This window comes from Cervus elaphus, chromosome 31 (assembly GCF_910594005.1).
Source record: "Cervus elaphus chromosome 31, mCerEla1.1, whole genome shotgun sequence".
NCBI lineage: Eukaryota > Metazoa > Chordata > Mammalia > Artiodactyla > Cervidae > Cervus > Cervus elaphus.
This window is the reverse complement of record NC_057845.1, coordinates 41,612,968-41,685,056: the sequence shown is the minus strand read 5'-3', so window position 1 is coordinate 41,685,056 and position 72,089 is coordinate 41,612,968. Positions and strand designations below refer to the sequence as shown.

At 37.8% G+C, this 72,089-nt stretch overlaps 6 protein-coding genes across 6 annotated transcripts; all 6 read right to left on the bottom strand.

Moving 5' to 3' along the window:
* Nucleotides 1-922: 922 nt before the first annotated feature.
* LOC122687495 (olfactory receptor 5H2-like) lies at nucleotides 923-1,861 on the bottom strand. The gene has a single exon (XM_043893027.1). It carries the CDS (start codon nucleotides 1,850-1,852, stop codon nucleotides 923-925), a length of 930 nt encoding a protein of 309 aa, XP_043748962.1. The 5' UTR covers nucleotides 1,853-1,861.
* Nucleotides 1,862-14,202: 12,341 nt separating this feature from the next.
* On the bottom strand, nucleotides 14,203-15,150 carry LOC122687487 (olfactory receptor 5H2-like). Its single transcript, XM_043893016.1, has one exon. The coding sequence runs from the start codon at nucleotides 15,130-15,132 to the stop codon at nucleotides 14,203-14,205; it is 930 nt and encodes a 309-aa protein (XP_043748951.1). The 5' UTR covers nucleotides 15,133-15,150.
* A 17,823-nt stretch (nucleotides 15,151-32,973) lies between these two features.
* LOC122687480 (olfactory receptor 5H2-like) lies at nucleotides 32,974-33,903 on the bottom strand. The gene has a single exon (XM_043893001.1). The coding sequence runs from the start codon at nucleotides 33,901-33,903 to the stop codon at nucleotides 32,974-32,976; it is 930 nt and encodes a 309-aa protein (XP_043748936.1).
* A 9,737-nt stretch (nucleotides 33,904-43,640) lies between these two features.
* Nucleotides 43,641-44,570, bottom strand: LOC122687577 (olfactory receptor 5H2-like). Its single transcript, XM_043893152.1, has one exon. The coding sequence runs from the start codon at nucleotides 44,568-44,570 to the stop codon at nucleotides 43,641-43,643; it is 930 nt and encodes a 309-aa protein (XP_043749087.1).
* A 9,857-nt stretch (nucleotides 44,571-54,427) lies between these two features.
* On the bottom strand, nucleotides 54,428-68,754 carry LOC122687576 (olfactory receptor 5H8-like). Its single transcript, XM_043893151.1, has 4 exons — nucleotides 68,660-68,754; nucleotides 61,805-61,922; nucleotides 58,230-58,300; nucleotides 54,428-55,387 (listed from the first exon to the last, which is right to left on the bottom strand). Exon 4 carries the CDS (start codon nucleotides 55,367-55,369, stop codon nucleotides 54,428-54,430), a length of 942 nt encoding a protein of 313 aa, XP_043749086.1. The 5' UTR covers nucleotides 55,370-55,387; nucleotides 58,230-58,300; nucleotides 61,805-61,922; nucleotides 68,660-68,754.
* Nucleotides 62,801-63,766, bottom strand: LOC122687580 (olfactory receptor 5H8-like). The gene has a single exon (XM_043893157.1). It carries the CDS (start codon nucleotides 63,728-63,730, stop codon nucleotides 62,801-62,803), a length of 930 nt encoding a protein of 309 aa, XP_043749092.1. The 5' UTR covers nucleotides 63,731-63,766.
* Nucleotides 68,755-72,089: the final 3,335 nt, after the last annotated feature.

Sequence of the window (72,089 nt, the reverse complement as noted above, 5' to 3'; positions counted from 1 at the left end):
TTTTTGATAGCAGCCATTCTGACTGGCATTAGAAGTGTTTTATATATTAATAATTTCTTTATCTTCCTAGTAACTTCATTTTTAAAAAATCTAGCAAGATTGACCATTTCCTTTCTATTATATCACTTTTCTTCTCTTGTGTCTTCCCAACTATTCTGAAATTTCATCTCCTAGCTTTCTGAATTAGTGAAACTTGTAAGGTTATCCCACAACATACAAACACAGCTGGAAATTACCTTTCAAGGAAATATATGCAGTGAGAGACAACCCTCCTCATTATTCAAAAAAATATACTAAGATAAGGGGGCATCCTTTTACAATTTGGTTTGACCTTCACTGTTTTAGTTCCATTCTCATTTTTTCCTCATTGCTTTCCCAATTTCTGTTTCTCTCTGTGATATGAGTATTGAATTCCCACAAGAAGTGACATACATCACGTCCCAAACAGAGTGGATGGAAGACCTTTGGATGGCAGCAGAATTCCTGGGATTTGCCTCTGTTCAAACACAAACCTGCCTCCACTATGGAGTTAAATGGATATGAATCTACAGGCTGCACAGCTGTATTCCTATCTAAATCAACATAATGCTGTTCAGAGGAACTATCCTACTTCAATGTTTAATGACTTTCTGAAACTGTATTAAAGAACATTTAAGCACTAAAGTGTTTTAATTTGTATTCTGCTTCAATTATTATAGCATGACATAAATACTTGTTTAAAGTTCTTTGTATTTTTGAACAACATATACAAATAGTTTAAGGAGTATATTAGTGCTAACACTTTAAGTCATAACACCTTAGAAAACAAAGGCAGTTATAAACACAAGAAGCTTGGAACACTAACCAAAATAGAGACATGTCTAATCTTTACAATCATGTGATGATTTTAATTAAAAAAAGACTACAAATAACATTATGAAATCTAAACATTTCTCTTTAACACTTTTGTCAGTGAGTCTATGACTTTCTTATTTCTCAGGCTATAGATGATTGGATTTAACAAAGGGATTATAACAGTGTAAAATAGAGAGTCCATCATATCTTGAGCATCTGTTTGTGTAGAACCAGGATGCACATACCTGAAGAGAAGGGGCCCATAATATAAAGAGACAGACAGGAGGTGGGCTCCACAGGTGGAGAAGGCCTTCCTTATGCCTTGCATGGATTTATTTTTTAAGATTGTGAAGAGAACAAGTATATAAGAGACAAGAACAGTAAGAATGGTGAACACTTGTATTGACCCTGAGAAAATAAATACCATCAGAACATTGATTGAAGGGTCAGTACAAGAAATCTTAAACAGTGGCATGATGTCACAGTAAAAGTGGTGTATTATGTTAGACTTACAGAAGGTTAATCTGAATAAGAAACCTATATGAATTATGGAATGAATAAGGCCACCTACAAATGATAAGACTGATAGTTGGATGCATAATCTATTGGTCATAATCACTGAATAAAGCAATGGTTTGCATATGGCCACATACCGATCAAACGCCATTGTTGCCAAGAGGAAACATTCCGTGGTTGCGCTGAATGCAAAGGAAAACAACTGTGTTATGCATTCAGAGAGAGAAATCATCTTCCTTTTGGCCAGGAAGTTGACGAGCATCTTGGGAGTCACAGTGGATGAGATCCAAGCATCCACAAAGGCTAAACTCGCAAGGAATAAGTACATGGGGATGTGAAGGTGAGGGTCATTATAGATGAGAGCAATTAGTCCAAGGTTTCCTACAGTGGTGATGAGGTATATTATCAGGAACATCAGGAACAGGTGAATATGCCACTCTGGTTGATATGTAAGTCCTGTGAGAACAAATTCTGTCAGTGATGTTGCATTTTTAGTATCCATGTTGTTACTGGATAGCCCCTAAAATGAAATGCAGTAAATGTAAAAGGAACATTCATTAAGATTATATAAAAATAATATTGGAATAAGTAGTTGATATAAAACCATGCACTTGTCAGAATGCCGTTAATTTTATTCACTACTATCATGACAATGAAAAATAATCTGAGGTATTGGCATAATGGAAAATGTAAGTATTTCAGTTCAAAAAATGTGCAGGAATTAAAAGACATAGAAGAAAGGACAGACATTGTAAAATGAGCTAAATTTGTGAGGATACTTCTGTGTTAGAAACATTCCGCATCTGGGACTTGGATGAGGGTTGAGGGGAAAGAAGTTTGGGTTATAGAGTGATTTTAATGCCATTTGAAGGATCTTGAACTTTATTTCTTGGGCAGTAGGTATGCATTGAAAAGTTTTAGGACTAGGAAATTCCTGGCAAGATATTTTTTTAATTAAATGTTTGGTAATGTGAAAAATACTCTGCAGAGAGGGAAAAGCAGAATTAGCAACAATAATTAGGAAGCTGATACTCTTGTCTGGTGTTTTCCAAACCAGAATACACATCAGAATTGTCTGGGGGAAATTTTTGTAAAAATACAGATGATGAGGTATTATTGTAGACACTGATTCAGTGGGAATAAGAATGAAGTCTAATAATCTGTATTTACAAAATGCTCTCTATTTGATTCAAATGCATGTGAAATTATTCAGTTCAGTTCAGTCGCTCAGTCGTGTCTGACTCTCTGCGACCCCATGAACCGCAGCACGCCAGGCCTCCCTGTCCATCACCAACTCCCAGAGTTTACTCAAACTCTTGTCCATCGAGTCGGTGATGCCATCCAGCCATCTCATCCTCTGTTGTCCCCTTCTCCTCCTACCCCCAATCCCTCCCAGCATCAGGGTCTTTTCCAATGAGTCAACTCTTCACATGAGGTGGCCAAAGTATTAGAGCTTCAGCTTCAACATCAGTCTTTCCAATGAACACCCAGGACTGATCTCCTTTAGGATGGACTGGTTGGATCTCCTTGCAGTCCAAGGGACTCTCAAGAGTCTTCTCCAACACCACAGTTCAAAAGCATCAATTTTTTTTTCATTTATTTTTATTAGTTGGAGAAAAAAAAGCATCAATTTTTCTTCACAGTCCAACTCTGCTTTTTAATATGCTATCTAGATTGGTAATAACTTTCCTTCCAAGGAGTAAGCGTCTTTTAATTTCATGGCTGCAATCACCATCTGCAGTGATTTTGGAGCCCAAAAAAATAAAGTCTGACACTGTTTCCACTGTGTCCCCACCTATTTCCCATGAAGTGATAGGACCAGATGCTGTGATCTTAGTTTTCTGAATGTTGAGCTTTAAGCCAACTTTTTCACTCTCTTCTTTCACTTTCATCAAGAGGCTTTTTAGTTCCTCTTCACTTTCTGCCATAAGGGTGGTGTCATCTGCATATCTGAGGTTATTGATATTTCTCCCAGCAATCTTGATTCCAGCTTGTGCTTCTTCCAGCCCAGCGTTTCTCATGATGTGCTATGCATATAGGTTAAATAAGCAGGGTGACCATATACAGCCTTGACGTATTCCTTTTCCTATTTAGAACCAGTCTGTTGTTCCATGTCCAGTTGTAACTGTTGCTTCCTGACCTGCATAAGGTTTCTCAAGAGGCAGGTCAGGTGGTCTGGTATTCCCATCTCTTTCAGAATTTTCCACGATTTATTGTGATCCACACAGTCAAAGGCTTTGGCACAGTCAGTGTGTAATATGTTATTAGGATTGATGAAAAAGGCAAAGAGATAGATCAAGATAAATCAGAATATAGAGTCACTAGGACTTAGTGACATGTTAGGTTTGGAAGGAGTGGTCAGTGAAGGAGAGAGAGGATACTTGGTGATGGGCAGATGGTCATCAAAATTGAATTTGAGAACTTAGATGCTTTGGCCACTTGTTATAGAGAGCATCCTCTGATTATCCACATGGGATAGCTTAGTAGTATGAGTTTTTTAGAGCATAATATAAACAATGACTTGAAAGTATTTGTGTAACCGAAGGTATACTTATGGATAACCTAAGCATTAGAAAGTATGTATAAGGTAAAAAGAAGGAGGGTGTGGCATGAAACTTGTTAAAGAGGCTTCGAAGTGAATACATGTCATTCTTACTCTGGAAATCAAAAGAACCAGAAACTCTTTCCCATTCCTTTTGCTCCTTGAGTAAGAGGACTTGATGTAGGTTTGACCAGTCAAATGCACCAACACTGAATTTGTAATATGGAGAAAAGAAAGGGACAGGAAGAAAAGAGAATTTTGTTGCCAAGGCAGCCATATCAAGACCCTGGGAAATGCTTCCTGAATCTGCACCAACATCGTCTGTGTGAGCTGCGGCAGAGCTCCTATTGAGCAAGTGTAGGGATTTGATTTTGGCTGTTGTCTTACTGTGTTGCTTTCTTTTATCCCTGCCAGTTTTCAGCTGATTCTTCCAATCTCCCTGGACTTTCTATGTAATAGTCCATTTCCATTCAACTAACTAACTTTCTGTTGCCAACAAGTGCCCTGTGATTGCGTGCTAAGTCACTTCAGTCTTCTGACTCTTTGCGACCCCCATGGACTGCAGCCCCAGGCTCCCCAGTCCATGGGATTCTCCAGGCAAGAATCCTGGAGTGGGTTGCCATGCCCTCTTCCAGGGGATCTTCCCGACCCAGGGACTGAACTCACATCTCTTATGTTTCCTGTGTTGGCAGGTGGGTTCTTTGCCACTAGTGCCCCTGGGAAGCCCAACAAGTGCCCTGGCTCTAACCAAGAGACAGAGGGGGGAGACCAGAAAAATATTCTAAACAGTGTGATCGGAGAAGCAGAAGAGGAGCTGGAGAATTGAATTATGTGGACATAAAAAGAGAAAAGACCCTCAAAGGCATAATGAAGTGCTGTGCCAATTGGAAAAATGAGTGCCCTGGTGAACAAGGAGTGACTAAGATCACTGAAAAATGAAATGAGAGGTTTCTAGTGTTTTTACTGAGAGTGATTTCCATTTTGTAATAGTGTCAAGGACAGAGGATAGTAAGAAATAAATGGGAAACGTGGTACACAGAAGGGGAGTGTTTTTGAGTAAGAAAAAAATGGAGAACAATTGGAATTTATCTACTGCGCATAAGCAAAAATGTTTTTTTTTTTCTTTTTCCCCTGCAGACCATTTAAGTAAAAATTTTTGGGAGGGGAGAGGAAGGCCTCAAGGAGAGAAAACAAGCAGGAGGACTGGAAAGGAGAAATTTGGGTAGATTAAAAAAAAAAAAGGAGAGTGAGGAATAGATAAAATATAGCAGAGATGTGGAAAGATAAGTGTAGGAAAGACAAGCCAGTAAAGACAGAGGTAGTATCACATAAATGCTGAAAAGGAAATAAGAGGAACGTTTGCAGGTAAATATTTGTCTTAACTGGTTTTCATTAAGTATTGTCAACACTGGGAATCTTTTCTTACTCTTTTCTTTGAAATTCCAAGTTTATCTTCCTAGGGAATTTGTGTGACAGAATTTTAATTTAAATTTTACCCTAGAAACTTTGGCTGTCGATAAATATACTATACTAGCATTGCTGGATGGTTCTTTCAATATTTAAAGGTTGATTTATATTTATTATTACAGTAATTAGAACTTTCTCTAAAAACCTGCTGGGTTTTACTTGAGAGCACTTTGTTCTGTTAGCAAAATATTGAGCCAAAGGCTGGAGCCCAATTCAGCTCATAGAAACAACCAGTGCCAGTAATTCCAGTTGTTAGGTAATTTTTTATTTGAAAGGGGCTCTTTTCCATGTAGTCCTAAATCACTAATAATCGAAGATTCTCAAACAATATGTGTGGGGTCTTTTTTAAATCATAAACCTGGCAAGACCAGAAGAGAGACATTTTCTATATATTTCTTGAATATATGCTTATCAAGTATACATATAATATATACATATATTCAGTGAAATTATTGTCACAAGTGAAAGAATAGAGGAGATAATATAAGTAACTTACCTTAAAAGTTTATTAAGAAATTGTAATTAATTAAAAAGAATGGATCTTTAATCAGAAGAACTGAAAAATTTTTTACATAGGACACACATAACCTGATGTTTAAATTCAGTTTAATTGTTTAACATTCTAGTTCATGAAAACTTATAAAGTCATTTAAATTGTGTTAGAAAGATAATAAATTATTGTTAAAGGGAATAATTCAGTCTTATAGGTGTTTTGCTTATTCAGATATACTTATAGAAAAACATACACAGATAATGTGTTCATTGTTTTACATTTTCCAGTGTCAGGTTTTTTTGCATCCTGCAAATCAATCTAAAATTATTACAAATTATACAGTATTTTGACTACTTTATAAAATGAATAATGAATCTTATAGAATTCAGTTTTCTCTTACCCATATCTTGTAAGAAATTGTGGAGATCCTTTCAAAGAATTATGATTTCTAAGTAGAAAATAATAAAACAGCACTGGAATGACAGTAACACATGTAGCAAGTCCTTGCATACCCATTCATTCATTCTGGAGGCTTTATTTCCCAAGTTCCGGAAAATGTTGTTTAAATAAATTTGCTTTGAATACAATAGTCAGCAAGTTGTATAAGTGTTTGTTTTTGCCAGAACAGGAAGAAGTGAAGAACTAAAATTCCCAGATAACCTACCAGGATTCCCTTTAGGACAAAACTAAGCTTTTCCTCTGGGTATATAGATTTGAACATGTAGAAGTCCAGGTTTTTCCACAGGGCATTATAGCCTTAAAATCATAAATATTAAGTCATTGTTGGCAGTTCTAGTTTTAACTATTGAAATTGCATGATTTTCCACCACAGATGACACTTCTGACATATTTATGCAGACTTCAATTTATCTGTAAATTTTGATGCTCTGAGTTCTTGGATCAGTATGTTTTTTCTGAGTTAATCATCTTGAATTTACTTGGACCAAAGTTCCAGATTCCTTTCAGGAACTGACCCCAAGAAAATTGTCCTCCTTATCAAATTTAACTCAAATTCCAGACCTACAAATAGCTTTCCACCTAAAGCTGAAAATTGATCAAAACTCTCACTAGGCAACATTTGGTGGGAGGAGCAAAGGAAAAATCAAACCCGAGGACCACAGTGGGAGGTGGCCTAGATCAGTGCTTCTCCAACTTTAATCCTTGTGAATCTCCTGGAAATTTTCCTAAAATGTAGATTCTATTTTAGTAGGTGAAGAATAAGGCCTGAGGGTCTTCATTTCTATCAAGGTGATGCCTCTGGACATTTGCCATCCTTAGGATCTTCCATAATTGACAGGCCTAGCTTATCAGTGAGCTAGATTATTAAAGAATCGAAGAATAACAAATGGAGCTGGCATGCAAAGAGAGAAGCAAAGAGGAGCTAGAAGGGAAAGAGAGACCAGCATCGGTGGGATCACGGAGGACCTGGAGACGAGGTCAGGGACTTTGCTCTTTACCCGGACTAAATTTTGGAAAATTACTGATGGATTTTGAACATGATGATCACATGTTCTGATTTGACTTTAGTTACTAACAGAAGAGTTGCTATTGAACGTTAATTTTAAAAATGATATTATATATGATAAAATAGTATGATATGAAAACATTTCATGTTTTGGTGTCTGAAAAGACAAAAACTGTTTAATTTACACCTGGAACTAGATTGATAGCTAAGGGAAAAGCAAATGGCATATATTTTGTAGATTCATTAATCGTTTATCCTATGTCCTAGTGAAAGCTAAATAAGAGATGAAAAACCAAGACAGATTGGAGAGAAATCACTGTGAAAACTCAACAGAAGGATGAAGTAAACAATATAATATATCATTAGCTTCAACATAACATATATTATCCCCTTCAACTTTGTGTAATTATCTTTTAACTCATTTTGTTGCCTGTACATAAGTGCAAAGGTTTGCATTGCAACTTTAAGTGTGAGTAGTCTTTTTCAATTTTAGCCTCTTTAACGGTGGGTCATGGTATCACACTGTGGTCTTCATTTGCATTTTCCCAATGACAAATTATATTGAGCATGTTGTGTTCTTATTTGACATATGTATATCTAGTTTACTAAAGTATCTGTTTGAACCTTTTGTCCATTTTTAATGGAGTTATATATTTTCTTATTTTGGGGTTTTGAGAAGTTTTCATATATCCTGGGATACAAGTCTTTTATCACATTTATGATTTACAAATATTTCCTTAAGGATCTTGATTTCTTTTCTTCCCACAAGATATTATACTGGTCTGTTATGCTGATTGGACCTAGTGAGCAAGAAATAGCAACTACTTTATACTTATTGGTGGACATTTGCATACTAGTAGATGAGAGATAAATTCAACAAATTTGAAGGCCCATTTAACTTAGTGAAATTCCTTGGAGATCAGTTGTGTGGGTCATGTAGAGGTACACCTTACCAGGTGATGGATGAGTTGTTGCATCTGGCCCATCCTGCAACCAAAACAGACACAGAACACTTGGTGGGCCACTGTGGATTTTGGAGGCAGCATCATCCTCACTGGTTGCAAGGAATCAGAAGAACTTCTGCTTTTGAGTGTAGTTCAGAACAGGAGAAGCATTTGTAAAAGGACTAGGCTGCTGTTCAACTGGTTGTGATACTTGGGTCATATGATCCAGCAGGAAAAAAAAATGCTGCTTGGAGTGGTAGTGGCAGATGGGGACGCTGTTTGGAATCTTTGGCAGGCCTCGATAGGGATAAAAAACAGTGCAGACCTTAGGTTTGAGGCAAAGCCTTTATCCCATTTTGGATTGTGGCCTAATGGAGCGTGGCGTGAGTGTTGTCAACAGTCAGCAGAAGAGAAAGAGATTGCCTGGACCTGGTTTACGGATGGTTCTGCAAAATATGCCCACATGTCTGAGAGTGGACAACTATGGCACCATTACCACTCTCAGTGACATCTCTGGAGGAGAGCAGTGATGGAAATCCCCCCCGTGGACAGAGCTTTGAGCAGTTCACCTGGTTGTTCACTTTCCAAGAAAGAGAAATGGCCTGAGATAGATGATGATATAATGGCTCAAGGGTTTTAGAGAATGGTTTGGCTGATGGTCAGGGATTTTGTAGCAGTATTACTGGGAGGTTGATGCCAAGGAAATACGGAAGAAATATTTGGATCAGTTCAGTCCAGTCGCTCAGTCGTGTCTGACTCTTTGTGACCCCATGAACCGCAGCATGCCAGGCCTCCGTGTCCATCACCAACTCCCGAAGTTTACTCAAACTCATGCCCATCGAGTCGGTGATGCCATCCACCCATTTCACCCTCTGTCATCCCCTTCTCCTCCTGCCCCCAATCCCTCCCAGCATCAGGGTCTTTTCCAATGAGTCAACTCTTCGCATGAGGTGGCCAAAGTATTGGAGTTTCAGCTTCAGCGTCTGTCCTTCCAGTGAACACCCAGGACTGATCTCCTTTAGGATGGACTGGTTGGATCTCCTTGCAGTCCAAGGGACTCTCAAGAGTCTTCTCCAACACCACAGTTCAAAAGCATCAATTTTTCGGCGCTCAGCTTTTTTCACAGTCCAACTCTCACATCCATACATGACCACTGGAAAAACCATAGCCTTGACTAGACGGAACCAATATTTGGGTAGATCCCTATAAATGCATTAAGATATTTGTGTCCCATGTGACTGCTCAGTAAAGGATGATTTCAGTAATGGAGGACTTTAATAATTAAGTGGATATGATGACCCATTCTCAGATACCAGTCAAGCTCTTTCTATAGCTACCCCATCATCAGAAAATAAGCTTTTAAAAAAAGGTGCCAGAGTGTCAGGAATGGAAATTATGTATAGTTCTCAGCAACATGACTTCCACTCACTGTGGCCAGCTAGTCTAAGGTCATTCTGAGTGCCTTTTCCGCCAGCACAGAGACCAACACAGAGTCCCTGATACTGCATCACTCATTCAGGTGATCAGCCAGCCACCTGCCGGCATGTTGATTGCATTGGACAATTTTCCATCATGGAAGGGTGTTTTGTTATTATTAGAATAGATGCTTGCTCTAGATAAAGATTCTCCCTTGCTGGCAGTGCTTCTACCAAAACAACTATCTGTGGACTTACAAGGTTCCTTATCCACTCTGAATTCATATTGTGTGCATTTATCTGATCAAGGAATTCACTTCACAGCAAATGAAATGTGATAATGCCACCAATATTATGGCTTACCTCACCTTGAATCACTAATGAGATGCTGGCTAGTTCGTTCACAATTCACGCTAAGAATTACTGTTCTAGATTTGATGGTGTTTGTTTTTACCTGACTCCTAAGTGTTATTTCTTTTAACACAGACTAGTACAATCTCAACAACTTCTCAAGAGTACAAAGTATTGTAAATTGATGAGAAAAAAAAAGTTTATCATGTATATAAACAGAGAGGAACTATGGATTTTTTTCTTTTTTTAGGTTAAACAAATTAATACATCTTCATAATAAAAGGTACTTCAATGGTGTTTTAGCATTTCCAACAGATAGTTTAATCCAATATCAGCAGCTAAGTAACCTTAGCATTGTGATATTATACATTGTATCTAAATACCATTAGAGTACACATGTAATTTCATAGGATCTTTTTGAAGAATTCTGCAGAATATCTTCTAAAATGTGGGCTTTGTGCAAGTTCATACTTTACATCTTTTCCAACATGCTACTGAAATGACATATATGATATGCAAAAATGAAAAAAAAATTGTAACGGAAGTGAAAATGGGAACACATCAATGAAGAGATGTGTTGAATTTCAAGGCATAAAATAGAATTTTTCTGAAAGACACATCAGAACAGAAGAATCCATAGATTACACATGTTCAAGAGAAGGCTTCACAGGAAGCCCGAGTTTCTGAGAGACCCCCAGTGCCTACTTCATACCCACCCAATATAAAAGGACTTGACAGGTAACAAAGCATGCTTCTATACTCACAGCCTGATGTCAGTGTTTTCCTTCAAACAAAAGACCAACTAAGCAAACAAACCTTTATCATCATAAAACAAATAGATATCATTTGCTTTTGTTGGTCATATAGTCTTTGACTCATAACTATATATATGTAAACAAGCAGAAATTTAACTAAATTAAAAGAAAAATCAGAACAATGGGAACACAGCAGGAAAAAAATGAATGCATTATGGACACATGCAAATGCATAGATTTCCTAGTGAAAAATAATGAAAGCATCTTTTTCACTCCCTTTCTGGGGCTTGAGGTGTCCCTTCAGAAGCAAAAAGAAGACAGGTGATCTGATCTAATCTTGTGACCTGCTCCTCCAAAAACATTTTTGTTGTAAGTATTTATTTGGTTTGTATTTTTAATCCGAATGTCTAACTAAGGAACTTCACCCTGATACTTTGTCATGCTCTATCTCTGGAGCTGATCCTCTTGCTAAGAACAAGATTAATTCACTTTAGGTATATGATTCTTGTGATCATATTGAAAGAAACATATGAAGGTGCATTAACATAGAGTGACCATCCCAGGCCTAGTAATCTCTGTGGGCTCATTGCAACATTGACAATAAGTGATGCACTGTATACTAAAAAAGCTTGTAGGCCAAAAATAAGAATTACATAATGTCATCTGTGGCCTACAAGAATAAATAAATGTTTCAAATGAGGGAGTATTTTTATTCTCTTTGAGGTAATTGGAAATGCATCATGGAAGCTATAACATTTAAGATAGATCTTGAAGAAAGGACCATTACAATTGTAAATAAAGACAGGTATTCCTGAAGGGAGCATTCTTACTGAAGAGCCCTGTAGGAACAAAACCGTGTACCTATGAGGAAGGTTTGTCCAGAAGCTTCCAGTAATTCATTTGCATATAATATAGTGCCCATTAGGAGAATTGTGGAAGAAGAGATTTTATATATATATAAAATCTGTACATATTTGTAAATAGATAAACATATCCATGTGCATAAAGAGAGTTCTAGATAGGTATACCATATACATGGACTTCTTTGGTGGCTTAAATGGTAAAGAATATGCCTATAATGCAGGAGACCTGGGTTTGATCCCTGGGTCAGGAAGATCACCTGGAAAAGAGAATGGCTACCCACTTCAGTATTCTTGCCTGGAGAATTTATAATCTGGTAGTAATGAAAATCCATTAAAAGTTATTGAAAAGGAATATTATTTACTCAGAGCTCTATTTATAAAAAAGCATCTGAGAGCAAAATTTGGGAAGAGACTCAACAGGATGTAGGATAGGTAATAAGATTATTGTAAGTGATAGATTTCAATAGTTTTAGGGTGAGGGCCTTAGTGGTTTCAGTATAATGTGTATAGAATAAGTGATGAGCTTGGAAGGCCAGGGATGGACCTGAAGATGAATAATTTGTTATTTTTAGAGTATGAGTGTTATGAAAACTAACATTTAGGGACTTTTGGGGGACCAAACATGCAAACTCTTGCTCTTTTTCATGTTTGCCACCACTGAATTCTCTGATATTTTATCTGGCAGTCTTGATGAAAGTGAAAGAGGAGAGTGAAAAATCTCTTAAAATTCAACATTCAAAAAACTAAGACCATGGCATCTGGCCCCATGATTTCATGTCAAATAATGCAGAAAAAGTGGAAACAGTGGCAGATTTTATTTTCTTGGGTTCCACAATCACTGTGGACAGTGACTACAGCTACGAAATTAAAAGATTCTTGCTCTTTGGAAGGAAAGCTATGACAAACCTAGACAGTGTATTAAAAAATAAAAGGCAGAGGCATCACTTTGCCAACAAAGGATCTGTATAGTCAAAGCTATGGTTTTTCCAGTAGTCATGTACAGATGTAAGAGTTGGAGCATAAAGAAGGCCTAACAATGAAGAATTGATGCTTTTGAACTCTGGTGCTAGAGAAGACTCTTGAAAGTCCCTTGGACAGCAAGGAGATCAAACCGGTCAATCCTAAAGGAAATCAACACTGAATATTCATCGGAAGGACTAATGCTGAAGGTGAAGCTCCAGTACTTTGGCCACTGATGCAAAGAGCCAACTCATTGAAAAAGACCCTGATGCTGGGAAAGATTGAGGGCAGGAAAAGGTGGCGACAGAGGATGAGACGGTTGGATGGCCTCACTGACTCAGTGGACATGAGTTTGAGCAAACTCTGGGAGATAGTGAAGGACAGGGAAGCCTGGCGTGCTGCATTCCATGGGGTCACAAAGAGTCGGACGTGACTGAGCGACTGAACAACAACTTAATGCATTTTGGGGCTTCCCAAAATGGTAAAGAATCTGCCTGCCAATGCAGGAGATGCAGGTTAGATCCAAGAGTCTGGAAGATTCCCTGGAGAGGGAAATGGCAACCCATTCCAGTAATTCTTGCCAGGGAAATACCTTGGATAGAGGGGCCTGGGGGGCTGTGGTCCATGGGATCACAAAGAGTTGGACTTAGCGATGAAACAAAAACAAAACTATGGATTTTAAGTAGCTTGTTCTCAACAACACGTTCTAATAATATCCACATATTTCTTCTTTTTTTCTGATCAGTTTCATTATTTTAAAATTGTAGGAAGGTTGAGACTATTTCCTTCTTATCCCGCCGCTTCCCTTTTCCTCTTGATGTCCATCCCAGTTAAATCTACAATTTCATCCCTTAGCTTTGTGAATCAGTAAAGCTTCTCAGATTACCCTATTCCTTACAAATACAACTGGACATGACCTTTCAAGATACCACAGACACTGAGAGACATCTTCCCTCTACTAGTTATTCATAGACAGTCTTTGGGGAAGAACATTCTTAGACAGTTTTGCCTGACTTGCCCTCCTTTAACTGCTTTCTTAAATTTTTAAATTTCCTTACCATTTCTGTTAATTTCTCTGTGAGATATGACAATTGAAACCCTACAAAAAGTGAAATTCACCATGTCCCAAATAGAGTGGAATGAAACACATTTTGATGGCTAGCAGAATTCCTGATATTTGCCTCTGTTCATTCGAATACAAATCTGCCTCCACTGTGAAGTTAAATGTGATATGAGTCTCAGGCTGCATAGTTCTACTGTTATCAAAAACATCACATTCAAATTCTTTTTGGAGTTGAATACACCGCTATGGTATTTAATGCATTTGTGAAGCTACATTGAGAACATATGTATAAAATATTTTGTTTTCCTCTTAAATTATTCTAGTATGACTTAAATACTTGATGAAAAATTTTTTCTGTGTGTTTCAGTAATCTATAAACATTTTAAGATGCTTATTAGTACTCTCAGTTTAAATCATTAAAGCTCTAGGACAATGATTAGTGCAAAGCCTTTGAGCATTAATCAATATAGAGTAACATCTAATCTACACAAATTTTTTACTTTTAATAAAGGAGTAAGTGTATTAGTATGAGATCTAAGCATTTCTCTTTAGCATTTTTGCCAGTGAATCTATGACTTTCTTATTTCTCAAGCTGTAGATGATTGGATTTAACAGAGGAATTATGACCATATAAAACAGAGAGTCCATCATATCTTGATCATCTGCTTGTGCAGATCCAGGGCGCACATACATAAAGAGAAGAGGCCCATAGTATAAAGAGACAGACAGGAGATGGGCTCCACAGGTAGAGAGGGCCTTCCTTATGCCTTGTACAGACTTCTTTTTTAAGACTGTAAGAAGAATAAGTGTATAAGAGACAAGAACAGTAAGAATGGTGAACACCTGTATTGACCCAGAGAAAATAAATACCATCAGAAAATTAATGGAAGGATCAGTACAGGAAATCTTAAGTAATGGTACAATGTCACAGTAGAAGTGATGTATTATGTTAGAATTATAGAAGGTCAATCTCAATAAAAAAGCATTATGAAGCATGGCATGAAAAAGGCCACCTGAAAATGATGAAATTAATAGCCGGATGCATAGTCTTTTGGTCATAATAACTGGGTAAAGTAATGGTTTGCATATGGCCACATAGCGATCATACGCCATTGTTGCCAGCAGAAAACATTCTGTGGTCACACTGGCTGCAAAGGAAAAAAATTGTACCTTGCATTCAGAGAGAGACATCATTTTGCTCTTTGCAAAGATATTGACCAGCAACTGGGGCGTCACTGTGGATGATATCCAGGCATCCACGAAAGCCAGGTTCCCAAGGAATAAGTACATGGGAATGTGAAGGTGAGGATCATTGCAGATGAGAGCAATCAGACCAAGATTTCCCACGATGGTGATAAGATATATCATCAAAAACAGCAGGAACAGGGGAATTTGCCATTCTGGTTGATATATGAGTCCTGTGAGAATAAATTCTGTCAGCAATGTTGCATTTTCCTTTTCCATGTCCTCACTGAGTGTTACCTGAAATGAAATGGAGAAAATGATTTTAAAAAAAAGTCACAAGGAATTTAAAACATGAAGATATGTGGAAGAGAGTTGAAATAAACCATGCATATCAGAATGCCCTCTTAGGTTTGTTATTATCTTTGAAATGAATGAGATCTCTTCAGCTGGAATAAAAATAAATACAATTCAAAAAATGTGAAGCAGTGAACACATTCAGAAAAATGAAAAATTCTAAATATGTGATAAATGTTTGAGCATAGAGTTGAGTGTAATAGGGAAATTCTGTCTGTAACATGGCTATAGGTTCAGGGAAAAGAAGCTTGGTGGACCTGGGTAATAAATTGAATGTCATGTGAAGGGTCTTGAACACTATTCATCAGGTAATAAACATGCACTGAAAGTAAGACATGGGAGTGGCACTGTAAAGAGTTTTTAAAATAAATATATGTTTCTATAGAAATTGGCTACAGAAATGAAAAAGTCAAATCAGGAATAAAAGTCAGGAAGCTGTTGCTATTTTCCACTAATTTCCAAATCAGATTACACCATTTTCTAAGGCATTTTTTGTACAAAATATAAATGATAAAGTTTTACTGTAAAAATTGATGTAGTGGTCCAGAATGAAGTCTAATGATCTGTGTTTTAAACTTACTTTTCAAGTGATTAAAATACATATGAAGTAACTAGTCCATGGGGGGAGTGATATTCGGAGTGATGAAAAGGGTGAAAACGTAGATACAAAAGAATTCAGTGTAGAGTCACCTAATACTGAATGTGAAGATGGTGGTAAGTGAAGAATAGAGAGGGGTCTCTTGGTGCTTAGATTTTCATTGAAGATGGGTTGATAATTCGTATGCAGTGGCCAGTTTGTGAAGATAGTGCTCTCTGAACATCTAAGTGATATACTTTGTGGTATGAGTTTTCCTTGAGTTTATTAGAAATGAATGTCTTGGGAGTGATTGAGGGTAGCTTAGAGCCTTCCAGTATATGACATCTTTATTAGAGAATGTGCACCAAGTGAAGAAGGAGAGTGAAAATGAAACATAAGAAAGTGTATTAAAGAGGTTATAGAGGATCTATGTCATTTTTTCGGATAGCCAATATCTGACCCTCTTTTCCACCCTCCTGCCACCGGTGACATGTATCTACCACCTACTCTGGAATCCCAGAGAATCAGAAACTGATTTTTCCATTCTTTTTGCACCTAGAGTGAGGGGACATGATATAAAATTGGCAAGTCAAACCCACCTGCAGCGGATTTGAAATTTAGAGAGAGAGAGCGACAACGGGACAGGGACAGAAAAGAGTTTTCTTTGCTAAGGAGGCCAGTGGAAGGCTTCAGAAAACGCACCCTGCTCCCACACCAGCGTCACTGTCAGCATGAGCAGTGGCATCAAAGCCAGCACCAGTGACGACAGCTCTCAAGGAGCTGACACTGGGACGTGATGGTGGCTGTCGACTCGCTGCCTTTCTTCCTTCTGTTGCTGCCACTTTTCCAGCTGGTTCCTCTAATCTCACTAGCATTTCCGTGTTAAAGAAAATTTCTATTCAAGAGAGCATTTCATGTTGGAACCAGTCGCCCTGTTTGTCAGTGATGAAAGACAGGGAAAGACCAGAAGAGCAGAATGACCCGAAAATCAAGGGGAAACTGGAGATATGAGGGTTATGAACATAAAGAGACAAAAGATACTCAAGATCAAAGAAGTGTATAGTGTCAGTTGCCAAAATAAATGAACTGATGAGACATGGAGTGAATAAATGTCATTGAGTATGAAAATTAAGAGATTTTTAAATGACTTTAGTGAGAGTAGTTTCCATTATGTGATGAAGCTGATACTGGAGAATAATGAAAGAACATGTGGCACAATAGTGACAAGGATGAAGTAGAAAATCCAAGATCTGGAGTACAATCTATTCTTCTACTCATTGTAGACAGATATAAAAGTTTTTTCCTGTAGATAACCTTTTTTTTTTTTAAGTTTTCAACAAAAGGAGAGGAAAGCATCAAGAAGAGAAAGGAAACAGGAGAATTGGAAAGATAAATTTGGGTGGGTGAAAAATTCACAAGATGGAAGAAGAGAAATAGGCATAGATGAATAAGACAAGCCACAGAAGAGAAGTAAGGATATGTAGGAGGAAGACTGAAGATGGTAAAAAGGGAAAGGCTAAGATGTAGGCATTAAATGTTTACCTTAATTCTGGTTTTCATTAAGATTTGTCAACCATGGGAATCCTTCCTTTTTCTTTTATTCTTTTATTCAAAATTTCATTTTTGTATGAACTTTTTATATGAAATAGATTTTCATCTTAAATTTTACCTTAGAAACTGTGTGATGCCCATAAATATACTATTTCTGCTTGTAAAACTCTTTCCATATTTGAGTTGGTTTATCTTTGTTATTACGTTGGTTAGAACTGAATTTCTCTAGAAGTCCTCCTGGTTTTACCTGACATAGTTTTCTCCACCAGATTATTTTTAACAGAATAAAATTGAGCAAAATACTGAAACTTAGTTTAGGCTACATAAATAATCAGCAACAGTATTTGCAGTCGTTCATTTTTTTTTTTGGAATGGGCTTCCTTCTATGCAATCCTGTCACTAAATAATTGAAAATTCTCAAACTCAAATATATATGTGGATTCTTAATTCAGAAATGCTGGAAATAGCAGTGGAAGAGCATTTTCTGCATATTTCCTGATACATGTATATAAAATGTTCAAATAAAGTATTGTCAGAAGTATGTGAAGACTTAAAATTTAAGTGACTTAACTTAGAAATTTTATTCAAAGAATGTCATCAATTAAATAAAATGTATTTTTCATTAAGAATAACTGGAGAGAATTCTTAGCTACTAATCATTATGAAGTGATATTTAATTACTGTTTAAGTTGTTTAATTTTCATTTCATCAAAATGTATCTCATGAAGTAATTATAATTATGTTCACAGATAATAAAACATTATCTGTGTTTAGGCAGTAATCCAGGCTTACAATCATTTTGCTTGTTTAGAGTATAGTCATTAAAATAAAATACATATATTATTCACTATTTGTTTTCCATATTCACCTGACTTTATTAGCATCTTGTAAACCCAACCTAATATTACTATGAATTCCTTAGTATTTTAACTTTATATGTAAAGAACAATATGTAAAGAATAGTAAATATTACAAAAGTATTTTCTCTTACCCATCTTGTAAGAAATTTTAAAAATGCTTCAAAATGTTAAACATTCTAAAATAGAAAAAATACAATAGTGCAGGAATGGCAATAACACAGATCGCAGTTCTTTGCACACTGATTCATTTTGGAGGCTTTATTTTCCAAGCACAAGAAAATGCTGTTACTATAAATTTGCTTCAAGAGTCAACTAGTTGTGTAACTGTGCTTTTGTCCAAAGAGGAAGGAGAGAAGAACTAAAATTCCCCTAGTAGTGCCCAAGAATTCCCTTTAGGACAAAACCAAGCTGTTCCTCTGGGCATTGTAGATGTGAGCATTCAGGAGAAGTCCAGGTTGCCCCAGAGGGCATTATAGCCTGTGAAATCATAAACATCAAGTTATTGTAGACAGTTCCAGTTTTAACAGTTGATAATTGCATTTTATGTCACTACTTTCCACCAGGTATTGATGTTTCTGGAATGTTTCTGCAAACCCCATTTTATCTGTAAAACGTTACTTTGTGTACTTTGATTAGTATGGTCTTGCCTGAGCTAATCATGATTTTATTGAGGCCACCATTGTAGATTCCCTTCAGGAGCCAATAGCTGTCTTGCTCATGCAAAATGCAGCTCACCTTTCAGACCTATAGGAAACTTGCCTCTTTAACCTTAAATCTGATGAACAATCTTACTAAGCAAACATCACTGAAGGAACAAGGGAAAACAAAGACAAAGATCTCAATGGGAGGTGCCTGGGTCAGTGCCCCAAAAACTTTAATGCCTCTGAATCTCCTGTAAATATTGTTTAAAGCAGATTATTTTTCAGTGAGGCTGTGTGAGGTGTGTGGCTCTTCACATCTAACGAGGTCATGTCTGTGAAAGCTTGTCATACACAGGGCACTTGCCATACACAGGATCCTCCTTCATCATTGGAGGACATAGACAATTACAGGGCATATATTATTGGAGTCACATAAAATGAGATTTAAGAAGTAAAAATTACTAGATATAAAATGAATAAGACATAAGGATGTAATGTACAGTGTAGGGAATAGAACCAATCTATTATAATCACTCTGTATAGAATATAATCAATAAAAATGTAGAATCATTGTTTTATAATTAAATCTACTATAATATTAGAATTCTAATTTCATTCTTTTACATGTAGCTCTTCAGTTTTCCCAGAACCACTTATTGAAGAGACTGTCTTTGGTCCATTGTCTATTCTTGCCTCCTCTGTGGTAGACTAATTGATCCTAAGTGTGTTGGTTTCTTTCTGGGATTTCTGTCCATTGATTTATATGTGTGTGTCTTTGTGCCATACTGTCCTTCTTTGATTACTTAGTTTTGTAGTATGGTCTGAAGGTAGGACGCGTGATTACTCCACCTCTCTTGTTTATCCTCAAGATCGTTTTGGGTGATATATATATAAATTTTAAATTATGTTTCATTTCTGTTAAAAATATTATCAATAGGAGTTGCATTGAATCTGTAGATTTCCTTGAGTAATATGATTATTTTAACATTGATGTTTCCAATCCAAGAACAGTTTATTTTTCCATCTGTTTGTGTTGTCTTCAATTTCTTTCATCAGCATCTTATAGTTTTCAGAAAACAGGTCTTTTGCCTCCTTAAGTAAGTTTATTCCTAAGTATTTTATTCTTTTTGACTTGATTGTAAATGGGATAATTTCTGTGATTTCTCTTTCTGATAGTTCATTTTTAGTGTATAGAAATGAAACATATTTCTGTATATTAATTTTTATCTTGCTCCTTTACTGAATTCTTTGATGAATTCTAGTAGTTTTCTAGTATTATTTTTAGGATTTTCTGTGTACAGTATCATGTCATCTGCAAACAGTGACAGTTTTGCTTCTTCCTTTCCAATTTGGATTCTTTTTATTTTTTATTCTCCTATTACTGTCACTAGGACTTCCAAAACTATATTGAATTTAAGTGGCAAGAATGTGCATTCTTGTTAAGAAATCATTTTTATCTTAGTTCCCTTATAAATGATAGTGTAATGGAGTACAACTCAAAGTTTATTTTGTCTTTCAGAATTAGCATATTTTCATTTTTCAGACATAATTTTTGTAAACTTTTCTAAACAGTTTATTAAGATGTCTAATATTGTGATACATTTTATCTAGTTGTTTCTATTTTATAGTTAGTATAATACATCAGAAATTAGAGTAATAATTTCAGAAGAATAATGAGAGCCAACAATGTCTTCAAGATGAAGAAAAATTTATTTATAATATTCCTTATCTAAATCATTAAAATGAAACAAGTTTCAAGTTTCAGTGAAACTTTATTTAAGTGTGCCTTTATTATCATGAAATTTGAGTATAATTAAATGTACAGAATATTTTTCCTTTTGATTATTTTGGTATATATATAATATTCTTTTGTACAAAATATAAAATGGAAGCTTTTACCCAAGTTTAGTTTCTCAAAAGGAGGTTCATGCTTATGTAAAACAAATTTCCTCATCTACCATTTAGCTGAATCAGACTCAGAATGAATTAAGAGGTGTCATGGACTCAAGAGACCAGAACAGATCACTCTATAGGGCTTGTAAAATTTGTGCAGATTTTAACATTTTTGAAGAATGAGAAGAGATAAAGTATAAAATTGCAAAGTATTTTTCTGTTTAAAACGCACTTTATCTTCTTTAACCCTCACATTGGTTCTTAAAGGATACTGTTATTTTTCCCATTTAGGAATAATTCAGATTTAGACTTTCCCTAAATTGTCAAACTTACTGTATCTAGGTATTCAGCGTGTAAGTCTAGTTATATTTCTATCATTTTATAAACTTAAAAAAATTATAGAATAAAAATCAATTTTAAACTGCTGTAGTTTTCTTCATGGGGTTGCAAAGTGTCAGACACAACTTAGCGACTGAAAAAACAACATAATTTTCTGCTTCAGTTCAGTTCAGTCATCAAGTGACCAAAGTATTCGAGTTTCAGCTTCAGCATCACTCTTTCCAATGAGCATTTGGGAATGATTTTCTTTAGGATGGACTGGTTGGATCTCCTTGCAGTCCAAAGGACTCTCAAGAGTCTTCTCCAACACCACAGTTCAAAAGCATCAATTCTTCTGCGCTCGGCTTTCTTTGTAGTCCAACTCTCACATCCATACATGAATACTGGAAAAACTATAGCTTTGACTAGACAGACCTTTGTTGGCAAATTATGTCTCTGCTTTTTAATTTGCTGTCTAGGTTGGTCATAACTTTTCTTCCAAGGAGGAAGTGTCTTTTAATTTCATGGCTGCAGTCACCATCTGCAGTGATTTTGGAGCCCAAAAAAACAAAGTCTGACACTGTTTCCATTGTCTCACCATCTATTTTCCATGAGGTGATGGGACCAGATGCCATGATCTTAGTTTTCTGAATGTTGAGTTTTAAGCCAATCTTTTCACTCTCCTCTTTCACTTTCATCAAGAGGCTCTTTAGTTCTTCGCTTTCTGCCATAAGGGTGGTGTCATTTGCATATCTGAGGTTATTGATATTTCTCCTGGCAATCTTGATTCCAGCTTGTGCTTCCTCCAGCCCAGCATTTCTCATGATGTACTCTGCATATAAGTTAAATAAGCAGGGTGACAATATACAGCCTTGACGTACTCCTTTCCCAATTTGGAACCAGTCTGTTGTTCCATGTCCAGTTCTAATGTTGCTTCCTGACCTGCATACATATTTCTCAAAAGGCAAGTCAAGTACTCTGGTATTCCCATCCCTTAAGAATTTTCCACAGTTTGTTGTGATCCACACAGTCAAGGGCTTTGGTGTAGTCAATAAAGCAGAAGTTTTTCTGGAACTCTCTTGCTTTTTTGATGATCTAATGGATGTTGGCAACTTCGTCTCTGGTTCCTCTGCCTTTTTAAATCCAGCTTGAACATCTTGAAGTTCACAGTTCACATACTGTTGAAGCCTGGCTTAGCTGACTGCTCTCTGGAGGCTGTGGTACTTACCTGATGTTGTTAATATTAACACAGTGTGGTTCCCATCGGTTCCTGAAGACTGCCTACTTACAACTGTAACAGGTGTGCACTAATTATCACAAGGCTTCTTAAAATCTATTTCTCCTCTAGTTTGTGCTTGAACAATAGGAATCTTGAATTTCCACTGAAAGTTGTATTCCCTATGAAGTATTCAGTATTTTCAGATATCTCTCTATGTTGTTGAATCAAAGCAACTATTTGGATAGCAAAGTCTGTAATTTTACATGTCTGTATTTATGATTAACCTTTTTGCTAATTATATGTACATATGTATGTATTATACATGCATATATTTATACATATCCAAATAAGAGATATTAGTTTTAACAACATAAGATCCTTCTAAAGCTATTAAGTTATAGAACTTCACGCTAAGCTGTGGTCATTTAAATTGATGTTACTGATTTAGAGCATTGTGTTAGTTTCAGGTGTACAGTCAAGTGATTCAGTTATAAATATATTTTTCAGATTATTTTTCATTGTAGATTAGTATAAGATATTGAAAATAGTTACCTGTGCTATACAATAAATCCTTGTGGTTTATCTAAATCATGTGTAGTAGTTTGTACCTGTTAATTATGTAGTCCTAATTCATCCCTTCTTCTCTTTGCACTTTGGTAACCATAAGTTTGCTTTCTGTGTCTATGAGTCTCTTTCTATTTTATATATAGACTTATTTTTATCAAGTTTTAGATTCTACATATAAGTGATACCATATGATATTTGTTTTTCTCTGTCTGGCTGTAGTTTGATAATCTCTAGGTCTATCCGTGTTGCTGTAAATGGCAGTATTTCATTCATTTATTGGATGAATAAGATGTCATTGTCCCTGTATACCACATCTTCTTAAGCCCACTACCTGTTGTTGAACATTTGGGTTGTTTCTATGTTTGGCTATGGGAAATAGTGCTGCTATGAACTTTGCAGTGCATGTATCTTTTTAAATTAGTGTTTTCCTTTTTTTCAGACATATACCCAGGAATGGGATTGCTGGATCATATGATAGCTATATTTTTAGTTTTTTCAGGAATCTCCATACTGTTTTCCATAGTGGATATACCAATTTACATTGCTCACGACAGCGTAAGAGGTTTCGCTTTTCTCCTCTGTTACACTTTGATGGAAGAAACATAAACCTCTACCCATGAACCACTACAAGAATGTCAAGAAAAGTGCAAGGAATAGGTGCTTTAAAAAATCATTAGGCTTTATTTTCAAGGTCACAACTCTTTGCTGCATCAAGAGCTCAAAAAATTCCTATCTATTTTACATATGGTGATGTAAGTTTCCATGTTACTGTCTCCATACACCTCACCCTCTCCTCCCCTCTCCCCATGTCCATAAGTCTGTTCTCTATGTCTGTTTCTCCACTGCTGCCCTGCAAATAAATTCTTCAGGACAATTTTTTTAGATTCCATATAGAGATAGCCAGTGGAAATTTGCTGTATGTCTCAGGAAACTCAAACAGGCGCTCTGTATCAGCCTGGTGGGGGGATGGGGAAGGAGATGGGCGTGAGGTTCAAAAGGGAGGGGACATATGTCTACCTATGGCTGATCCATGTTGAGGTTTGACAGAAAACAACAACATTCTGTAAAACAATTATCCTTCAATTAAAAAATAAATAAATTTAAAAAAATTCCTGCTAACACGACAGTCAACTGCTACTGCAGCTGTAGTTTCCCACTCCCCAAAAGCTGATTACCAGACATTGGCACATAGAGGGTATCTGCTTCCCTACTCATGTCGTCTTGAGTCTGCTCATTCACTTGCCCTGAGAGAGAAAATAGCATCTGCCCTCTATTGCTTTCCAAATACTATATGAACCTGTCAAATTGAAAAAAATATAATTCACTATATATATAATGCTAGTTGTCAGTAAGTTTATATAATGTAATTTGTTAGTTTTGTAGCAATTTGCTATGGAGAAAAAGAAAAAAAATGCAGAGAGGAAAGGGAAGGGAGAGAAAAGAAGGGAGAAGAAAGAAACACAAGAGTATAAGAACTTTACTCTCTTGTTTGAAAACATTCAGTTAAGTCCAGTTCAGTCGCTCAGTCGTATCCCACTCTTTGCAACCCCATGAATCGCAGCACTCCAGGCCTCCCTGTCCATCACCAATTCCTGGAGTTTACTCAAACTCATGCCCATCGAGTCGGTGATGCCATCCAGCCATCTCATCCTCTGTCATCCCCTTCTCCTCCTGCCCCCAATCCCTCCCAGCATCAGGCTCTTTTCCAATGAGTCAACTCTTCGCATGAGGTGGCCAAAGTATTGGTCTCTAATAAAAAGCAAATTATTTGGGGAGGTACAAATCATTTGGCTTTTGTCAGTAATTCTTTATTCAGTGAGGATAATGAATTTGCAATTCTTTCTTAAGAAGGAATTGGAATAACAAAAAATGTCCTTGCATGCTTTAAAAATATCTCCAGTTTCATTTGTTTCTCAAAGAGAGTGGAGTGGATTGGTTATATTGCAGATAAACATGAAAGCACATATAAGCACCATATACAACTCAATAACTTATCATACATTTATAGCTATGTTTATGTGCTTTAAAATACTTTTTTCTGCTTCTGTAAGAAACTTTCTCTGTCCCTTTTTATACTTTAATAAAACTCTGCTACACAAAAGCTCTAGAATGATCAGCCTCGTTCCTGGTCCCAAAACTAAATCTTCTTCTTAGGAGATCACGAATCCAACATCGTTCACTGTAAGCTATCATTATTTCAAGTATGTTATTAGTGTTTCCATGGAATGGTTTAATCAAACGTCACCAGTGTTCCTGACAACCAAGTGAACTTAACAATATAATATCATGCTTTACTCTTAAGTAATCATTAAATAATATTTATGTAATTTTGCATTTCTTTTTTAAAAGAATCAATAGGGTATCTTGTCCAAAATGTGATTTTAGCAGAAGTCTACATTTACGTCTCTTCCAGCATGCTACTAGTTTGGTTCAGTCCCTCAGTCATGTCCGACTCTTTGCAGCCCCATGGTCTTCAGCATGCCAGGCTACCTTGTCCCATCACCAACTCCCAAAACTTGCTCAAACTCAAGTCCATCGAGTCAGTGATGCCATTCAACCATCTCATTCTCTGTTGTCCCCTTCTCCTCCTGCCTTCAATCTTTCCCAGCATCAGGATCTTTTCCAGTGAGGCAGTTCTTCACATAAGGTGGCCAATGGCTTGGAGCTTCAGCTTCAGAGTCAGTCTTTCCAATGAACACTCAGGACTGATTTCCTTTAGGATTGCCAGGTTTGATCTTGCAGTCTAAGGGACTCTCAAGAGTCTTCGCCAACACCACAGTTCAAAAGCATCTATTTTTTAGCGTTCACCTTTCTTGAGGGTCCAAGTCTCACATCCATACATGACTACTGGAAAAACCATAGCTTTGACTAGACAGATCTTTGAGGCAAACTAATGTCTTTGCTTTTTAATATCCTGTCTAGATTTATCATAGCTTTTCATCCAAGGAGCAAGCGTCTTTTAATTTCATGGTTAGAGTCACCATCTGCAGTGATTTTGGAGCCCAAGGAAATAGTCTGTTGCTGTTTCAATTGTTTCCCCTTCTGTTTTCCATGAAGTGATGGGACCGGATGCAATGACCTTAGTTACTTGAATGTTGAATTTTAAGCCAGCCTTTTCACTCTTTTCTTTCACTTATATCAAGAGGCAGCACAGCTCCTTTTTGCTTTCTGCCGTAAGGGGAGACCTTATGCATATTTGAGTTTATTGATATTTCTCCCAGCAATCTTGATTTCAGCTTGTGCTGGAATCCAGTCCAGCATTTCACATGATGTACTCTGCATATAAGTTAAATATACTCTGCATATAAGTTAAATAAGCAGGGTGACAACATACAGCTTTGACATACTCCTTTCCCGATTTGACACCAGTCTGTTGTTCCATGTCCAGTTCTGTTACTTCTTGACCTGCATACAGATTTCTCAGGAGGCAGGTAAGATGATCTGGTATTCCCATCTCTTTAAGAATTTCCCACAGTTTGTTGTGATCCACACAGTCAAGGGCTTGGGGATAGTCACTACAGCAGAAGTAGAAGTTTTTCTGGAACTCTCTTCCTTTTTTTCTCTGATCCAGCGGATGTTGGCAATTTGATCTCTGGTTCCTCTCCCTTTTCTAAATCCAGTTTGAACATCTGGAAGTTCTCAGTTCAAGTATTGTTGAAGCCTCACTTGGGGAATTTTGAGTATTAATTTGCTAGAATGTGAGATGAGTGCAACTGTGTGGTAGTTTGAACATTCTTTGGCATTGCTTTTCTTTGGGATTGGAATGAAAACTGATCTTTTCCAGTCCTGTGGCCAGTGCTGAGTTTTCCAAATTTGCTGGCATATTGAGAGCAGCACTTTCACAGCATCATCTTTTGGGATTTGAAGTAGCTCAACTGGAATTCTAGCACATCCACTAGCTTTGTTCTTAGTGATGCTTCCTAAGGCCCGCTTAACTTCGCATTCCAGGATGTCTGGCTCTAGGTGAGTGATCAGACCATCGTGGTTATCTGGGTCATTAAGAAGTTTTTTGTGTAGTTCTTCTGTGTATTATGCCACCTTTTAAAAATATCTTCTGCTTCTGTTAGATCCATACTGTTTCTGTCCTTTTATGCCCATCTTTGCATGAAATGTTCCTTTGGTATCTCTAATTTTCTTGAAGAGATCTGTAGTCTTTCCCATTCTATTGTTTTCCTCTATTTCTTTGCACTGATCACTGAGGAAGGCTTTCTTTTCTCTCCTGGCTATTCTCTGGAACTCTGCCTTCAGATGGGAATATCTTTCCTTTTCTCTCCTTTGCCTTTCGCTTCTCTTCTTTTCTGTTTTTTTGTAAGGCCTCCTCACACAACCATTTTGCCTTTTTTGCATTTCTTGTTCTTAGGGATGGTCTTGATCAATGCCTCCTGTACAATGTCATGAACATCCATCCATAGTTCTTCAGGCACTCTGTCTATCAGATCTAATCCCTTGAATCTATTTGTCTCTTCCACTGTATAATCATAAGGGATTTGATTTAGGTCACACCTGAATGGTCTAGTGGTTTTCCCTACTTTTTCAATTTAAGTCTGAATTTTTCAATAAGGAGCTCATGATCCGAGCCACAGTCATCTCCTGGTCTTGTTTTTTTCTGACTGCATAGAGCTTCTCCATCTTCAACTGCCAGTAGTATAATGAATCTGATTTGGTATTGACCATCTACTGACGTCTGTGTGTAGAGTCATCTCTTGTGTTGTTGGAAGAGGGTGTTTGCTATGACCAGTGCATTATTTTGACAAAGCTGTTAGCCTTTGCCCTGCTTCATTTTGTATTCCAAGGCCAAATTTGCCTGTTACTCCAGGTATCGCTTGACTTCTTACTTTTGCATTCCAGTCCTCTATGATGAAAAGGACATCTTTTTTTCTGTTAGTTCTAGAAGGTCTGTAGGTCATCATAGAACCTTTCTACTTCAGCTTCTTTGGCCTTAGTGGTTGGGGCATAGACTTGGATAACTGTGATATTGAATGGTTTGCCTTGAAAACGAACAGAGATCATTCTGTCATTTTTGAGAGTGTACTCAAGTATGGTATTTTGGACTCTTTTATTGACTATGAGAGTTACTCCATGTCTTCTAAGGAATTTTTGCCTAGAATAGTAGATATAATGGTCATCTGAATTAAATTCCCCCATTCTGGTCCATTTTAGTTCACTGATTCCTATAATGTTGATGTTCACTTTTGCCATCTCCTGTTTGACCACTTCCAATTTACCTTGATTCATGGACCTAACATTCCAGGTTCCTATGCAATATTGTTCTTTACATCATCGGTCTTTACTTCCATCACCAGTCACATCTACACCTGGGCATTGTTTTCGCTTTAGTTCAGCTTCCTCTTTCTTTCTGAAGTTATTTCTCCACTCTTCTGCAGTAGCATATTGGGCACCTACCGACCTGGGGAGTTCAACATGCTACTAAAGTGACAGAAATGAAGTTCAAAGATGAGAAATGTCTGTAACAGAAGTGAGAATTAGATCACATCTATGAACTAGGGGTTTTGGTGAATTTGTGGAAGGCATAAAGTAAAATATTTGAGATTGCACTAAAGGATGAACCCTAGCAGAGGAATCTATACACCAGGCATGTAAAAGAGAAGTCCGCACAGGAATTCTGAGCTTCTGAGAGGACCCCAACTGTCTGTCCCGTACCCACCCAACCTAAGGTAAGTCTTGACAAGTAACAGACTTTGTTCATATGGCCATAGTGTGACATCAGACTACTGATTCAAGGGAAGGTCAGTTAGAGAACCAGACCATTGTGATGGCATAAGAGTAGCTTTTGTATTACCAATCTAGCTTTGGGATTGTAATAATGAATGAACAAGTAAAATCAAGACAGTTCACATTAAAGCATCAATACACTGAGACTGTTAAACAACCACAAAATTTTTTACAATATACATCTATGCAATAACATAGATTTTCTTAGGAAAAAAGTAAAAGCAGCTAACGTATGATCCGTTTCTATTCTCTTTCCAAGGACTCGGGAATATCCCTCATGGGAACAACAAAAGGGCAGATGACTCAGTCTAGCCTTGTGAAGTGGACCTTGAAATTATAGGATAATTATATTTTTGAATGCTTGTATATTTTAAACAAGTGTTTAAAACAAACAGGTGTTTAAATCAAGCATCCAGTTGAATAGCTCTCCTTAATATGTGTTATAGTCTATCCCAGGAGCCTTTTATCATGATAAAAAGAACAAGAATAGGTAACTTTAGGTGTATAATGCTTGCAGTTATCATCAAAGAACCTTAAGAAGGCGAGCTGTGTGCTGTAGCCCTCCAAGCCCCAATGTGTCCTGGGGCTCATTGCAAGATTAAAAATGAGTGATATATTTTGCATATAGGGTTATCGTTCCCATCTTTTAAAATTCCATATATATGTGTTAGTATGCTGTAATGTTCTTTATCTTTCTGGCTTACTTCACTCTGTATAATGGGCTCCAGTTTCATCCATCTCATTAGGACTGATTCAAATGAATTCTTTTTAATGGCTGAGTAATATTCCATGGTGTATATGTACCACAGCTTCCTTATCCATTCATCTGCTGATGGGCATCTAGGTTGCTTCCATGTCCTGGCTATTATAAACAGTGCTGCAATGAACATTGGGGTGCACGTGTCTCTTTCAGATCTGGTTTCCTCAGTGTGTATGCCCAGAAGTGGGATTGCTGGGTCATATGGCAGTTCTATTTCCAGTTTTTTAAGAAATCTCCACACTGTTTTCCATAGTGGCTGTACTAGTTTGCATTCCCACCAACAGTGTAAGAGGGTTCCCTTTTCTCCACACCCTCTCCAGCATTTATTGCTTGTAGACTTTTGGATAGCAGCCATCCTGACTGGCGTGTAATGGTACCTCATTGTGGTTTTGATTTGCATTTCTCTGATAATGAGTGATGTTGAGCATCTTTTCATGTGTTTGTTAGCCATCTGTATGTCTTCTTTGGAGAAATGTCTGTTTAGTTCTTTGGCCCATTTTTTGATTGGGTCATTTATTTTTCTGGAATTGAGCTTCAGGAGTTGCTTGTATATTTTTGAGATTAATCCTTTGTCTGTTTCTTCATTTGCTATTATTTTCTCCCAATCTGAGGGCTGTCTTTTCACCTTACTTATAGTTTCCTTTGTAGTGCAAAAGCTTTTAAGTTTCATTAGGTCCCATTTGTTTAGTTTTGCTTTTATTTCCAATATTCTGGGAGGTGGGTCATAGAGGATCTTGCTGTGATTTATGTCGGAGAGTGTTTTGCCTATGTTCTCCTCTAGGAGTTTTATAGTTTCTGGTCTTACATTTAGATCTTTAACCCATTTTGAGTTTATTTTTGTGTATGGTGTTAGAAAGTGTTCTAGTTTCATTCTTTTACAAGTGGTTGACCAGTTTTCCCAGCACCACTTGTTAAAGAGGTTGTCTTTTTTCCACTGTATATCCTTGCCTCCTTTGTCAAAGATAAGGTTTCCATAGGTTCGTGGATTTATCTCTGGGCTTTCTATTCTGTTCCATTGATCTATATTTCTGTCTTTGTGCCAGTACCATACTGTCTTGATGACTGTGGCTTTGTAGTAGAGTCTGAAGTCAGGCAGGTTGATTCCTCCAGTTCCATTCTTCTTTCTCAGGATTACTTTGGCTATTCGAGGTTTTTTGTATTTCCATACAAATTGTGAAATTCTTTGTTCTAGTTCTGTGAAAAATACCGTTGGTAGCCATGTATACTATCTATGGTGAAACAGATCACCAGCCCAGGTGGGATGCATGAGACAAGTGCTCGGGCCTGGTGCACTGGGAAGACCCAGAGGAATCGGGTGGAGAGGGAGGTGGGAGGGGGGATCGGGATGGGGAATACGTGTAAATCTATGGCTGATTCATATCAATGTATGACAAAACCCACTGAAATGTTGTGAAGTAATTAGCCTCCAACTAAAAAAAAAAAAAAAAAATTAAAAAGAAAAAAAAAATGAGTGATATAGTCTCACTGCACTCTATGTATCTGTGCTCTCAGATTCAGCTCAATTTTATAAATATTTCACAGATACTTATTCAAGACCTCATGTGTGTAAGCTGCAGTGTTGCAAAGTTATGCTCATTGCTCCCAAAGATAGAGATTAAGACATCTAATTTATATTAAAAAAAAGAAAAGCATTTGGTCCCCAAGTAAGTATTATATTGGGTTGGCCAAAAAGTTTGTTTGGGTTTTTCTCTAAGGTGTTATTGAGAAACCCAAAGGAACTTTTTGACCAACCAACAGAAGATCAGATGTGACCTAAGACATATGAATGAACTGACTAAGCAGTACTGTCTTCTTCAGTATAATATGGAAATGCATTATGAATGCTGTAATATATGGGAAAAGCTTTGGAGAAAGGACACCATTTGAGTTGTATATAAAGATGAATGTGTTGTCAATAGACAGTGTATATTGTCTGTGGACAGACTTGTATTAGCAAATGCATGTACCTGAGTAACTTCAGGGTGTCTGGAAAGCTTTCTGCAACTCATTCTGGGTATAATACATGGTCAATTAGGAGAATTGTGTGGTCAGTGACTTCTGAGGTAAACCAAGGTGTTATTTCAAAGGACCATATAATAGACTGTGAGAAAATCAGGGAGCAATCAGGAGGATAGAAATGGAGGTTGAGGCAGAGATAGAAAGATATGCAATACTGATAAGTTAGAAAAATGTAATACAGGGAGGTGTGGATAGAGATACAAATATCTATGAAAGTATGTATATGTATTTCATGTTATCTGGACATACACGTGAACAAATAAATAATGCATGACTACATCTACAGAGCTAAATACAAATACTGTATTTGTACATTATCTATCAGCAGTGTCAATCCTTTAAAAGTTATTGAAATGGGATATGATTTAGTCATAGTTCTGTCTATGAAGAATAACCTGGCAACTATGTTTAGGACTTTCGAGTACCAACACGATAAAAGGAGAGCTTTGCAAAACACAGAGGCAGATAGCTTGTAGGATAAGGTCCTCGATGCATTAATAAGTAGGTGTATGGAATTTCAGTGTTGTAAAAGGAAAGGCAGGAGTGGACCCAAAGATAGGTCTCTCATTGCACCTATAGAGTGAGATGAAAACTAATGTTAAAGACCTTGAAGACACAAAATATCCAAAATCTTGCTCATTTTTTTGTCTTTTCCAGCCACCCACTAGGCACTATGACATTATATCAAGTTAACATTATTTGAACTTTTGTAATATGCATTTGAAATCAGGTAAACAGTGCATGCCAGAAAGACTTATATATTACTGATTTATTTGAAAAGTTTCCCTTTAAAAAATCTAGCAAGATTGATCATTTCCTTCCTGTTCTGCCGCTTTCCTTTTTCTTTAAGCCCATCCCAATTTAATTCTTCAGTCTCATCTAGCTTTCTAATTAGCAAAGGTTTTCAGATTATCCTACAAAATACAGGCACAACTGGGAAGTGACATCACAGACAGTGAGAGCCAATTCCCTCTTCTTGTTGCTCATGGACAATGACTGGGCTAAGAGCATCCTCTTAAAAGTTGACTCTCCCTTCACTGTCTTAACTTGCTTCTCATTTTTTTTTCATTCCTTTTCCCATTCTTTTTTATTTTTCTCTGGAATATGACTGTTGAATCCCCATGGTGATGGGGGAACTCACCATGTCCCAAATAAAGTGGAATGAAAGACCTTTTGGTCTGCAGCAGAATTCTTGTGATTTACATCATTTCATTCAAACACAAACATTGCATCCATTGTGGATTTACATGCAGTTAATCTCCAGGCTGTGCAGCTATATTACTACTGAAGACAACAGAGTCAAATCCTATTAGAGGAATATTACTACTTCCATGCCTAATCATTTTGTAAATCTATACTATAGAGCACACAAGTATGTGAAATATTTTAATTTGTTTCCTGCTTCAGTTATTCTAATGTGACATGAAAATTGTTGAGAGTTCCTTGCATTTTTTGAACAGTATACATGAATATCTTAAGGAGTATGTTAGTACTAACAACTTAGGTCAAAACACGAGAGTAATTATAACTGCAAAAAACCTTGAACCCTAACCCAATCTGAACCACATGTAATCTGCACTGTTTTGTGACTATATCAGTAAAAAAAAGAACTGATAATAGTATGAGATCTAAGCATTTCTCTTTAATACTTTTGTCAGTGAATCTATGACTTTCTTATTTCTCAGGCTGTAGATGATTGGATTTAACAAGGGAATTATGATAGTGTAAAATAGAGAGTCCATCATATCTTCATCATCAGGCTGTGTGGATCCAGGGCGCATATACATGAAGAGAAGAGACCCATAGTATAAAGAGACAGACAGGAGGTGGGCTCCACAGGTGGAGAAGGCCTTTCTTATGCCTTGTCCAGACTTCTTTTTCAAAACCATATAGAGAACAAGTGCATAAGAGACAAGAACAGTCATAATGCTAAGCACCTGTATTGACCCAGAGGAAATAAACACCATTAGGACATTAATTGAAGGGTCGGTACAAGAAATCTTAAACAATGGCATGATGTCACAGTAAAAGTGATGTATTATGTTAGACTTACAGAAGGTTAACCTGAATAAAGCACCTACATGAATCATGGGATGAATAAGTCCTGCTACAAATGATGAGACTAACAGCTGGATGCATAGTCTGTTGGTCATAATCACTGGATACAGTAATGGCTTGCATATGGCCACATAGCGATCATAAGCCATTGTTGCAAGCAAGAAGCATTCTGTGGTTCCACCAAATGCAAAGGAAGTAAATTGTAACACGCATTCAGAGAGAGATATCATTTTACTCCTAGCAAAAAAATTGACTAGCATCTTGGGGGTCACTGTGGATGATATCCAAGAATCCACGAAGGCTAAACTCCCAAGGAATAAGTACATGGGGGTGTGAAGGTGAGGGTCATTGTAGATGAGATAAATTAGTCCAAGGTTTCCCATAGTGGTGATGAGGTATATCACCAAGAACAACAGGAATAGGGGGATTTGCCACTCCAGTTGATAGGGAAGTCCGGTGAGAACAAACATTGACAGCAGAGTTGCATTTTTAGTATCCATGCTCCCTGAAATGAAATGCAGAAAGTGTAAGATGTAAGTAGATGTAAATGACCCCATGGACTCTATCCCCCAGGCTTCTTCATGGGGATTCTCCAGGCAAGAATCCTGGAGTGGGTTGCCATGCCCACGTCCAGGGGACCTTCCCAACTCAGGGGTCGAACCCAGGTCTCCCACATTGCAGGCGGATTCTCTCCTCTCTGAGCCACTAGGAAAGCCCAAGTAGATGTAAGCTTTATAAAAGGAATATTGGGAGAAAGTAATTGAAACAAAGTCATACATTTATCAGAGTGCCCTTAAATGTGTTTTACTAGCATACCCTCTCCAGTATTCTTGCTTGGGTAATCCCACAGAGGAGCCTGGTGGGCTATAGTTCATGAGGTCGCAAAATGTTGGACACAACATAGCGACTGAGCAATGACAGCAAACAGCAGTGGAAACTAATTTCGGATATTGGTGTAGTGGAAAATGCAATTATTGCTTTAAAAATGTGGACGAATGAAAGGATTTAGAAAACAGGAAAAAGACTCTAAACATTAGCTAAATTTATGGAGAAAATTGAATGTGTGAGGGACATTCTGTCTAGGATATGGATGAGATTCCAGGGAAAAGAAATTTGAAGTATTACAAAATGATTTGGATGCCATGTGAAAGATCTTGAACTTTGTCAGACAGCAGGCATGCACCGAGGACTCTTAATACAAGGAGCCACATTTCATTTTTTAAAATAAATACTTGGTAGTGTAGAAATACTCTGTAGGGAAGGGAAACTAGTGTCAGGAATACTAATTAGGGGGCTGATACTCTTATTGGATGGTTCTGAAATGAGAATACACATCAAAATTGGTGAAATATTTGTACAATATACAGGTTATTCAGTATTATTGTAAATGTATGTTCAAGAGGGCAAGAATGCAGCTCAACAATCTGCACTTCAAAATTTCCCTCCAGTTGATTCAAATTCATGTGATGCTCTAGAATCTCTGGTGTAATTTACTACTAGCACACCCACTCCAGTATTCTTGTTTTGGAAATTCCACAGAGGAGCCTGGCAGGCTACAGTCCATGGGGTCACCCATGATGAGGAGGGAAAAAAAGACAGAAATAAGTCAGAATGTAGAGTCACTAAGACTCAGTAACTTAGATGTTTTCATTAAATGTTGGCAACACTGGGAATCTTTCCGTTTTCTTTTCTTCAAAATTCAAAGATTATCTTCCTAGGGAATTTGTGTGTGACACAGGGAATTTAATTTTAAATTTTACCTTAGAAACTTTGACTGTTTTTAAATATATTAGCATTGCTGGAAAGTTCTTTCCATAATTAATTAAAAGTTGATTTATATGTTTTATTAGAGTGATTAGAGCTGATTTTTTCTAGAAATCCTGCTGCGTTTGAGAGCACTTTCTTCTCCACCAGTTTTTCTAGTAAAATAAAATTCTGCCAAAGACTACAGCCTAATTCAAGTGATATAAATAACCAATGCCAGTAATTCTCATTGTCAAATGTATTTTTATTTGGAGTAGGCTCCCTTCCTTGCAATTCCAAATTAAGGGATAATTGAAATTGCTCAAATTCAATATGCATGTGGGTCTTTATTAAGTATAAACTTGGAAGGAGCAATAGGAGAACATTTTATGCATATTTCTTACAATATATATTAAAATACTGAATAAAAGTATTCTCAGAAGTAGGTGAGAGAATAGAGAAATTAATATGTAAGTGACTTACCTTAAAAGTAGAGTCAGAACCTGAGATTAATTAGGAAGAATGAAACTTTTAATCAGAACACCCAGAAAAATTTCTTATGTAGGAAACATGTGACCTATATTTACAGCCAGGTTAAATTCTTTAAGATTCTAGTTCATAAAAATTTATGAAGTCTTCATAGTTATGTTAGAAAGATAATGAATTATCATTGAAGAACAGTTCATTCTTACATTTATTTTGCTTATTCTAGGTTTAGCCACAAAAATATGATATATAGATATGTCATTAATTATTAATTTTTTCACCTGCCTTTTTGGCATCTAGTAAAGCAATCTAAAATTATAGATTTTACAGTATTCTCACTGTTTTACCTAAGAATAATGTGCCTTGCAGAAGTTATTTCTCTTTTACCCATATCTTGTAAGAAATTGTGGAGATCCTCTCAAAGAGGTAAGCTTTTTATGTAGAAAATAATGCAGCATCACTGGAATGATAATGACACAGGTGACGATTCCTTGCACATTCATTTCCCAAGGTCAGGAAAATTTTGTTTGTGTAAATTAGCTTTGAACAGAAGAGTCAACCAATTATATGAAAGTGTTCTTTTTAAACCGAAGAGGAAGGAGTGAAGCACTAAAATTTCCTAGTATCATGCATTAATTCCCTTTAGGACAAAATTAAGTTGTTCCTCTGGGCATTATAGATTTGAACCTGTGGGAAAAGTCCAAGTTGTTCCACAGGGCATTACAGATTCTAAAATCATAAACATCAAGTCGTTGTAGACAATTCTAGTTTTAACAACTGAAATTGTATTTTATGTCACTACCTTCCACAACAGGTGACACTTCTGGCATGTTTATGCAACCTTCAATTCATCCACAGATTTTGATGCTCTGAGTGCTTTGATTAGTATGGTCTTTTCTGAGCTGATTATACATGAATTCAATGAGGACAAAATTCTAGACTCCCTTCAGGAGCCAACTGCGAGAAAGTTGTCCTCCTCATGAAAACTATAGCTCACATTCCAGATCTACCAATAACTCCCCACTCTGCTGTGAAATTTTTGGAGAAAAATTTTACTGGACATAGGTCAGGGGAAGGAGCAAAGCAAAAACAAAACAAAGGATCACAGTGGAGGTGGCCTCGAACAGTGCTTCTCCAACTTTAATCCCTGTGAATGTCCTGGTGATTTTCTGAAAATGCATATTCTGTTTCAGTAGGTCAGGGCTGCATCCTGAGGGTCTTCATTTCTACCAAGGTGATGCCTCTAGACATTTAGCATCCTCAGGGTTTTCCGTCATTGGCAGGCTTAGCTTATCAGAGAACTAGTTCATTAGTGAAGTTGGGGGTGGGGTGGGGGGAATGGGAAAAAAAGGCAGATGGAGCTGACATGCAAAAGAGGGAAGCAAAGAGGAGCCAGAATGGACATGGCAGGCCAGCATGGGGTGAATCACAGCATGGGAGACTAGGCTGGGCACTTTTATCTTTATCTCAAAGGAAAACTATTGAGGGATTTTGAACAGGGTGGTCACATGTTCAGATTTGCCTATAATTGTTAACCGAGTACTTGGCATACAGAGTTCATTTAGAAAAATAACATTATTTATGTCAAAAGAACATAATATGAAAATAGTAATATTGTGCTTTGATATCTGAAAAGCAGAAAAATGTTTGACCTCGACTTGGGACTTGATTGGCAGCTAGAAGAAAAAAGAAGCATATATTTTCGTAGATTCTTGATGATAGTATTTCTTATAATTGTGCCAGTGAAACCTTAAAAAGAGGTGAAAAAAATCATAGATAAAGGAGAAGTCACTGCGAGAACTCAGCAGTGTGACAGGATGGAGTAAGCAGTTTAATGTGCATTGGTTGCCTCAACCTAACCCACACCTGACTTAAACACACTGCCCTCTTCAATTTCATGTGATTACCTTGAAAATCTTTTTGTTGCCTAATTATTATTATAAAAGTCTGTACCGCTACTTCCAATAGGAATAGTCTTTCCAGTTTTAGTTATTTTAATAGGTGGGTCATGGTATCTCATTGTGGTCTTCAGTTACATATCCCCAAGAACAATGGTATGGAGCATGTTTTTGTGTTATTTGACATATATACATTTAGTTTAGTGACCTGTCTGTTTAAGCTTTTTGTCCTCTTTAATGGAGCTATATGTTTTCTTATTAGGTTTTGAAATTTTTTCATATATCCAGTATACAAGGCTTTTATCACATACTTTATTTACAAATTTTTTCTCTAGAGATATTTTTATTTCTTTTCCTTCTACAAGATATCCCACTTATCCATGATGCTGACTGGACCTAGGGAGCAAGAAATAACAACTTCTTTAGACTTTTTGGTAGACATTTGCCTGCTAGAAGATGAGAAATAAATCCAAAAAATTCCAGGGTCCACTTAATTTAGTGAAATTCTTGAGATTCAGTTGTGTGGGTCATGTGGAATTATACCTTCATAGATACAGATGCATTGTTGCATCTAGCCCATCCTGCAACCAAAAAGGAGACAGAACTCTTAATAGGCTACTATGGATTTTAGAAGGAACGTTATCGTTATTGAGTACCTTAAGAAAACCACTTTAGGAAGGGACCGGAAAAACTGCTTGATTTGGGCATGGCTCAGAACAGGTGAAAGATTTGCAAAAGATCTAGCCTTCTCTCCAAGCTGTGGTGCCACTTGGACCATATGATCCAGCAGAAACAGGACCCTGAAGTGGTAGTGGAAGAGAGGGATGCTCTTTGGAACCTTTGGCAGGTCAAGATAAGTGCTAAACCTTCGGTTTGGAACAAAGCCCTCAGATCTGTTGCAGATAAATACTCTTCACGGGAGGAACCATAACTTCAAGGCCAATACATGGGGAAAAAATGGAAACAGTAACAGACTTCATTTTCTTGGGCTCCCAAATCACTGCAGATAGTGATTGCAGCCATGAAATTAGAAGATGCTTGCTCCTTAGAAGAAAAGCTATGACAAACCTAGACAGTGTATTGAAAGCAGAGAGATTACATTGCCGACAAAGGTCTGTATAGTAAATTTCAGTTCAGTTCAGTCGCTCAGTCGTGTCTGACACTTTGTGACCCCTTGGACTGCAGCAGAGCAGGCTTCCCTGTTCATCACCAGCTCCCAGAGCTTGCTCAAACTCATGTCCATCAAGTCAGTGATGCCATCCAACCATCTCATACTGTGTCGTCCCTTACTCCTCCTGCCTTCAATCTTTCCCAGCATCAGAGTCCTTTGTATTTTATATATAGACTTATTTGTATTAATTTTTAGATTCTATATATAAGTGATACCATATGATATTTGTTTTTCTCTGTCTGACTACAGTATAATAATCTCTAGGTCTATCCGTGTTGCTGTAAATGGCAGTATTTCATTAATTTATTGGATGAGTAAGATTTCATTGTTCCTGTATACCACATCTTCTTAAGCCCACTACCTGTTGTTGAACATTTGGGTTGTTTCTATGTTTGGCTATGGGAAATAGTGCTGCCATGAACTTTGCGGTGCATGTATCTTTTTAAATTAGTGTTTTCCTTTTTTTCAGACATATACCCAGGAATGGGATTGCTGGATCGTATGTTAGCTCTATTTTTAGTTTTTTAAGGAATATCCCTACTGTTTTCCATAGTGGATATACCAATTTACATTGCTCACGACAGCGTAAGAGGTTTCGCTTTTCTCCTCTGTCACACTTTGATGGAAGAAACGTAAACCTCTACCCATGAACCACTACACGAATGTCAAGAAAAGTGCAAGGAATAGGTGCTTTAAAAAATCATTAGGCTTTATTTTCAAGGTCACAACTCTTTGCTGCATCAAGAGCTCAAAAAATTCCTATCTATTTTACATATGGTGATGTAAGTTTCCATGTTACTGTCTCCATACACCTCACCCTCTCCTCCCCTCTCCCCATGTCCATAAGTCTGTTCTCTATGTCTGTTTCTCCATTGCTGCCCTGCAAATAAATTCTTCAGGACAATTTTTCTAGATTCTGCATATAGATAGCCAGTGGAAATTTGCTGTATGTCTCAGGAAACTCAAACAGGCGCTCTGTATCAGCCTGGTGGGGGGATGGGGAAGGAGATGGGAGTGAGGTTCAAAAGGGAGGGGATATATGTCTACCTATGGCTGATTCGTGTTGAGGTTTGACAGAAAACAACAACATTCTGTAAAACAATTATCCTTCAATTAAAAAATAAATAAATTTAAAAAAATTCCTGCTAACACGACAGTCAACTGCTACTGCAGCTGTAGTTTCCCACTCCCCAAAAGCTGATTACCAGACATTGGCACATAGAGGGTATCTGCTTCCCTATTCATGTCGTCTTGAGTCTGCTCATTCACTTGCCCTGAGAGAGAAAATAGCATCTGCCCTCTATTGCTTTCCAAATATTATATGAACCTGTCAAATTGAAAAAAATATAATTCACTATATATATAATGCTAGTTGTCAATAAGTTTATATAATATAATTTGTTAGTTTTGTAGCAATTTGCTATGGAGAAAAAGAAAAAAACACAAAGAGGTGAAACGGAGGGGAGAGAAAAGAAGGGAGAAGAAAGAAACACAAGAGTATAAGAACTTTACTCTCTTGTTTTAAAACATTCAGTTCAGTTCAGTTCAGTCGCTCAGTCGTGTCCGACTCTTTGTGACCCCATGAATCGCAGCACGCCAGACCTCCCTGTCCATCACCAATTCCCGGAATTCACTCAAACTCATGCCCATCGAGTCAGTGATGCCATCCAGCCATCTCATCCTCTGTCGTCCCCTTCTCCTCCTGCCCCCACTTCATCCCAGCATCAGGGTCTTTTCTAATGAGTCAACTCTTCACATGAGGTGGCCAAAGTATTGGTCTCTAATAAAAAGCAAATTATTTGGGGAGGTACAAATCATTTGGCTTTTGTCAGTAATTCTTTATTCAGTGAGGATAATGAATTTGCAATTCTTTCTTAAAAAGGAATTGGCATAACAAAAAATGTCCTTGCATGCTTTAAAAATATCTCAGGTTTCATTTATTCCTCAAAGAGAGTTGAGTGGATTGGTATATTTCAGACAAACATGAAAGCACATATAAGCACCATATACAACTCAATAACTTATCATACATTTATAGCTATGTTTATGTGCTTTAAAATACTGTTTTCTGCTTCTGTTGGGCAGGATATTCTATACTGTCAGTATGTCAGTTTAGTTGCTATCAACAAAATCACTTTTTTTTTTTCCTGGGTAATTTCATGATGTTTTCCTGTCCTTTTACTTTTAACTTATTTGGAACTTCTTGGGGTCTTTATATTTAAGGTTGATTTTGTGTAAGCATTGTATAGTTAAGTGTTTGTTTTTTGGTTCAATCTTAGATTTTAAACGTTTTTGAAGTCTTGTTAACACTCACTGTAAACCCTGTGAATCTCTTTATTTTTCTAGAAAAATAAAGGAAATATGAGAAGATTATCTCTTATTGCTATCAGATAAGTCTAAAATAGAGGGTACTTCCACAGAGGGGATAAACATCACATCATTATAGCAAGTGGAACATCTTATATATGAAATTCTCTTTGAAAATGATGGTACAAAAGTGGTACAAAAGTTGGCAATTAGTGTTTTTCTCAAGGGCAGATCTTCTTCCCGTTAATTTATTGAAATTATGCAATGAAGTTTTGCTTGTTTATTATCACTTTCAATCATTGTTCCCAAGGAAAGTGTAGGAAAAGGTCAACAATTCTTCATCCTTTGAAGGAAATGTTATGGTGATGTCTGCATCTACCTGTACAAAACAGGAGAAAAAGTAGACTATAATACAGAAGGTGAAAGCTTTTAGAATATTTACATAGAAGTAGAGGTAGGGAATATAGACACTTCTCTTTGACTGGTCTCTAAATATTTAGATATTATAACAATTTTGCTTCACTGATTATTTAAAAACAGTGGTTATCCTATTCTGATCAGCTGCTGTAACAAAATATCATACACTGGGTGACTTAAACACAAGCCATTTTTTTTTTTACAGTTCTGAGGATGAAAAATTCAAAAGCAAGGTGCCAGAGATACAGTACCTGACCAGAAGCCACTTTTTAACTCATTGACCACTGCCTTCTCGCTGGGCTCACATGGCCTTCCATGGGTGAGCACTCATGGAGAAAGGTCAGACGAGGGGATGGAGAGAGAGAGAGAGAGAGAGTAGGAGAGAGCAAGAGCAAGGCACACTATATATCTCTTTCTCTTCTTATAAGCACACTAATCCTGTCATGAATATCACAAATATTCCACCCTTATGATTCCATAGTTTAACCCTAATTACCTCCCAAGGACCCCACTCCAAATAGTGCCACCTTGGGACTTCAGCATATGAATTTTAAGGAAACTCAAAATTCAATCCAAAACAGAGCTTCAGTAAACATGTTTATAAACCAACCGCATTAACATTAATAAATCAAAAACTCTATTGGTGGAGCCTGGCAATCTGTGTTTTAATAATATTCCTAGGTATTTCCAAGCCAACAGATTTTGAAAACCTTTTTTAAAGAACTAAAACAATCTAGCACGGGGATTATTGATGTGTACACATCAATGTGTACAGTGATGTGTATTGAGTGTACTACACTCAATAAGACTCTTCCATACTGTTAAACCAGACTTTAGAAATATAATACTAGTTTTAATTTGTGTTTCTTTGATTTTACCTATTAACACTTTTCAACGTTTTTGTTTGTATTAACGCTTTTGTTTCTTTGAATGCATTGCTGGTCAATTTTGTGAGCAATCTTCTGAATAGTATAAAGTATTATAAAATGGTGAAAAATGTATGAATGTACATGTATATAAAGAAAGAGGAGCTATGAATCCTTTTAAATCTCCAGATTAAGAAAAGCAAAGCATCTTCATAATATAGAGTATTGAGAAAGTCAATTCTTAAGTAGGTTGATAAGAAGTCCAGGGTCCCCGAGGAGAGGAAAAGGGTCTATGGCTCTCGAGAAGGAGAAGAGGACAAACATTTTTTTCTTTAAGCCCAGAGCTAATGATTACATAACAAAACAACTCATTGACTCAAGGATATGTTTTTCCTTATACTCTGTACCAATGATTATATAAGAACAATGTATCCTGCTGGAGGACATGCTTCTCCTTCTTAAGAACCTTCTGACTACTCGTGTCATTTAAGTTTCTCTTAAAAAAATCTAGCAAGATTGACCATTTCCTTCTTATTCTGCCACTTTTCTTTTTCTTTAAGCCCATCCCAATTAAATTCTTCAGTCTCATCTAACTTTCTAATTAGCAAAGGTTTTCAGATTATCCTACAAAATACAGGCACAACTGGGAAGTGACATCATAGACACAGCCAATTCCCTCTTCTTGTTGCTCATGGACAATGACTGGGCTAAGAGCATCCTCTTAAAAGTTGACTCTCCCTTCACTGTCTTAACTTGCTTCTCATTTTTTCTTCATTGCTTTTCCCATTTCTTTTTATTTTTCTCTAGAGTATGACTGTTGAATCCCCATGGTGATGGGGGAACTCACCATGTCCCAAATAAAGTGGAATGAAAGACCTTTTAGTCTCCAGCAGAATTCTTGTGATTTACATCATTTCATTCAAACACAAACATTGCATCCATTGTGGATTTACATGCAGTTAATCTCCAGGCTGTGCAGCTATATTATTATCAAAGACAACAGAGTCTAATCCTATTAGAGGAACATTACTACTTCGGTGCCTAATTATTTTATAAATCTACATTATAGAATATACAAGTATGTAAAATATTTTGTTTCCTGCTTCATTTATTCTAATGTGACATGAAAATTGTTGAGAATTCCTTGCATTTTTTGAACAGTATACATGAATATTTTAAGGAGTATGTTAGTACTAACAACTTAGGTTGTTAGTAATTATAACTGCAAAAGTAATTATAACTGCAAAAAACCTTGAACCCTAACCCAATCTGAACCACGTGTAATCTGCACTGTTTTGTGACTATATCAGTAAAAAAAAAACAACAAAGAACTGATAATAGTACGAGATCTAAGCATTTCTCTTTAATACTTTTGTCAGTGAATCTATGACTTTCTTATTTCTCAGGCTGTAGATGATTGGATTTAACAAGGGAATTATGACAGTGTAAAATAGAGAGTCCATCATATCTTCATCATCAGCCTGTGTGGATCCAGGGTGCACATACATGAAGAGAAGAGGCCCGTAGTATAAAGAGACAGACAGGAGGTGGGCTCCACAGGTGGAGAAGGCCTTCCTTATGCTTTGTCCAGACTTCTTTTTCAAAACCGTGTAGAGAACAAGTGCATAAGAGACAAGAACAGTCATAATGCTAAGCACCTGTATTGACCCAGAGGAAATAAACACCATTAGGACATTAACTGAAGGGTCGGTACAAGAAATCTTAAACAATGGCATGATGTCACAGTAAAAGTGATGTATTATGTTAGACTTACAGAAGGTTAACCTGAATAAAGCACCTACATGAATCATGGAATGAATAAGTCCTGCTACAAATGATGAGACTAACAGCTGAATGCATAGTTTGTTGGTCATAATCACTGGATACAGTAATGGCTTGCATATGGCCACATAGCGATCATATGCCATTGTTGCAAGCAAGAAGCATTCCGTGGTTCCACCAAATGCAAAGGAAAGAAATTGTAACATGCATTCAGAGAGAGATATCATTTTACTCCTAGCAAAAAAATTGACTAGCATCTTGGGGGTCACTGTGGATGATATCCAAGAATCCACGAAGGCTAAACTCCCAAGGAATAAGTACATGGGGATGTGAAGGTGAGGGTCATTATAGATGAGATAAATTAGTCCAAGGTTTCCCATAGTGGTGATGAGGTATATCACCAAGAACAACAGGAATAGGGGGATTTGCCACTCCGGTTGATAGGGAAGTCCGGTGAGAACAAACATTGACAGCGGAGTTGCATTTTTAGTATCCATGCTCCCTGAAATGAAATCAGAAAGTGTAAGATGTAAGTAGATGTAAATGACCCCATGGACTCTATCCCCCAGGCTTCTTCATGGGGATTCTCCAGGCAAGAATACTCGAGTGGGTTGCCATGCCCACGTCCAGGGGACCTTCCCAACTCAGGGACCAAACCCAGGTCTCTCACATTGCAGGCGGATTCTTTACTATCTGAGCCACTAGGGAAGCCCAAGTAGATGTAAGCTTTATGAAAAGAATGTTGGGAGAAAGTAACTGAAACAAAGTCATACACTTATCAGAGTGCCCTAAAATGTATTTAGTACTAGCATACCCTCTCCAGTGTTCTTGCTTGGGTCATCCCACAGAGGAGCCTGGTGGGCTATAGTCCATGGGATCACTCGTGATAAGGAGAAAAAAAAAGATAGAAATAAATCAGAATGTAGAGTCACTAAGACTCAGTAACTTAGATGTGAAGGAGGTGGTCAGTGAAGGAGACAGGAGACAGAGCTGAAGAGATGGTCATTACATTGAACTTAAGAATTCATGTTTGGGTCACTTTGTAGAGAAAGCATCTTCTGAATATCTAGGTGGGATAGCTTAGTAGTATGAGTTTGTTAGCACTTAATATAAACAATGACTTTGGAGTATTTGGGTAACTGAAAGCATACTTTTGAATGACCTAACTATTAGAAAGTGTGCATAAGGAAAAAAGAGGAGGGTATAGAAAGAAAACTTCAGCAAATTTTATTACAAAAGTTTTGAAATAAATACATGTCATTTTAGATAGCTGAAAATGATCCTCTTTTCTACTACATGAGTCTTGGTACCTGGCAAAGGCTACCACTTACTCTAGAAGTCAAAGGAGCCAGAAACTCATTTTTCCATCCCCTTGCAACTAGAGTAAGGGGATTTTATCTAGGTTTGAATAGTCAAACGTAGTAACATTGGATTTGTAACACCGAGCATGGAGGAAAGGGACAAGAAAACACGAATTAGGGTTGCAAAGTCAGCCAAGGCAGCCATATCAAGACCCTAGGAACTGCTTCTTGCATCTGCACCAGCTGCATCGTCAGTGTGAGCTGTGGCTTCTACAATTCAGGAGCTGCAATAGGAGCTCCTACTGAGCAAGTGTGGAGATTTGATTTGGGCTGCTGTCTCACTGTATTGTTTCTTCTGTTCCTGCCCATTTATCAGCAGATCCCTCCAATCTCCCTGGAATTTCTATGTAATGGTCAATTTCCATTCAGCTAACTAATTTTCTGTTACAAACAAGTGCCCTGGCTTTAGCCAAAGAGAGATAAGCCGCTGCTGCTGCTAAGTCGCTTCAGTTGTGTCCGATTCTGTGCGACCCCATAGACGGCAGCCCACCAGGCTCCACCGTCCCAGGGATTCTCCAGGCAAGAACACTGCAGTGGGCTGCCATTTCCTTCTATAATGCATGAACGTGAAAAGTGAAAGTGAAGTCGCTCAGTCGTGTCCGACTCTTCACAACCCCATGGACTGCAGCCCACCAGGCTCCTCCATCCATGGGATAAGGGAGAGACCTAAAAAATCTACTGAGCAGAGTAATCAGAGAAGCAGAAGGAAAAACTCGAGAGTTGGGTGTTGTAAACATAAGAGAAAAAAGGCACAAGGACATAACGAAGTGCAACACTGATTGGCAAAATGAATGCTCCCGTAGAACAAGGGGTGAACAGAGATCATTGAATGTGGGAAGTGAGAGTCATAGTGTCTTTAGTGAGAGAGTTTCCAATTTATGATAGAGTTAAGGCCATAGAAGAGTGAGAAATGAATGGGAAATATCACACATAACATGAGGAGAATGTTTTTGAGTACACCAAGAAAAAAAATGGATAGCAATTAGAATTTTTCTACTTCCTATAGACAAAAGGATTTTTTTTTCTGTAGAGTATTTAAATACATATTTTCTAAAATGTTTAGATACATATTTTCTCGACCTTCCCTGGTGGCTCAGGTAGTAAAGAATCTGCTTGCGGTGCAGTTAACCCGGGTTCAATCCCTGGGTTGGGAAGATCCCCTGGAGAAGGGAATGGCAACCCACTCCAGTAGTCTTGCTGGTACATTCCACGGACAGAGGAGCCTGGCGGTCTACAGTCCACGGGACTGCAGAGTCATACAGGACTGAGGGACCAACACTTTCACTGTCTGTCACACTTTCTGAAGAGAGGAAGGCACCTAGAAGAGAAAGAGTGTGGAAGTAGAAAGGAGCAATTGGGTGAGTTATTAAGAAAACAAGTGGAGAATTACAAAAAGCATAACAGAGACACGGATAGAAATCTGTTAGAAAGACAAGACAATGAAGATGGGCAGTATCAGATAAACACCAAGAGGGAAATATGGGGAAATTTTGCAGGTAAATATTTGTCTTAACCCTGGTTTTCATTAAATGTTGTCAACACTGGGAATCTTTCTATTTTCTTTTCTTCAAAATTCAAAGATTATCTTCCTAGGGAATTTGTCTGTGACACAGAGAATTTAATTTTAAATTTTACCTTAGAAACGTTGACTGTTTTTAAATATATTAGCATTGCTGGAAAGTTCTTTCCATAATTAGTTACAAGTTGATGTATATGTTTTATTAGAGTGATTAGAGCTGGTTTTCTCTAGAAATCCTGCTGCGTTTATTTGAGAGCACTTTCTTCTCCACCCATTTTTCTAGTCAAATAAAATTGAGCCAAAAACTGGAGCCTAATTCAAGTGATATAAATAACCAATGCCAGTAATTCTAGTTGTCAAATATATTTAATTTGGAATAGGCTCCCTTCCTTGCAATTCCAAATTAAGGGATAATTGAAAATGCTCAAATTCAACATGCGTGTGGGTCTTTATTAAGTATAAACTTGGAAGGAGCAACAGGGGAACATTTTATGCATATTTCTTACAATGTATATTAAAATACTGAATAAAAGTATTCTCAGAAGTAGGTGAGAGAATAGAGAAATTAATATGTAAGTGACTTACCTTAAAAGTTTAGTCAGCAACTGTGATTAATTATGAAGAATGAAACTTTTAATCAGAATACCCAGAAAAATTTCTTATGTAGGAAACGTGTGACCTATATTTAAAGCCAGTTTAAATTCTTTAAGATTCTTGTTCACCAAAACTTATGAAGTCTTTATAGTTATGTTAAAAAAATAATGAATTGTCATTGAGGGACAATTCACTTACAGTTATTCTGCTTATCCTAGATTTAGCCACAAAAATGTGATATATAGGTATTTCATTAATTATTAATTTTTTCACCTGCCTTTTTGGCATCTAGTAAAGCAATCTAAAATTATAGATTTTACAGTATTCTCACTGTTTTACCTAAGAATAATGTGCCTTACAGAAGTTATTTCTCTTTTACCCATATCTTGTAGGAAATTGTGGAGATCCTTTCAAAGAGGTAGGCTTTTTAAGTAGAAAATAATGCAGCTTCTCTGGAATGATAATGACACAGGTGACGATTCCTTGCACATTCATTTCCCAAGGTCAGGAAAATTTTGTTTGTGTAAATTAGCTTTGAACAGAAGAGTCAACCAATTATATGAAAGTGTTCTTTTTAAACCGAAGAGGAAGGAGTGAAGCACTAAAATTTCCTAATATCATGCATTGATTCCCTTTAGGACAAAACTAAGTTGTTCCTCTGGGCATTATAGATTTGAACCTGTAGGAAAAGTCCAGGTTGTTCCACAGGGCATTACAGATTCTAAAATCATAAACATCAAGTCATTGTAGACAATTCTAGTTTTAACAACTGAAATTGTATTTTATGTCACTACCTTCCACAACAGGTGACACTTCTGGCATGTTTATGCAACCTTCAATTTGTCCACAGATTTTGATGCTCTGAGTGCTTTGATTAGTATGGTCTTTTCTGAGCTGATTATACATGAATTCAATGAGGACAAAATTCTAAACTCCCTACAGAAGCCAACTGCGAGAAAGTTGTCCTCCTCATGAAAACTATAGCTCACATTCCAGATCTACAAATAACTCCCCACTCTACTGTGAAATTTCTGGAGAAAAATTTTACTGGACATAGGTCAGGGGAAGGAGCAAAGAAAAAACAAAGGATCACAGTGGAGGTGGCCTCCATCAGGGCTTTTCCAACTTTACTCCCTGTGAATCTCCTGGTGATTTTCTGAAAATGCATATTCTGTTTCAGTAGGTCAGGGCTGCATCCTGAGGGTCTTCATTTCTACCAAGGTGATGCCTCTAGACATTTAGCATCCTCAGGGTTTTCCGTCATTGGCAGGCTTGGCTTATCAGAGAACTAGATCATTAGTGAAGTTGGGGGTGGGGGGGGGGGGATGGGAAAAAAAGGCAGATGGAGCTGACATGCAAAAGAGGGAAGCAAAGAGGAGCCAGAATGGACATGGCAGGCCAGCATGGTTGGAATCCTAGCATGGGAGACTAGGCTGGGCACTTTTATCTTTATCTCAAAGGAAAACTATTGAGGGATTTTGAACAGGGTGGTCACATGTTCAGATTTGCCTATAATTGTTAACCGAGTACTTGGCATACAGAGTTCATTTAGAAAAATAGCACTATTTGTGTCAAAAGGACATAATATGAAAATAGTAATAATGTTTGATATCTGAAAAGCAGAAAAATGTTTGACCTTGACTTGGGACTTGATTGGCAGCTAGAGGAAAAAAAGAAGCATATATTTTGGTAGTTTCATTAATCAATTATAGTATTTCTTAGAATTGTGCCAGTGAAACTTTAAAAAGAGGTGAAAAAAATCATAGATAAAGGAGAAGTCACTGCGAGAACTCAGCAGTGTGAGAGGATGGAGTAAGCAGTACAGTGTGCATTGGTTGCCTCAACCTAACCCACACCTGACTTAAACACACTGCCCTCTTCAATTTCATGTGATTACCTTGAAAATCTTTTTGTTGCCTAATTATGCATACAAAAGTCTGTATCACTACTTCCAATATGATTAGTCTTTCCAATTTTAGTTATTTTAATAGGTGGGTCATGGTATCTCATTGTGATCTTCAGTTATACATCCCCAAGAACAATGGTATGGAGCGTGTTTTTGTGTTCTTATTTGACATATATACATTTAGTTTAGTGACCTGTCTGTTTAAACTTTTTGTCCTTTTTAATGGAGCTATATGTTTTCTTATTATTAGGTTTTGAGAAATTTTCATATATCTAGTATACAAGGCTTTTATCACATACATGATTTACAAATTTTTTCTCTAGGGATTTTTATTTCTTTTCCTTCTACAAGATATCCCACTTATCCATGATGCTGACTGGACCTAGGGAGCAAGAAATAACAACTTCTTTAGACTTATTGGTAGACATTTGCCTGCTAGAAGATGAGAAATAAATCTAAAAAGTTCCAGGGTCCACTTAATTTAGTGAAATTCTTGAGATTCAGTTGTGTGAGTCATGTGAAATTATACCTTCATAGACATAGATACATTGTTGCATCTAGCCCATCCTGCAACCAGAAAGGAGACAGAACCCTTAGTAGGCTATTATTCATTTTAAAAAGAACATTATCCTTACCGAGTACATTAAGAAAACCACTTTAGGAAGGGACCAGAAAAACTGCTTGATTTGGGCATGGCTCAGAACAGGCGAAAGATTTGCAAAAGATCTAGCCTTCTCTCCAAGCTGTGGTGCCACTTGGACCATATGATCCAGCAGAAACAGGACCCTGAAGTGGTAGTGGAAGAGAGGGATGCTCTTTGGAGCCTTTGGCAGGTCAAGATAAGTGCTAAACCTTAGGTTTGGAACAAAGCCCTCAGATCTGTTGCAGATAAATACTCTCCACGGGAGGAACCATAACTTCAAGGCCAATACATGGGGAAAAAATGGAAACAGTAACAGACTTCATTTTCTTGGGCTCCCAAATCACTGCGGATGGTGATTTGAGCCATGAAATTAGAAGATGCTTGCTCCTTAGAAGAAAAGCTATGACAAACCTAGACAGTGTATTGAAAGCAGAGAGATTACATTGCCGACAAAGGTCTGTATAGTAAATTTCAGTTCAGTTCAGTCGCTCAGTCATGTCTGACACTTTGTGACCCCTTGGACTGCAGCAGAGCAGGCTTCCCTGTCCATCACCAACTCCCAGAGCTTGCTCAAACTCATGTCCATCAAGTCAGTGATGCCATCCAACCATCTCATACTGTGTCGTCCCTTACTCCTCCTGCCTTCAATCTTTCCCAGCATCAAAGTCCTTTCCAGTGAGTCAGTTCTTCACATCAGGTGGCCAAAGTATTGGAGTTTCAGCTTCATCATCAGTCCTTCCAATGAATATTCAGGAATGATTTCCTTTAGGACAGACTGGTTGGATCTCCTTGAAGTCCAAGGGACTCTCAAGAGTCTTCTCCAACACCACAATTCAAAGGCATCAGTTCTTCAGTGCTCAACTTTCTTGATGGTCCAGCTCTCACATCCACATATATGACTACTGGAAAAATCATAGATATGACGAGGCAGACCTTTGTCAGCATTCTCTGCTCTTTTATATGCTGTCTAGGTTTGTCATAACTTTTCTTCCAAGGAGCAAGTGTCTTTTAATTTCATGGCTCCAGTCACCATCTGCAGTGATTTTGGAGCCCCCCAAAAATATAAAGTCTGTCACTGTTTCCATATTTTCCCCCTCTATTTTCCATGAAGTCATGGGACTAGATGCCATGATCTTGACTTTTTGAAAGTTGAATTTTAAGCCAACTTTTTCACTCTGCTCATTCACTTTCATCAAGAGTCTCTTTAGTTCTTCTTCACTTTCTGCCATAAGGGTGGTGTCATCTGCATATTTGAGGTTACTGATATTTCTCCCAGCAGTCTTGATTCCAGTTTGTGTTTCATCCAGCCCAGCATTTCTCATGATGTACTCTGCATATAAGTTAAATAAGCACGGTGACAATATACAGCCTTGATGTACTCCTTTCCCAATTTTGAACCAGTCCATTGTTTCATGTCCAGTTCTAACTGTTGCTTCTTGATCTGCATACAGATTTCTCAGGAGGCAGGTAAGATGATCTGTTGTCCCCATCTCTTTAAGAATTTCCCACAGTTTGTTGTGATCCACACAAAGACTTTGGTATAGTCAATAATGCAGAAGTAGATGTTTTTCTGGAACTCTCTTGCTTTTTTGATGATCCAGCAGATGTTGGCAATTTGATCTCTGGTTCCTCTGCCTTTTCTAAAACCAGCTTGAACATCTGGAAGTTCACGGTTCATGTGTTGCTGAAGCCTGGCTTGGAGAATTTTGAGCATTACTTTACTAGCGTGTGAGATGAGCACAAATATATATCAAGCTTTGTTATTATTTTTCCCCAAGACAAATTTGGCAATCAGGGGTCTCATTGTTCCATATAAATTTTAGGTTATTTGTTCTATCTGTGAAAAGTATCCTGGATATTTTGATAGGGATTGCATTAAATGCACTGATTGCTTTGTGTACTATGGCCACTTTAGCATAATTAATTCTTCCAATCCAAGAGCATGAGATATCTTTCCAATTATTTAAGTCATTGTCAGTTTTATTTATCAGCATTTTAAAGTTTTGTATATAGGTCTTTCACTTGCTTGGTTAAGTTTATTCCAATTTATTTTTTGATGTAGTTTTAAATGGAATTGTTTTCTATTTTCTTTTTCTGATATTTCATCATTAGTGTAAAGAAATGCAACTGATTTCTGTTTATTAATCTTGTATCCTGATACCTTGCTGAATTAATTTACTAGTTCTAATAGGTTTTGGATGAAGTCTTGGTACTTCTCTATATAGAGTGTTGAAAAGTTATCTCATCTGCAAATAGTGACAGTCTCACATTTCCCTTTACAGTTTGAGTACCTTTCATTTCTTTTTCTTGTCTGGTTTCTGTGACTAAGACTTCCAATATGATATTGAATAGAAATGGTGAGAGTGAGCATCTTTGTTTCTTTCCTAAATTTCAGCTCTTCACCATTGAGTATCATATTGGCTGTGGGTTTGTTGTAAATGGCTTTTTGTATATTGAGATATGTTCCCTCTATATCTACTTTGGTGATAGTTAATTCATGAATGGATGTTGAATTTTATCAAATGTTTTTTTCTAAAATACTGAGATGATCATGTGTTTTTTTTTCTTTCTTTTTGTTGATATGGTGTTTACTGATTTGCATATGTTGAATCATCCTTGACCCTGGAATGAATCCAGCTTCATTATGGTGTATGATAGTTTTGGGTAGTGTTGAATTTGATTTGCATCTACATCCTTCAAAGTTATGTCTTTGGTTTTGGTGTCAAGGTAATGGTGGTAAACCTTAACAGAATAAATTTGGTAATGTTTTCTCACTTTCCATCTTTTGAAATAAGTTCTTTGTATGTTTGGTAAAACTTCCTAGTGAAGCTGTTCATTCTTGGATTTTGTTTGCAAGAAGTTTTTGACTATTTTTCTCCTGTTCTGCCATTTCTCTCTTATTCTCTATGTCTATCTAATTTAAATTATCAGTCTAATCTGTTAACTTTCTGAATTAGTGAAGTTTCTCAGGTTGATCTATAACATACAGACACACCTAGAAAGGACATATAGAAGAATCATATATAGTTAAGAGGCAACTCACCTCTTTCCCTTTCTCTAAGAAATATTAAGGTAAGAGGATCTCTTAACAGTGTAGCTCTGTCTTCATTGTCTTAACTCCCATACCATTTTTCCCTCATTGCTTCCTCATTTCTCTTTATTTCTCTGTGTGGTATGGAGTTTATCCCCACAAGAAGTGAAATTTACCATACCTCAGATAATGTGGAATAATAGGCCTTTTGACTGCTAGCAAAATTCCTGGGAATTACCTCTGTTCACTCAAAACACAAACCTGCCTCCATACGGAGTTAAATTTGATAAGAGTTTCCATGCTACATGGCTGTAGAAATAGCAAAGATATCATAATCAAGTCCTGTTCACAGGGCCTGCACTGTTTTAAAACTGAATGTATTTATAGAGCCACATTGAACAACATATAAGCCTATAAAATTTTTTCATTCTTGTTTTCTGCTCTAATTTTTTAGGTATGATATAAATAATTAAAATATGAAGTTGTTTAAAGAAACTTATTAGATACTAACATCTTGTATGCTTAGTCAATGCTGTGGTTTTTCCAGTGGTCATGTATGGATGTGAGAGTTGGACTATAAAGAAAGCTGAGCACTGAAGAATTGATGCTTTTGAACTGTGGTATTGGAGAAGACTCTTGAGAGTCTCTTGGACTGCAAGGAAATCCAACCAGTCCACCCAAAGGAGATCAGTCCTGGGTGTTCATTGGAAGGACTGATGCTGAAGCTGAAACGCCAATACTTTGGCCACCTGATGTGAAGAGCTGACTCATTTGAGAAGACCCTGATGCTGGGAAAGATTGAGGGCAGGAGGAGAAGGGGACGACAGAGGATGAGATGGTTGGATGGCATCACGGACTCAAGGGACATGGGTTTGGGTGGACTCTGGGAGTTGGTGATGGACAGGGAAGCCTGGCGTGCTGCGGTTCATGGGGTCGCAAAGAGTCAGACATGACTGAGCAACTGAACTGAACTGATGCTTAGTTGGTCAGTCGTGTCTGACTTCTTGCTACTGCATGGACTGTAGCCCACCAGGCTCCTCTGTCCATGGGATATTCCAATCAAGAATACTGAAGTGGGTTGCTATTTACTCCTCCAGGGGATCTTCCTGACCCAGGGACTGAACCCGCATCTCCTGTGTCTCCTGCATTGGCAGGCAGATTCTTTACCACTGAGCCAGCTGGGAATAAGTCAATAAAAGAATAGTACAACTGTAAATGCAAAAACTTTTAAATAATAGTCAACACATAGACACATCTAATTATATAGTTTTATACTGTTTTAATGAAAAGAGAATACTTATTAATATGTTATCGAAACATTTCTCTTTAACATTTTTGTCAGTGAGTCTATGACTTTCTTATTTCTCAGGCTGTAAATTATTGGATTTAAGAAAGGAATTATGACAGTGTAAAACAGAGAGTCCATCATATTCTGATCATTTTCTTGTGCAGATCCAGGGAGCACATACATGAAGAGAAGAGGCCCATAGTATAAAGAGACAGACAGGAGGTGGGCTCCACAGGTGGAGAAGGCCTTCCTTATTCCTTGTAGAGACTTCTTTTTTAAGATCGTAAAGAGAACAAGTGTATAAGAGACAAGAACAATGGAAATGGTGAATGCCTGTATTGATCCAGCAAAAATGAATACCATAAGAAAATTAATGGAAGGGTCAGTACAGGAAATCTTAGACAATGGTATAATGTCACAATAAAAGTGATGTACTATGATGGAATTGCAGAAGGTTAATCTGAGTAAAAAAGCATTATGAATTATGGCATGGAAGAGGCCACCTAAAAATGACAAAACTAACAGCAAGATACATAGTCTGTTGGTCATGATCACTGGATAAAGCAGTGGTTTGCATATGGCCACATAGCGATCGAATGCCATTGTTGCCAGCAGAAAACATTCTGTGGTTACGCAAATTGCAAAGGAAAAAAATTGTATCTTACATTCAGAAAGAGAGATCATTTTGCTCATGGCAAAGAAGTTGAGCAGCATTTTGGGGGTCACTGTGGAGGATAACCAAGTATCCACAAAGGCCAGATTCCCAAGGAATAAGTACATGGGGATGTGAAGGTGAGGGTCATTGCAGATGAGAGCGATTAGACCAAGGTTTCCCACAATGGTGATGAGGTATATCATCAAGAACAGAAGGAACAGGGGGATCTGCCACTCTGGTTGATGTGTAAGTCCTGTGAGAATGAACTCTGTCAGCTCTGTTGCATTTTTTGTTTCCATACCCTTGATAGATGACCTCTGAAATACAATGCAATAAATGGAAAAAGAACATGTCACAAGAATTTTTAAAAGAAAATTCATTGAGAGTAACAGAACCATGCACTAGAATGAATGCCCCTTATTTACTCTTACTAAAATAAAAAGTATTTGTAGCAGTTGCTATTTTGGCAAAATGCAATCATTTTATTTTAAAATGTAAACAGTCATGAATTGATGTAGAAGAAAAGAAAGACATTCTGAACATGAGCTATTTATGAGAAAAGTATCCTGTGTTTTCAAGATGAATATAGTGTCAAAAGTAAGTTGTCAGAGGGGCCTGGATTATAAAAGTAATTCAGTGCCATGCGAAAGATCTTGAACTTTATTCTTTAAGGATAGGCATTCGTTGAAAACTTTGAAACAGGGATTGGCATCATCAGTTATTTTTGAAACTAAATATTTGGTTGTAGAAAATAGATTGCAGGGTGAACGACCAGTTGTGAGAATCTATGACTCTTATCCATGATTCCCAAACCAGATTACACATCAGAATTTTCTGGGGGAGTTTTGGTACTAAAATAAATTCTGAGGTATTATCATAGAAATTGATTCAGCAGGTCATGAATACAGGTACTATGCGTTTTATAAATGTCCTTCAGTGATTAAAATGCATTTGACATTCTTAAGTCATTGTGTGCTATGATATTGGGAGTTTTGAGGAAGATGAAGAGATCAAAATTAATTACATTTAAGTCATTAGGACTTGATAGCATAATAGATATGAAGGATAGTTAGTAAAAGAGATTGTCACTTGGTAACTGGGAAGAGTAATCAAAAATTGAGAATGAGAACTCAGATGCAGTGGCCCATTTTTGCAAGAAGCAATCTCTGAACATCCAGATCACATAAACTTAGTGGTATCATTCAATAAGGACTTAACAGAAATAAAGACTTTGAAGTCATTGAAGTTACTGAAATATAGCATATATGAGTAACCCAGTGAATGGTATTCATAATGTTAAAATAAGAAAGCATGAAAATAAAGGTGAGGAAGTTATATTAAAGCGATTGAAATGTATATACACCATTTGCTAGATCTGATTGACTTTTCTATTACAAATGTCTCGGTGGCAGACAAAAGTTGTTTACTCTTAAAGCCAAAAGTTCCAGAAACTGACTTTTCCTAAAGAGAGGGAAGTAGATCTATGGTTAACCACTAAAGTTCATCTACACTAGATGTGAAATATGTAGAGAGGGGAGAGATGTCAAATATGAACGGAAGAGATTTGTGGTTCAAAGTCAACCAAGGGAGCAATACCAGGCCCCCAGAAAATGCATCCTGCGCCCACAGCAGCGGCATTTTCATTGTGAGTTGTAGCACTCAAGTTCAGCAGCCATGGTAGCAGCCCTTAATGAGCTAGCACTGAGAGGTGATTTCAGCTGTGGACTGCTTAACTTCTTGCTTTGTGTCCCTGCCTATTTCTCCAGCGGATTTCTCCAACTTCCCTAGCATTTATTTGTTAGAGCCAGTTTCCTTTCAGTTTAGTCATTTTGTCTTGAAACCAGGAGCTGTGGCTCACACAAAAGGAAAAGAAAGGAAAGGGCCACAAAAGGCTACCGAGCAGAGTGATCAGAGAAAGAGGAGGAAATTGGAAAACTCAGACTGAAAACTTAAGGAGAGGAAAATATGCAAGAACGAAGGAAAGTACAGTGCCTAAGGCAAAATGAATGTTCTAGTAGGATAAGGAGTGAACAGAGATTCCTGAGTGTGAGGATGAAACTTATGTTACCATGTGTGAAATAGCCAATGGGAATTTGCTGTATGGCTCAGAGAACTCAAACTGGGGCTCTGTGACCATCTAGAGGGGTGTGATGGGGAGGGAGGTGGGATGGAGGTTCAAGAGGGAGGGAACATATGAATACCTATGGCTGATTCATGTTGATGTTTGGCAGAAACCAACACAATTCTGTAAAGCAATTGTCCCTCAACCAGAAAATAAATTTTAAAAAAGAGAGACTTCCAGTGGCTTTAGTGAGAGCAGTTTCCATTTTGTGATAGAACAGGGGTCGGAGGATAATGAGAATTGAATGAAAGCAAGTGATACAGCGTTGAAGAAAATGAAATAAAGATGTAGAGAACAGGTGTGGATTTTCTTTCTTGAGGAACAATGTCATGAAAGTTGTCGAAAGAAAGAGAGGTGGGAATTGAGAGGAAAGAGGATGAAGAAGTAGGAAGGCAAATTTGGGTGGAAAGGAAACAAGAAGCAGGAAGGACTTCCCTGGTGTTCCAGGGGTTAAGAATCCACCCGCCAAAGCAGGGGACAGGGGTTCAAGGCCATGCTCCGCAAGGAGAGGACGCTGCAATGACAAGCCCATGCACTACGAATAGAGAGTAGCCCCTGCTCTCCACAACTAAAGAAAGCCTGTGCATGATGGTGAAGATTGAGTGCAGCCAAAAATAAGTGAATAAATAAAATTTAAAAAAAAACAAGAAGCAGGAAAAGAGGACAGGACGTAGATGGATAAAGAAATAAATGTATATATAATACATATTTCTTACACTAAAAACATTATGACCTATATCCCTAAATGCACTTTTAATTCGATTAATGTTTTAGTTCACCACAACATATCCTGGGGAGTCATTGTAATCAACCTAATCAGACACATCATTTAAGAGTATAAAGTAGTCTTAGAGCTATTTTGCGCATCCAGATTTTACTTTTAACAATAAAACATACAGATTATTTACTTATTATTATTGTTTTCCATTTTCAACTGCCTGTTTTGACATTTTGTAAACCAAATCAAAATTATTGTGTTTAACGGCATTTTAACTTTCCTTGAAAAATAATGAATATTATAGAAATCATTCTCTTACCAGTATCTGTTAAGAAATTGTCAAGATCCTCTCAGCATTTGGTTTTCTGAGGTAGAAATAATACAAGCGCACTGGAATGACAATAACACAAAGAGCAATATTTTATACACTGACTCATTTTGGCGGCTTAGGAAAATGCTGTTTATTAAAATTTTTTTAACACAAGAATTAACCACTTGTAGGACTATGTGCTTTTGCCAGAAGAGAAAGGAGTGGAGAACTGAAATTCCCCTGATAGTGTCCATGGAATTCCATCCGGACAAAGCTAAGCTGTGCTTCTGGGCATTGAGGACTTGTGCGTGTATGAGAAATCCATATTGTTCCACAGGGCATCACAGACTCTGAAATTATAAGCAGTAGTCATTGTAGACAGTTCCAGTTCTAACTATTAAAATTGTACTTTATGCCATACGTTCAAACACAGATGACGTATTTGACATGTTTGTGCAAACTCCAGCATATCTCTAAATTTTGGTACTCTGAGAACTTTGCTCAGTATGATCTTGTCTGAGCTAATCACATATGATTTGAATGAGGTCAATGTTTTAATTTGTCCAATTGCAAGAAAGTTGACCTTTCTGTGTAGCTGGAACTCTCATTCCAATTCTATACCATGAGAGAGCCTGGATCATTGGAAAAACACAAAATAGTAAATACAGCTTCTAAACAGAGAGGCGGCAGGAGTGAGATGGGGTCAGGGAAGTGAGCATATGTGGATAGGACAGGGTCTGGAGGCCAGACTTGTTCTTGACCACATCTTAGAGGAAAACTGTTGAAGGATTTTGAACATGGTGATAACAAATTCAGATTTTTGCAGTAACAGAGACAGTTGTCCATGAATGTTCATTCAGAAAAATAAAGCTTACTTTACTTGTTTGTGACATTTTGGTGTGATATCTGTAAAGAAAAAACTGCCTAACTTCCACTGTGGACTTCCTGGTTAGATAGGAGGAGAGCAAAAAACACATCATTTTGATAGATTGATTAATCACTTATCCTGCTTCCTTACATTTTTGCTGGTGAAAGCCAAAATAGAGGAGATAAGTAACATAGGAGAGAGGGGTTCCTGTGAAAAGTACCCAAGACGGTGGAGTGGGGAATGTAACGTGCACAGTTGGCTTCAGCACAACCAACGCTTGGATAAAATTTACTGCCCTCTTCTATTTTGTGTAATTGTCTCCTAACTTATTTGGTTGCCTGTCTGTGAGCACAAAGTCCTGTATCACTGCTTCCAGTGTGGGTAGTCTTTTCATTTATGATCATTTTAATTTTTAACACCTCATTGTGCTTTCTTTGCTCTTCCCTAGTGACTTCATAATATCGTGCCTCTTTTTTGTGTATCATTCTTTGACATCTATCTTTTTTGGTGAAGTGTTTGTTCAGAGAGTTTGCCCAATTTTTGATTGGGTTATTTGTCTTTTTATTATGAGTTTTGGGAGTACTTGATGTATTCCCAGTGAAAGTTTTTTTATCAGATATATGATTTGTAAATATTGTAATGTAACACACTAATCTGTTACACTGATGACATTATGCTGATTGGTTATAGTAAGCAAGAAGTATTTACATTGGTGAGACATTTGCAAGAGACATAGAAAGCAAATCTCATAAAAATCTGGGGGCCTTCTATTTTAGTGAAATGTCTAGGTGTCCAGTGATGTAGCACGTGTTGAGATGATTCTTCCAAGTGAAGGATGTTACTTCTGGCCCTTCCTGAAACTGAAAGAGAGGAACAGCAGATGATATGCCTCTGTAAATTTTGGAGGCAATATTATTGTTATTTGGATATGTTACTACAGCCCGTTTACTGAATGACGGGAAAGGCTAATAGTTTTGATTGGGGCTCAGAACAAGAGACATGTCTAGCCTTTTGTGCAAGCTCTTCAGTCCCTTAGGCTAAGGGTTCCCAACTTCTGGGCCCTGGACCATTACCTTCTGTCAGATCAGAAGCAAATTAGATTAGAAACAAAGTGCACAGTAAACGTAATGCTCTTGAATCATCCCGAAACCATCCTCCCCACCCCCTGTCTGTGGAAAAATGGTCTTCCATGAAATCAGTCCCTGGTGCCAAAAAGGTTGCAGACTGCAGGCTTAGACCATATTAAACAGATCCAGTGGAGCTTGAATCAGCAGTGGCAGATGCTTGGAGCCTTTAAGAGGCCTCCAGAGGTGGAAATAGATGCAGGCCCTTAGAATTTTGAGCACAACGCTTCCATCTTCTGTGGATAACTCCTCTGCCTTAGGGAAACAACCATTGTTTGTTGCTCACTCTCTGCTAGTGAGCCTCAGTAGAAAGTGTATGTTTAACCATGGTCAAAATTTGCCATGATACCAGAGCTGCCCTTGTTAAACTGAAGGCTGTCTGACCCACAAACCATAAAGTTGTGTGTACACAGCAGCATTCTTTTATCAGATGAAACTAGTAGACACTTGATCAAGCAGGAACGGGCCCTGAAGGCACAAATAAGTTACCTGAAGAAGTGGTCTAAATTCTGTTGGTGTCTGCTCCTGCTACAATGGTGTCTCTCTCACAGCGTGGACCTGTGGTCCTATGGGGAGTTCTCTGTAATTAGTTAGCAGAGAAGAGAAGACTGGAGCCCGCAGACCCAGATGAGTCTGCGTGGCGTGCAGGCACCATCAGAAAGGGGACATCTGCTGCCCTACAGCTCCGCTCTGTGACATTCCTAAAGGACATTGGTGATGGGGAAACCTTTTAGTGGGCAGAACTTTGAGCCTTACACCTGGTTGTTCACTCTATTTGGAAAGAGAAAGGGGCAGGTGTGTAATTATACACCAGTTCATTGGCTGTGGCCGATGGTTTAGCAGGATGTTCATGGACGTTGAAGGAAAATGACTGGAAATACAAGAAAATTTGAGAAGAATTATGTTAATTGAGCTCTCTGAATGGATAAAAATAACATGAGATATTTGTGTCCCATGTGAATGCTCACCAAAAAAAGTGACAGTTGTGTTTGGAAAGGAAGGAAATATTAGCAACATGGAGGAATCAACAACTAGAGTTTTACAGATCACAGATGCTGATAATTTTGAAGATGTGGGCCTGAGTGGAATCAATAGGAATGTGTGTGGAATTTCAGTGTTGAGAGAAGGGCGGACAAGAATCTGGAAATGTATCACTTATCATACTTAAATAATATGCAATGTGAGAAAAGCCAACTTTCAAGGACTTTTAAGACAGAAAATATCCAGATTTTTGCTCATTTTCATGTCTGTGCCACGAACACATTGGGAACTATGATATCATGCTATTGACATTATATGAACTTTGATAATATACATTTAAAACCCTTTGAGGTTAACAACACATTTAAATAAATGTTATATACTACTGACTTCTTTAGCTTACAAACTTCTTTTTTTTTTTAATTTTAGGAAGATTGAGACCATTTCCTTCCTATTCTGCAACTTCTCTTCTTCCCACACCCATCCCAACTTAGTCATTCAGTCTGAACTCTTAGCTTCCTGAATTAGTGAAGCTTTTCAGTTATCCAGCAACAAACAGACACAACTAAAAAGGGCCTTAGAAGGCATTATAGACAGTAGAAATAACTTACTTTTATCTCCTTATAGAAGCACACTGAGTTAAGAGCATCTCGTATGGTTTGGCCTGCCCTTCAATGTTTTAACTCCCTTCACGTGGTTCTTCATTACTTTCCTCTTCGGTTTATTTCTCTGTGTCACATGAGAATTGAATCCATATGAAGCAGGATCATCAGGGACCAAATAAAGTAGAATAAAACTTTACATGATGGCTGGCAATATTCCTGGGGTTTCCCTCTGTTCACTCAAACACAAAAATGCCCACTATGTGAAATTAAATGTGATATGAGTCTCCAGGCTATAAGAATGTATTACTGTCAAAGACCCCATCTCAAGTGTTTTTAGAGGTTCTGCACTATTTTAGTACTTCTGTGCTCATTCGCTCAGTAATACCCAACTCTTTGTGACCCCGTGGACTCGCCCGACTCCTCTGTCCATGGAACTTTCCAGGCAAGAATACTGGAGCAGTTTGCCATTTCCTCCTCCAAGGGATCTTCCTGACCCAGAGATCCAAACCACATTTGCTGTGTCTCCTGCATTGACAGGCATATTCTTTTACCACTGTGTCTCCTGGGAAACCTGTATTTCAGTGCTTAATACATGTTTGATAAATCTACTCTAAAAACCACAATGAGGAATATACAAGCATGTAAAGTTTTTCATTTTAATTTATTTGGCTGTGCCATGCAGCTTGTAGTACCTTAGCTTCCAGACCAGGGATCAAACCCAGGCCATCAGCAGTGATGGTGTGTGGTCCTAAGCACTGGACATCTGGGGAATTTCCCATTTTAAATTCTGTTTTATTTATTTTATAATAAACATTTGATGAACATTTGATTGAAACTCCCTGTCTCTTTTAATAAGTTATATAAATATCTTAAAGAATTTATTGAGTACTGAAATCTTGTCATTAAAATAATAGGGTAGTTATGAATGCAAACAAAATTGAACTCTAATCTACATAGTTTTGTGTTGTTTTCAAGTAGGAAAACACATATTTAGTATTGGATCTAAATATTTCTCTTTAACATTTTCGTCAGTGAATTTATGACTTTCTTATTTCTCAGGCTGTAGATAATTGGATTTAAGAAAGGAATTATGACAGTGTAAAATAGAGAGTCCGTCATATCTTGATCATCTGCTCGTGTGGATCCAGGGAGCACATACATGAAAAGAAGAGTCCCATAGTATAAGGAGACAGATAGGAGGTGGGCACCGCAGGTGGAGAAGGCCTTCCTTATGCCTTGTGCAGACTTCTTTCTTAAAATCGTAAAGAGAACTAGTGTATAAGAGACAAGAATAATAAGAATGGTGAACACCTGTATTGAACCAGAGAAAATAAATATCACCAGCACATTAATAGAAGGATCAGTACAAGAAATTTTAAACAATGGCATGATGTCACAATAAAATTGATGTATTATGTTAGAATTACAAAAGGTTAATCTGAATAAAAAACATGTATGAAGTAAGGCATGAAGAAGGCCACCTATAAGTGATGAAATTAACATTTGCATGCATAGTCTGTTAGTCATAATCACTGGATAAAGTAATGGATTGCATATGGCTACATAACGATCATAAGACATTGTTGCCAGCAGAAAACATTCTGTGGTTGCGCTGACTCCAAAGGAAAAGAATTGCACTATGCATTCAGGGAGAGATATCCTCTTGTTCTTGGTGAAGATGTTGACCAGCATCTTGGGGACCACTGTGGAGGATAACCAAGTATCCACACAGGCTAAGCTCCCAAGGAATAAGTACATGGGGGTGTGAAGGTGAGGGTCATTCCAGATGACAGCAATCAAACCAAGGTTCCCCATGATAGTGAAGATATATATAACCAAGAAGAGCGCGGACAGAGGGATTTGCCATTCTGGTTGACATGTAAGTCCCGTGAGAACAAACTCTGTCAGCTCTGTTGCATTTTTTCTTTCCATATCCTTAATAGAAGGCCTCTGAAATCAAATATAGTAAATGTAAAAAGGACAGTCATCAATCATTTAAGAAAGAAAATTTGATGAAAATAATTGAAATAAAACCATACAGTAGCCTGAATGCCTTTTATTTTATTTACTCTTCTAAAATACATGAAAAGTATTTAGAAAATTATTGGATTAGAAAAATGCAACTATTTTATTTCAAAGTATGTATAAGAATTAACAGGTATACAAGAGAAGACATTAGACATTATGCATCAGAAGTAAAGATGTGGGGCTTCCCTAGTGATCCAGGTGTTAGGAATGTGTCTTGCAATGCATGGGACATGCGTTTGATCCTTGGTCCAGGAAGACCCCACATGCCATGGGGCAGCTCAGCCCATTCGTCACAACTCCTGAGCCCTTGTGCCACAGCTACTGAAGTCCACGGGCCCTAGAGCCTATGCTCTGGGACAGGAGAAGCCAGTGCCATGAGAAGCCTGCACACCACAGTGAAAAGGAGCCCCCGCTCAGCACAGCTGGATGAAACCTGCATGCAGCAACAAAGACCCAGTGCAGCCAGAAAAAGGAAAAAACAAGTAAAGGTGTTAGAAGGCCCTGGATTATAAAATGATTTGAATGCCATGTGAAGAGCTTAAATTTTATTCTTCAAGGAGTAGACCGACATTGAAAATTTTTGAGATATGGAGTGTCTTCACCATTTTTTTTTAAATAAGTATTTGACTGTAGAAAATAGGCTGCAGGGTGAAGACCCTGGTGTTATAAATGTTGATCAGTAAACCGGAACTTTTATGCAGGAATTTCCATACCATATTACATAGCAGAATTGTCTGGAGGAGTTTTGGCACAAAATATAGATTCTGAGGCATTACTAGAAATTGATTCAGTAGGTCATATATTACATCTAGTAATATGTATTTTATAAATGTTTCCCAAGTGATTAAATGTGTGTGAAGTTTTTATTCCATGTGTGATATGACATTGAAAATTTTGAGGAAGGCAGATAAATCTAAATAAATCAGATTGTAGAGTCACCATTAGATGTGAAGAGTTATCAGTAAAGGTAAAACAGTCAGTTGGTGTCTGGTTAGATGATCATCAAAAATTAAGATTGAAAACTCAGATACAATGGCCCATTTTTGCTAAGAACATCCTCTGAACATTGAAGTGACATAAACCTAGCAGTATAGTTCTCCAAGAGCTTAATAGAGATAATAACTCGGGAATCATTGAAGTGGCAGAAAACATACTTTGTATGACTTATCCAGTGGACAGCATGCATAAGGTAAAAAGAAGGAAGTAAATGTGAGAGAGTTAAATTGAAATGGATTTTCATCACATCATCTAATCCTCTTTTCTGCCACATGATTCTTGAGGGTAGACAAAAACTGTCATTCACTTTAGAAGTCAAAATTCTGAAAATTGACTTTCCCCTTGAATTTAGAGTGAGGGAACTAGATCTAGGGTTAAATTAAATTAGATCTAGAGTTAACTAAATCTAGAATTAAATTAAAATGGAAATAAATGTGAGGGAGTTAAATTAAAATGGATTTTATCACATCATCTGATCCTCTTTTCTGCCACATGATTCTTGATGGTAGACAGAAACTGTCATTCACTTTAGAAGCTAAAATTCTGAAAATGGACTTTCCCTGTGAATTTAGAGTGAGGGAACTAGATCTAGGGTTAGCCACTCAAACTACCACACAATTGCACTCATTTCATATGCTAGCAAAGTAATGCTCAGAATTCTCCAAGCTAGGCTTCAACAGTACCTGAACCGAGAACTTCCAGATATTCAAGCTGGATTTAGAAAAGGCAGAGATCAAATTGCCAACATCTGTTGGGTCATAGAAAAAGCAAGAGACTTCCAGAAAAACGTCTATTTCTGCTTCATTGACTACACTAAAGCTGTTGAATGTGTAGATCACAACAAACTGTGGAAAATTCAAAAGAGAAATACCAGACTACCTTACCTGCCTTCTGCGAAACCTGTATGCAGGTCAAGAAGCAACAGTTAGAACCGGTCATGGAACAACAGATTGGTTCCAAATTGGGAAAGGAGTATGTCAAGGCTATGTCAAGAGTATGTCAATTATGTCTCCCTACCTATTTAACTTATATGCAGAGTACATCATACGGAATGCTGGGCTGGATGAAGCACAAGCTGGAATTAAGATTGCTAGGAGAAATATCAGAAACCTCAGATATGCAGAGGGCAACACCCTTATGGCAGAAAGTGAAGAGGAACTAAAGAGCCTCTTGATGAAAGTGAAAGAGGAGAATGGAAAAAGCTGTTTTAAAACAACATTCAAAAAGCGAAGATCATGGCATCTGATCCCATCACTTCATGGCAAATAGATGGGGAAACAGTGGAAACAGTGAGAGGCTTTATTTTCCTGGGCTCCAAAATCACTGCAGATAGTGACTGCAGCCATGAAATTAAAAGAAGCTTGCTCCTTGGAAGAAAAGCTATGACAAACCTAGACAACATATTAAAAAGCAGAGACATTACTTTGCTGTTACTAGTCAAAGACATTACTTTGACATTACTAGTCAAAGCTATGGCTTTTCCTGTAGTCATGTATGGATGTGAGAGCTGGACTATAAAGAAAGCCGAGCATTGAAGAATTGATGCTTTTGAACTGTGGTGTTGGGGAAGACTCTTGAGAGTCCCTTGGACTGCAAGGAGACCCAACCAGTCCATCCTAAAGAAAATCATTCCCGAATACTCATTGGAAAGAATGATGCTGAAGCTGAAACTCGAATACTTTGGCCACCTGATGCGAAGAACTGACTCATTTGAAAAGACCCTGATGCTGGGAAAGATTGAAGGTAGGAGGAGAAGGGATGACAGAGGATGAGATGGTTGGATGGCATCACCGACGCAATGTACATGCATTTGAGCAAGCTCTGGGAGTTGGTGATGGACAAGGAAGCCTGGCGTGCTGCGATTCATGGGGTCTCAAAGAGTCGGACACGACTGAGTGACTGAACTGAACTGAACTCAAACCTACCTACACTAGATTTGTGATATGAAAAGGTGAGAAAGAGGTCAAATGTGAACAAAAGAGATTTTTGGTTGCAAATCAGCCAGGTACACAGTATCACAACACCAAAATTCATCCTGTTTCCACAACAGTGGCATTGTCAGTGTGAGATATCTTGCAACCAGGAATACCAGCTCACACAAAAAGGAAAGACCAGAAAAGGTTACTGAGCAGAGTGATCAGGGAAGCAGGAGAGAATGGGAAGCTGAGTGTTGGGAACTTGAAGAGAGGAAAATACTCAGGAAGGACAAAGGAAAGAGCAGTGCCTAAGTCAGATGAGTGCTCTGGCTGGATAAGGAGTGAACAGAGATCACTGACTGTCAGGATTAGGAGATTTCTGTGGCTTTAGTAGTCCTCTGATAACTCAGTGGCTTTCGTGAGAGCAGTCGCCATTTGTGATAGTCGAGGCCAGAAATGGAAGGGAAGCAAGTGGCACAGTAGTGAGGAAAATGAAAGAGAGTATCTGAGATGTGGACAACAGATGTGGATTTCTTGTCTTGTGGAACAACGTCATGAAAGTTTTCAAGAGAGAGAAGAGGCAGTCAGAGGAGTAAGGATAAAGCAGCAGAATGGGGAAGGGGCAGTGGAAAGGAAACAGGAAGCAGGAAGAGAAGGGAAGGAACATCAATGTTAAGTGTAGCAAAGACAAGGCAATGAAGAGGGAGAGAGGAGGTATCACAAGAAGGCTCAGATGAAATAAGGGGAAGAGCTAGAGGTAGGACTTAAATATTGTCTTACATCTGATTTTTATTAGAAGTTGTCAGCACGGAGAATCTTTTTCTTTTATTCAAAATCCCAAGTTTATCTTTCTATGGAATTTGTGCATGGAATAGGAATTTTAATTTTACCTTATAAATACTATCACTGCCTAGTATCATTGCTATTACTGTGCTTAGAGCTGACTTTCCCTAGAATTTCTGATGGATTTACTTGACAGCTTTTGCTTTTCTATCAGTTTGATAGCAGAAAAATAGAGCCAAAGACTGGAATTTCATACAGGCAATATAAATAACCAGTGCCAATGATTGCAGTTATTAAATGTACATTTATTTGGACTGGTCTTTCTTCTATGCAAGACTTCCCTGGTGGCTCAGATGGTAAAGTGTCTGCCTACAATGCCGGAGACCCGGGTTTGATCCCTGGGTCGGGAAGATCCCCTGGAGTAGGAAATGGCAACCCACTCCAGTACTGTTGCCTGGAAAATCCCATGGACAGAGGAACCTGGTAGGCCACAGTCCATGGGGTCGCAAAGAGTTGGACACAACTGAACGACTTCACTTTCACTTTTCTTCTATGCAGTCCTAAAACTAAATAATCAAAATGTTCAGCTCAATGTGTGGGTAATTATTAAGTCATAAAGCTGAAAAGAGCACTAGAGGAACATTTTTTGCATTTTTCTATATATATGTTTTTTTCAGTGAAACTATTGTCATAATAAGTAGCTTGCAAAGTAGAGGTTACTATTTAAGTGATTTACTATTTAAGTGACTTAAATGCAGAGAGTCTGCTTAATTAAATGAAATAAGTGTTTTGAATACACTTATCAAAAAAGTTTCTTTTACAAGAAACATTCTGACATAAATTCCTAAACTGCCTTTTAATTTGTTTACAGTCTGGTAACCAAAACTTAGGCTACGGAATCATTCCAGTTATTTTAACCAGATAATTTTATATCATTAAGGAATACAGTGTAGTCTTAGAGCTGTTTTGCTTATCCAGGTTTTACTCACAATAATAAAATATGCAGATTATTCACTGTTTCCCATTTTCAACTAAATATTTTGATATCTTATAAACCAAATCAAAATAATTATAAATTTAATAATATTTCAGCTTTCTATAAAAAATAATGAATATTATAAAAATCATTCTCTCTCACCGATATCTGTTAAGAAATTGTGGAAATCCCTTTAGCATTCGGCTTTCTGAAGTATTAATAGAAAATAGAACTCAGGCACCGGAATTGCAATAACACAGGCAGCGTTGTTTTGCACACTGATTCATTTTGGGAGCTTCATTTTCCAGGCCCAGGAAAATGTTGTTTATGTGAATCTGTTTTGAACAGAATTGTCAACCATTGCATAACTGTATGCTTTTGCCAAAAGAGGAAGGAATGATGAACTAGAATTCCCCTGATAGTGCCCAAGGATTCCCTTTAGGACAAACAAGCTTTTCCACTGGGCATGATGTACTTGGACATTTATGAGGAATCCAGGGTGTTCCACAGGGCATTGCAGCCTCTGAAATCATAAACATTAAGTTATGTTTACATAACACAGAGCACATTTCTGACATGTTTATGCAAACTCCAGTTTATCTATGAATTTTGATACTCTGTCAGTATGGTCTTAATTAACTACACACGATTTTAATGACGTCAAAGTTCTAGATTCTCCTCAGAAGCCGACTACAAGAAAATTCTCCTCCTCGTGGAAATTGTAACTCACATCCAGACCCACACCTAACTCCCCACTTTACAGTGAAAACTGATGAGAGATCTTCCTAGGAAGAGCAAGGGAAAAGCAAAAGCAAAGACCACAGTGGTAGGTAGCCGAGATCAGTGCTGGCCTCAAACTTTAATTCCTATGAATCTCCTGGTGATTTTCTTAGAATACAGATTCTGTTTTGGTAGGTCAGAGGTGGTTCCTGAGGGGCATCATTTCTCACAGGGTGCTGTATCTGGATATTTGCCATCCTCAGAGACTTCCTTCATTTGCATGCCTAGCTTCTCAGAGAGTTGGCTCATTACAGAAACAAAGGAAAATGCCAAATGTAACTTGTGTGCAAAGAGAGAAGCCAAGTGGAGACAAAGTAGGCAAAAGAGGTCAGTGTGAGTGATCACAGAGGAGCTAGGGGCTGGGCGGGTACTGTGTTCTTTACCCAACTTAAAGGATGACTAATAAGGGATTTTGAACATGGTGGTCACATGTTCAGATTTGCCTTTAAATATTTACAGAGAAGTTGCCATTAAACATTTTATTGAGAAAAACAATGACATTATTTATGTCAAAATAGGAGTGAGAAAAGGTTGGCTTAAAACTCAACCTTCATAAAACAAAGACCATGAAATCTGGTCCCATCTTTTCATGGCAAATAGAAGAGGGAAAAGTGGAAACAGTTGCAGATTTTATTTTCTTGGGCTCCAAAATCGCCATTGATGGTGACTGCAGCCATGAAATTAAAAGACATTTGCTCCTTGAAAGGAAAGGTATGACAAACAGAGACAGTGTATTAAAAAGCAGAGACATTACTTTGCTGACAAAGGTCCATATAATCAAAGCTATGATTTTTCCAATAGTCATGTACAGATGTGAGAGCTAGGCCATAAAGAAGGCCGAGTGCCCCAGAACTCATGCTTTTGAATTGTGGTGTTGCAAAAGACTCTTGAGAGTCCCTTGGACAGCAAGGAGATCAAACCAGTCAATCCTAAAGGAAATCAACCCTGAATATTCATTGGAAGGACTGATGCTGAAGCTGAAGCTCCAATACTTCGGCTGCCTGAAAAGACTCTGATGTGGGAAAGACTGAAGACAAGAGGAGAAGAGAATAACAGAGGAGGAAATGGTTGGATGGCATCATCAACTTGATAGACATGAGTTTGAGCAAATTCTGGGAGATAATGAAGGACAGGGGATCTTGATGTGCTGCAGTCCATGGGATTGCAAAGAATTGGACACTACTAAGCTACTGAACAACAACAAAGAAGTGTCTTAGCATTGGTGCATGATGAGTAAAAGATTTTAAGGGTCCAGACTCCTTGAGGGGGGAATGTTGCAGCATGCAGGTAGCTAGGGAAGAACAGTGAAATGGGGGCAGGAACCAGGAAATCGCGCATCTTGTAAACAGCAGGAGTCCATTGACAGACAAAGAAAAGCAGGAACCTCCAGACTGACAGAAAATTGGGTGATAAGGGTCTGAGTAGCAGATGAAGAAAGGTGAGGAAAGGTGGGAATCTCTTGTAACCAAATGTAACCTTTTGTTCACTGTGCTCCCATAAGCACAAAAAGATTAGCCTTACAATAAGAAGCCTCTGGATTTCTGAGGCAATATTATCCTTATCTTGGTGTATTCCTCCAGCCCATTTACCAAGTGACAGGAAGGGCTACTAGTTTTGAGTGAAGCCCAGGAGAGAAGGGACTTCCCTGGTGGCTCAGACGGTAAAGCGTCTGCCTACCATGTGAGAGACCCGGGTTCAATCCCTGGGTTGGGAAGATCTCCTGGAGAAGGAAATGGCAACCCACTCCAGTATTCTTGCCTGGAAAATCCCATGGATGGAGGAGCCTGGTAGGCTAAAGTCCATGGGGTCACAGAGCCTGACATGACTGAACGACTTCACTTCGTTTCGGGAGAGAAGGCTTTCCAGTATATCAAGGCTAATGTAAAAGCTGTTGTGCTCGTGGGCCATATCCAGCACAGGCCCTGGTGCTGGAAGTGGCAGTGGAAGAGCTCGGCACCTTTAACAGACTTCCAGAAGTGGATCATAGTGTATGCCCTTAGAATTCTGAGCAAAGCACTGCCATCCTCTAGATAACTACTCTAATTTAGAGAAACAACCATTGACCTGCTAGTGAGCCTTAGGAGAAAAAGAATGTTTAACCACGGCCACCAATTTTCCGCGATACCAGAGCTGCCCTTGCTAAGCTGAATAGTATCCCTGTCATTCTTCATGCAGTTGGGCATGCACAGAAGCATTTCTTCATCAAGTGAAATTAGTATATATAAACTTGATCAAGCAGGAACAAGCCCTGAGGGCACAAGTAAGTTACCAAAGCAGTGGTCCAGACTCTGTTTGCCTTCACTCCTGCTGCAGTGGCTTCTGTCTCCCCTCCTGGGCCTGTGTCCTTGTGGTTGGTTGACCGAGAAGACCGAGGCCTGATTGACAGATGGCTCTGAATGGTATGCAGGCACCATCATAAAGTGGACAGCTGATGCGCTGCAGCTCCTCTCTGTGACATTACAGTGGACAGGGGTGAAGGAAGAATCTTCCAGTGGGCAGGTCTTTGACCGTTGCACCTGGTTGTACACTTTCTTTGGGAGGAGAAATGGACAGTTGTGTGATTGTGTTAGGGGAAGCACACTGATTGAAACTGCCCACCTTGGCCAGGCACCATAGTAACCACTCCCATGAGTTGTTTTATGACAGGAGATCCTAGTAAGGAATACGGAACTAATAAGCCACCACCAACCAGAAGAGTTCGGGAAAGGTCGAAAGGAGACAACGCGTGTCCGTCCACTTCCCAGAATCCCTCTCACCAGCATCCATCTTGGCTGAGCGATGCGTGCACCACCAGGAAAGACTCTGAATTAGA

Bases quoted from the DNA above. Each gene is read 5' to 3' on its own strand.
- LOC122687480 (XM_043893001.1), bottom strand. From the start codon at position 33,903: ATGGATACTAAAAATGCAACTCTGCTGTCAATGTTTGTTCTCACCGGA.
- LOC122687487 (XM_043893016.1), bottom strand. From the start codon at position 15,132: ATGGAAAAGGAAAATGCAACATTGCTGACAGAATTTATTCTCACAGGA.
- LOC122687495 (XM_043893027.1), bottom strand. From the start codon at position 1,852: ATGGATACTAAAAATGCAACATCACTGACAGAATTTGTTCTCACAGGA.
- LOC122687576 (XM_043893151.1), bottom strand. From the start codon at position 55,369: ATGGAAACAAAAAATGCAACAGAGCTGACAGAGTTCATTCTCACAGGA.
- LOC122687580 (XM_043893157.1), bottom strand. From the start codon at position 63,730: ATGGAAAGAAAAAATGCAACAGAGCTGACAGAGTTTGTTCTCACGGGA.
- LOC122687577 (XM_043893152.1), bottom strand. From the start codon at position 44,570: ATGGATACTAAAAATGCAACTCCGCTGTCAATGTTTGTTCTCACCGGA.